At 42.7% G+C, this 72,089-nt stretch overlaps 3 protein-coding genes across 4 annotated transcripts; 2 read left to right on the top strand and 1 right to left on the bottom strand.

The window, feature by feature from the left end:
• The first annotated feature begins 4,865 nt into the window (after positions 1 to 4,865).
• Positions 4,866 to 16,549, top strand: cln6b (CLN6 transmembrane ER protein b). Its single transcript, XM_071415580.1, has 8 exons — positions 4,866 to 4,927; positions 8,764 to 8,878; positions 9,291 to 9,389; positions 11,588 to 11,776; positions 12,296 to 12,351; positions 13,550 to 13,672; positions 14,723 to 14,851; positions 15,072 to 16,549. The coding sequence occupies exons 1-8, from the start codon at positions 4,866 to 4,868 to the stop codon at positions 15,220 to 15,222; spliced, it is 924 nt and encodes a 307-aa protein (XP_071271681.1). The 3' UTR covers positions 15,223 to 16,549.
• A 6,548-nt stretch (positions 16,550 to 23,097) lies between these two features.
• On the top strand, positions 23,098 to 35,369 carry calml4b (calmodulin-like 4b). 2 transcript variants are annotated; one of them, XM_071326711.1, is made up of 6 exons: positions 23,457 to 23,708; positions 23,888 to 23,951; positions 24,075 to 24,105; positions 32,609 to 32,749; positions 32,965 to 33,153; positions 34,879 to 35,369. In XM_071326711.1, the coding sequence occupies exons 2-6, from the start codon at positions 23,949 to 23,951 to the stop codon at positions 34,974 to 34,976; spliced, it is 462 nt and encodes a 153-aa protein (XP_071182812.1). In that variant the 5' UTR covers positions 23,457 to 23,708; positions 23,888 to 23,948; the 3' UTR covers positions 34,977 to 35,369. The 2 variants fall into 2 exon arrangements, with proteins under 2 accessions (XP_071182811.1, XP_071182812.1); XM_071326710.1 differs by having other exon boundaries at positions 23,098 to 23,951.
• Positions 35,370 to 49,362: 13,993 nt separating this feature from the next.
• On the bottom strand, positions 49,363 to 54,551 carry rxfp3.3b (relaxin family peptide receptor 3.3b). The gene has a single exon (XM_071326709.1). The coding sequence runs from the start codon at positions 54,378 to 54,380 to the stop codon at positions 53,175 to 53,177; it is 1,206 nt and encodes a 401-aa protein (XP_071182810.1). The 5' UTR covers positions 54,381 to 54,551; the 3' UTR covers positions 49,363 to 53,174.
• Between the last annotated feature and the right edge of the window lie 17,538 nt (positions 54,552 to 72,089).

Raw genomic sequence — 72,089 nt, 5'->3', positions numbered from 1 at the left:
GCCAGTTGGATAACTCCCTCGGGCAGATAACGCCGGTAGTCCAGTCGTGAAGGCCCGGTGGGGCTTCGCATCGGCAGTAAAACGGGTCCGGATAGGTGATTGTAGCCAAGGAGTGGCTGATGGAACTTTTCAGCTGGCTAGCTCCGGAATAATTGATGTTCACTCCGGGATCGACGTAAGCCAATAGTCACACTGATAGCAGCTAGCTAGCTGCGAGATCCAGGTGTAAATGTCCAGAGCTTGCAGTTGAAATCCGGGGATATGGAGAGGAAAAATAGGTCCGGTATGTTCTGGTCTGAGTCGCGTTGTACAAAACTGGCGATAGCTTTTCGAGCTAAAGGATAGCTGATGACCACAAACCGTGGTTAGCTGAATACTAACGTTAGCCAGTAAACTGGCTAGCTTCTGGTTAGCTTCTGGTTAGCTACTGGCTAGCTTCTGGTTAGCTTCTGGTTAGCTCCTATTGTGGATTTCAGATTTCAGGTAAATAATACTTTATTTTTTTTAAATTGGTGAGGCGGGTTGCAGGAGAGTGTTTTGAAGTTGAGTTTTTGGAAAATAAAATATATAAAAAGATATGCGAAGAAAGATGTAAATATATATATATACACGGGACACAACAAGACGAGGACAAAGTAGGTCTGACTGCTATGCCATCTTGGATGGGTTATACAATGCTATTATATTCGGTACTGTTATGTAGAATACTATCATTATGTGATCTTGCAGACATTGATTCAGCTTTCATCTAACTTTAACAAACGAGCACCATTTGCCTGAGTAGCCTGTCTCTACGCATAGTAGAGAATATACACGTGCTGAACGTATTCACATGCCAGGTGATATTCAGTACAGCAAACTGAAGATCCCGGAAAAGTCAGATCTGCAGTGACAGACAATATTTTATTAATGTTTTTTTGTGTGTTTCAAAAATAAATAATACCTACCACATTACAAATGTAGTAATAACAGAATGCATTTGAAACTTCACGCACAGTAACACTTTTGGATGACTTATTAAATAATTGTATCGGAAAGAGTGGGTATGCTTGTGCATTAATAAGCACACCAAAGCACACCAAAGACAGCATTAACAATAAGTAATCAAATAAAGATGGCACTTCTAAAAGCCTATTTCACACCATAGCCTGCTGAATTTGATTTGAATTAATTAATTATGAATCCCAATTATCTGCTGCCAAGGAAGTAGCTACTCTTCATGGGGTCCAGCTAAATTAAGGCAGTTATACAATTTTAAAAACATTACAACACATTCACAACAGATTTCACAACAGATTTCACAACTCACCAAGTGTGTGCCCTTAGGCCCCTACTCCACTACCACATATCTACAACACAAAATCCATGTGTACGTGTGTATAGTGTGTATGTTATCATGTGTGTATGCATGTGTCTGTGCCTCTGTTTGTGTTGCTTCACAGTTTCCGCTGTACCATAAGGTGTATTTATATCTGTTTTTAAATAAAATTTTACTGCTTGCATGAGTTACTTGATGTGGAATAGAGTTCTATGTAGTCATGGCTCTATGTAGTACTGTGCGCCTGTGTTGCTGAGATGGCGATCGAGTTTCACACCCTCGCCACTGAGAGCGGCTGGAATGAGGAGGCCCTTCAGGGAGCATTTCAGCATGCTCTCACTGAGACCATCAAGGATGAGTTGGTGTCCAGGGATGAGCTGGATGGACTCGAGGAGCTCATCTCTCTCGCCATCTGCATCGACAGCTGTCTCCATGAGCGTCGGAGGGAGAGGGCAGGTAGGGTTGCATGCCCCATCACTACATCTGCTTCTTTGCTTGGTTCTCCTCCTCTGACTGCCTCCCTTCCCAAGTCTCTTCCAGAACCTGAACCCATGCAGCTCGGCCGGGCCCGTCTCTCACCTGAGGAGAGGCAGCGGCGAATCAGCACTAGGAGCTGCCTATACTGTGGCCAGGTTGGTCACTTTGTCTCCACTTGTTCCCTGCGGCCAGCAAAAAGTGACTCGTTAGTTGTGGGGGATATACTCTAACCAAATCGCCAGCCCATCTCCCCTAGACCCTTGCTAGACGGCACCCTTGTGTGGCAGAGCCAAGCTTTTCCTCTGCCTGCCCTTATCGACTCGGGCACCGACGAAGGTTTCCTGGACCGAGGTGTCGTTATCCAGTTGGGCCTGGACACCCCTCGATTCACCCCTTGATGCCAATGCTCTCAACGGACAGCTCCTCGCCCGTGTCTGAGAGAACTGTCCCTGTCATCCTGCGTCTCTCTGGGAATCACCAGGAAAGGATCAGTCTCCACATAATCGACTGCCCTCTCTTCCCTGGAACTTGGCTGCACAATCCACAAATTGACTGGACCACCAGAAAGGTAACCACTTGGAGTTCATTTTGTCACTCAAATTGCCTTTGTTCTGCACTTGCCCCTGCCTTGTCTGTGCCCCAGTCCTTTCCACAACCTCCGGACCTGTCATGAGTTCCTCTCTAGTATCACGATCTAGCTTCTGTGTTCAGCAAGCACCACGCCCTGTCGCTGCCGCCTCATCAGCCGTACAGCTGCGCAATTGACCTCCAGCCTGGAGTTCCTCTCCCCTGTAGCCTGTTGTATAACCTCTCTCGCCCCGAGCAGGAGGCTATGGAGGGGTACATCCAGGCTTCCCTGGCAGTAGGACATATCAGGCCTTCTGCCTCTCCGGTAGGTGCTGGATTTTTCTTTGTAAGGAAAAAGGATGGGACGCTGAGGTTGTGCATATACTTCTGTGGGCTGAATAACATCACTGTGAAGAACAAGTATCCCTTGCCACTCATCAGGTCTGCTTTCCCCCCCCTCAATGGTGCCACGGTGTTCACCAAACTCGCCCTCTGGAATGCCTACCACCTTGTCCGCGAGTGGAAACCGGCGTTCAACACACCACTGAATATTTGGTCATGCCTGTTTTCCAGAGCCTAGTCAATGATGTCCTGAGGGATGTGGTTTGATGCTTCGTTTTTGTGTGGATGACATTTTGATTTTCTTTCTAAGGACTCTGAGGCTCACCAGCAACATGTTTTCTAATGGCTGTTGGAGAATAAGCTTTTTGTTAAAGCTGAAAAATGTGAATTCCATGCTTCCTGTCTTTCCTGGGTTATATTATTGCACAGGGATGGTTATGTATGGATCCCACCAAGGTCAGGGCAGTCAGAGTGGCCTGCACCCTTAATCCTGAAGCAGCTTCAGCATTTCCTGGGGTTTGCACATTTTTATAGATGTTTCATCTGCAACTACAGCCGTCTGGCAGCACCTCTCACCACCACCTCCACTCTGTTCCACTGGACCCCTGAGGCAGAGGCAGCTTTCCTGGAAGTCAAGTGCCGCCTCACTTCCGCTCCAATCCTCACCAAGCCAGACCCAGAACTCCAGTTCACCGTGGAGGTGGATGCCTCCGACACCGGGGTAGGTGCTGTTCTGTCTCCACGTTCCCCCTGTGATCAGAAGCTCCACCCATGTGCATTCTTTTCCCGTAAGCTCTCATCTGCAGAGAAATTATGACATTTGTAACTGGGAACTCCTGGCAGTGAAGCTTGAGGAATGGCGTCACTGGCTGGAGGGTTCTATTCTCCCCTTCATCGTGTGGACGGACCACAAACCTGTCCTTCACTAGAAATGGTCAAAAATAAATAAAAAAAACCTTCTTAGCAAATAGCAATTTCTCAAGCAATAATTTTACTAGGACTGTCTGGGAGTGGGGAGGGGAAAACTGAATGGTATCTGTTATTGGCAGAGGTTTGGCACTGTCTTTCTTATTGATGTAGCCCAGCAGTTTGCATGTTGGACCAGTAATCGGTAAAGTTTGCTAGTTCAAATCCCCGAGCTGACAAGGAACAGTCTATCCATCTGCCCTTGAACAAGGCACTTAACCTTTATTGCTCCAGTGTTGCTGTCAAAAATGGCTGATCCATGACCCCACTCTCCGAGGGTGTCTCGGGAGGAGTGGGATATGCAAGAAACATATTTCCAGTTGTAAATGTGTGAAACAGGACAACTATAAGGACCCACAATTTGACCTTAATATCATGTTTGCACAATTTTGTGAGTATCTAGCTACATGTCCCATTCACAGCCTGGATTCCACTACTCCCCTTTATAGTATAATCAGTATAATAGAGATGATATAGATATTATAATAATACAGAGATAAGAGGTATAATAGAGAGAATTTTACTGATCATTCTTGTACATGAGGGCACCTTGGTTTGATGGGAGCCGGATATATTTATGTACCGGGCCGGCCTAAATTGCATCCTATCTGCTCTACTCTGCCAAAATCAGAGATTATGCCCCTGATAAAAAGGGGATGGGGAAAACAGATTAACGGTTAATCTGCAGGCTACTGAACCATTTCATTTCAATATCCCTTTAGACTCACACAGACTCACAGAACTGAAACATGCATTTCAAACTAGATTCACTCAGCCGAACTGTGTGATAATATTTCAGAACTCTCTTCAAGACACGGGTTAGACTTTGAGGGCAATAACAGCCTGTATCAACAAATGCTGAGGAGAGGAATATCGTGTAAACTATTGGAGAGTGTGGGACTCCCATCTCATCAAAGGCTATTATGTTACAGATAGTCACTGAGCCGGTCAATCTCTATTGTTGTGCTACTTTGTAAGGAGAGCAGCGGTGAGCGAAAGAAGCGGTTTTGAGGTCGGCATTGTTATTCGGATTGTTGACTAGTCAATTATTCAACACAGATCTACAAATGGCTATTTCCTTTGTGAAATCTGATTTTATCATCTAGTTTCTTGACCAAGTTTAAAGGGACGGTGGCTGCCAAGTCGGGTCTGAAAGAAGTGATATCGAGGAGAATCTGCATGGTTCTCTTGGAAGATGCACGCATCAATGCGGAAACGGCAGAGCTATGCTATGCAGTCGTCAACTTTTCTCTCTAGGTTTGAAAAACAACTTTTTAATATAGCATTTGAAAAACGTAATTCAAATAGTCATACCTAAACCACTCATATCCAATTGAATTGTCTACCCTTTATTGGCCTTCCCTACCTTTTCATATGCATGACCCCTCACATCTTAAATGTTAATGTCAACATTAGGATTATTAACAATTCCATAAGTAGACATATTAAAGCCTAATCATCACCATGTATCTGTAAATAATGCCATACAGTGCACTCTTAAAAATAAAGGTGCAAGTTGGAACCAAATAAGGTTCTTGAGAGCGATGCCATAATGGAACCATTTTAGGGTCTCTGAAGAACCATAAATGTGATGGTTCGTTAAAGAATCATACGAAAATCCAAAACCAGAAATGTTTTGGCCCTCCAGGACCAGAATTGAATAGCCCTGCTGTAGGGTTTTAAGCCTTATTTGCATATTTCCCAGGGTGCCTTTTGAGTGAATGGTAGTTACCAGTACCATCCATGACTGTTTGCTAGTGACAGAGATATGGTTGTTGCATTCATTCATTTTAAGTCCTGTGGGCTTCACCAAGTGAGATCCTAACTGAATGTGTTGTTATTCATTTTATTCTTTAAGGGTCTGATTCTGATCAGCAATAAGCACACGTAAATTAAACCTAATTCCCCTTTTATGCACTTTTCTCTATGGGTATTCTGACCTTGAACTTAAGCATGAGGATAGCATGGTATTCACCCGCTATTTGTTCGGGATGGAAATCAAATAAATTAAGGTCTGGTTGAGGTTTGTCTACAGATACACCATATTCTGACCTTGACTTAATTCACTAATAATTCCACCACCTTTAAGCGCAAGGAAACCATGAATAAGGTTTAGCGAATCTACCGGTTCCAAGTGGAAAAAGCATCTACTTTATTTTTTCCAAAAGAAATAACACAATTCTCCATAATTTAGAACTTGACTGTCTTAATGTATTAATGATAGGCTACCCCGACTTTCTCTGTTTCCTACTTATATCATGTTAAATATTAGCCACTATCAGTATCAGCCATCAGTAGGCCTAATAACCACACATATCCAACTGCCAATGTACTGTTAGTCTCCTTCAGTTGGTATAGCCTACATTATCATTTAATTTAATTACATTGTTTAGTTTACCTTCATTTGCTTCCTTTGTAAAAGCCGTCACAGCCGTGTGGTTGTTGCTGAGGATCATTATTAACAGTTGATAATATAAAAAAAGACATGTAGGCTAATTAAATCGTTATGGAGCTGAGATCCAAGCCTTAAGCCTTAACAGTTTTAACCCGACGCATGGCGCAATATTTGACCGTGTCATCGCGCAGTTCCATGGTTAGTGGAGGCAATAGATGAGGGTATTGCCTACTATTGTAACCTATTCGCCCTATTATAATTCTATGAAAACTAATCTTCCAACATTACCATGGGTTGAAGAACTGAATGTGGCAAATTTCTGAATGAATAAAACCACCCTTTCCATTCCCATGTGCTTAAATGCTTCCCTAAACCTAAATAATCAGAGTATTTTTTGAGTTTTTTTAAAATCTACCAATTGGTGATGAAGCAGATATTGAATATGGATACTTGGCTTTCTTTCATTGATGCCTAATATTCTGAACCCGTTCTCTCGATATATTCAAGTCTGTCGATAAAATTCTAACTTAAAAGTACACCGTATTTAAAGGGATGACTTAAGACAAATGTACTGAAAACTCTACTGTATAAAAACTCCACGAGAAAATCTGTTGGCCGGCAAGTGGAAAGGTTTTCTGTGGTTTAATTCAATTTATTCAGTGTGCAAGGTACCCACACCTTCAGAGGGCATTACGCGACTGAATAAGGTAAGGTTGAATACCAAATACTGTGACGTGCGTAGGAAAGGCGTGTGTAAGAAAGCCGGAATCGGGTCCTAAGACAATAAAATGCATATTTCAAATTTATTTTGAGGACATAGTTTGACCCTAATACAATGGCCTAAAACTCATTGTTTACAGGCCACATCAGGCCTGCAAGTTACGTTATGCTGGCTTGCAAAATGATTTGAATTGTAATTCGTATTGGCATCCAGCCATAGTGGGGATATCCAACATTTTTGAATTTTTATTCACCCGCAACCTGCATTCAGAATGTTTGCCAGGTTGGAAAGACTAAGATATGAGACTACCTTAAACATCTAACTGGAACAACCATTTCAGTAACGGGTGCAATAAGAGTAAAAGACTGGAATAGTTTAGAAAAATGTATGAAACAAGTTATTGAAACAAACAATTCTTAGAGTCAACCTGCAATAGAGCATGCTGGGAAATATAGATAATGATGGGTGTGGTTTTGGTTAAACTCTGGTGTCAACAACCAGAGTTGAACCAAAACCACACCAGTCATTGTCATACTTCCCTGGGGTTCTTTTACAACACTGAGTGTTAATTTAACTCCTGAATCAACACTATAAATGTTACACTGAAAAATCAACACAAGTTGACAATGGCCAATTTTCTGGGTGAAATGAAAGGGACACATCTGCAGGCTTCCATACATTTCAAGAACCTTTTAGAATTATGAAATATCGTAGATGCCATGTCAAGAACCCCACACTTCACAAATGTTATTTTTTGGGGCAAGAGTTCTCCAAGGAACCTTAAGAGCTGAGGAATAACCATTTAAGAACCTTTCTTTTTTTATGTGTATTATCATACATTTTATCTAATCAAGGTATAGTTCCCCTTTTGTGCATGCTGCAAGTAAGTGCTCAAATGCCCATTACCAGGCGTTTCCTTTCCTTCTGTGGGATTGACAGGGTCAGTCCCCATGAGTGAATGTGTCACATTAGTCTGAATTATAGCCCACAGAAAGGTGATACTATGCCCTGCCAAGTGCAGCTGCTGCCTCTCCTCTCTTAGCTCCACTCAGGAGTACTGACCTTATGAAACCAGCGTGTAGGAGGAGCATGTTCTGTCGGGATTTGAAAGAGACAAATCGGATGAGATTAGAGTTGATTCTCCAGGCCGTGCCAGGATTGGGAAAGGGAAGAGGTCCTCTCGGCTACAGGATCAGGGCAGGCACTCGTTTGTCACCCCAACCACTGCTGATGCTCCATATACTCTGTCTCTGGCTAGAAGATCTGTCCATGCAGTGTGCACAGAGGCTCCCATAATCAGACTTCCAACACAGGCAGCTGAGTGGAAGCTACGGCCAAATGGGTTCTGCTAGGGAATGTGTGGAGCCAGCAGTGGATCTCTCAACTGCATGTGTCTTGTTTAATGACCAAATAAAGACAGTAAACTTGAGAGAGATGACATCAGCGTTGTTGCTTTGTTCTTTTGTTGGCCTTGTTAATGTTGGGGCCAGGAGGAACAGCTGGGATTCAAAAATGCCAGAAGATGGTCTGGTGTGTAAAGCCTAATATCTTACAGCAGAGAAAGCCTTTGCAGACCTACTGTTTAAGACTGTAGAGAAGAGATGCCACCCAACCCTGTGCATATACTGTGTATCCACCCTCCCTCCCTCGGGACTCTGTCTTTGAACACAAATCTCTCCTTTCCAACAACCTGACTCTGCCTGTTGAGGTCCCTACTCTTTCAACGCTGTCTCTGAACTATACATACTTTGTTTAACCAACAAAAACATATTAGGGACCTAATGCACCCTACAGAGAGCAAAGCTGTGCACCTAGCTTAAGGGTTATTATTGATGTCAATGCAAAAGTTCAAAGGCCTTCCATTTAAAGTCTGAGCACATAATCCTTTTAACTTTAATAATGAGCTTATTTGTCCTCCTAACACACAACAGGCATGGGTCCATATTGATCTTATTTTGTCCTCCTTATACACAATAGGCATGGGTCCAGAGACATGGAATCATCTCTGCTGAAGCCCAAGTTCCACCTGGACCTGTGGGTCAGTTTCACCATCCAGAACTGGCTGCTGGACTTCGGGAGGCCCATTGTCATGGTGAGTGAAATCAAAATCAAAAGTATTATTGACTTGAATGGCAATGTCCGGTCTAGTGATTCTATTTACGTGGTAGACGACCCGACAGACCACAACTCAATTGGTTGTCGGAGGTTGTGCAGTAGCACTTTCATAACATGGCCTATTTCATCTTAAACGTCCAGACTGGTTCTAAAACAGTATGTGGTCACAATGAGTGGTTTATGGTAACTTTGACACAAGAAGTAACTACAGGTACCTAGTATCAAATGTCAAGTAGTGGTGCTTTTTTCAACAACACCCAAGAAACCACAGTAATTATTAGGTCATTATAACAATTACCATGTCATTTCTGAGTATATTCAATGCTTATTACATGTCCCTGTGGTGTATAGTTTTCCCCTCCTCTAACTGATAAACTGTATATCTTCAGATCATCCTCCCTCTAGAGTGGTTCCCCCTGAACAGACCCAGTGCTGGGGACTACTTCCACATGGCTTACAACATCATCACACCCTTCCTGCTTCTCAAGGTAACCAATCATGGCGCACAGAGACAGGGTGGTGTTTATTAGACACACCATAGCGATACGTTTCAAAACTGATACGAAAAGAAGGAAGTGTTTCTTGTTGGACAAGTCCGGGTAGTGCATTCCTATTCTAGTTAGTTTTCTTCCTCTTGGTGCCTAATGAACACGAGCCACGACAACCCAGTTGAATGCTACATGATGAGGGCACGCTGCTGTCCCTCCAACATTGGTTTCTCATCAGGCACTCTGGCAGTTTATAAGGGACACTTTGAAGGCATTGACATTAACTTGCTAAAGCAGATGCCAGCTCCACTCAGTCAGGCCAGTAACGGGAAGGTCAGACAGTCATTTACTCGTTTAATGGAACATCACGCTCTCTGTAGCCAATATGAGTAAGACCTTTAAACAGGTCAACATTCACAAGGCCGCAGGGCCAGACGGATTACTAGGACGTGTACTCGGAGCATGCGCTGACCAACTGGTAAGGTAAGTGTCTTCACTGACATTTTCAAACTTTCCCTGACTGAGTCTGTAATACCTACATGTTTCAAGCACCATATTCCCTGTGCCCAAGAACGCTAAAGTGACTTCCCTAAATGACTACCGACCCGTAGCACTCATGTCTGTAGAAATGAAGTGCTTTGAAAGGCTGGTCATGGCTCACATCAACACCCTCATCTGAGAAACCCTAGACCCACCCAAATTTGCATACCGCCCCAACAGATCCACACATGACACAATCTCTATTGCACTCCACATGGCCCTTTCCCACCTGGACAAAAGGAACACCTACGCGAGAATGCTGTTCATTGACTACAGTTCAGCATTCAACACCATAGTGCCCTATGGGCCCTATGGGCTCTGGGACTAAACACCTCCCTCCACAACTGTATCCTGGACTTCCTGACGGGCCACCCCCAGGTGGTAAGGGTAGGCAACAACACATCTGCCATGCTGATTCTCAACAAGGGCCACCTCAGTGATGCATGCTCAGTCCTGTACTCTCTGTTTACCCATGACTGTGTGGCCAAGAATGACTCCAACACCATCATTAAGTTTGCCGACGACACAACAGTGGTAGGCCTGATCGCCGACAATGATGAGACAGCCTATAGCCTGTACAGCCTATAACCTGTCAGTGTGGTGCCAGATCAACAACCTCTCCCTCAACGTGATCAAGACAAAGGAGCTGATCGTGGACTATAGGAAAAGAAGGGCCGAGCACGCCCCCCTTCACATCAACGGGGCTGTAGTGGACCGGGTCAAGAGCTGGTGTCCACATCACCAGCAAACTATTATGGTCCAAACACACCAAGACAGTCATGAAGAGGGCAAGACAACGCCTATTCCCCCTCAGGAGGACAAGACACCTATTCCCCCTCAGAAGATTTGGCATGGGTCCTCAGATCCTCAAAAAGTTCTACAGCTGCACAGTCGATAGCACCCTGACTGGTTGCATCAACACCTGGTATGGCAATCGCTCGGCATCCGACTGCAAGGCGCTACAAAGTGTGGTGCGAACGACCCAGTTCATCACTGGGGCCAAGCTTCCTGCCATCCAGAACCTCTATACCTGGCGGTGTCAGAGGAAGGCCCTAAAAATTGTCAAAGACTCCAGCCACCCCAGTCATAGACTATTCTCTCTACTACCACACGGCAAGCGGTACTGGAGTGCCAAGTCTGGGACCAAAAATCTCCTGAATAGCTTCTAACCCCAAGCCATAAAACTGCTGAACACTTAATCAAATGGCTTCTCTGACTTTTTACATTGACACCCTTTTTTGTAACGCTGCTGCTACTCGCTGTTTATTATCTATGCATAGTCACTTTACCCCTACCTACATTACATGTATATACCTCAATTAACCCGTTGACTTGGTACCGGTACCCCCTGTATATAGCCTCGTTATTGTTATTTTATTGTGTTTAGTTTATAAAGCAAATATTTTCTTACTCTGTATTGATGGTTAAAGGCTTGTAAAGTAAGGATTTCAGCACGAGACAAATACAATTTGATTTGTCTTGTCTCAGATGAAACCCATTCACACGTTGGACTGAGGGAGCTGAAAGATCATAGCTGTCAAGTTGAACAGAGAACATAACCTTTATGTCCCTGCTGGCCTGCCATCTCCCACTAACCCCCTTTTGAAATTGTCTCCAGAAGGAATTTCACTGCCCAATTCTCTCCCATCCCTCTCTAGCTGATCGAGCGTAGCCCCAAGACCCTGCCCCACTCCGCCGTGTACCTGTGCATCATCACCTTTGTGATGGGCGCCAGCATCCACCTGGTGGGTGACTCCATTAACCATCGCCTCCTGTTGAGTGGCTACCAGCTCCACTTGTCTGTCAGAGAGAACCCCATCATCAAGAACCTCCAGCCTGCCTCTCTGGTAATCCACCATGACACCCTCTATACCTCTCTCATACTCAGGAGCACTTGTCTTGACCAGCGGGCAAGCTGGTTTTAATTACACCTATACAACCAGTTTAAGGCTTATGTGGAATGATTATGTAATTTCAATCAGTTTTTCCAGGATGTGATTACAAGGTTGTAACAAAGTCATTTCATCCAGTTTTGACGTAAACCACTGTGTCCTCCTCACCCTTACCCCACACAATAACAAACCATTATCTGCCTACTACATTGTGCATAGTCAATAACACTGTGAAAGCTGAATGTAAAAGCTGTGAAAGTCAAGGACTGCCATACTCCGCTGAATACTGTGATATTGCTATATTGCTATACTGATACTGTGTGTAACTTTTTACATTGTTTTTGCTTATTGGATAGGCTTCTTTTTGTATAAAGACCAAATATGAAATTGTAGTACTCATTAGCATGATTTGATTGGATTATATTTAGGTAATTGCAGACATTCTATACCTCTACTGTCCTCTTTTCCCCACAGATAGATTCATTTGAGCTACTTTACTATTATGATGAAAAGCTTGGCCATTCTATGTGGTAAGGAACACGTTTGCTCGAAACTACACTACCGTTCAAAAGTTTGGGGTCACTTAGAAATGTCCTTGTTTTTGAAAGAAAAGCACATTCTGTCCATTAAAATAACATCAAATTGATCAGAAATACAGTGTAGACATTGTTAATGTTGTAAATGACTATTGTAGCTGGAAACGGCAGATTTTTTTATGGAATATCTAAATAGGCGTACAGAGGCCCATTATCAGCAACCATCACTCCTGTGTTCCAATGGCACGTTGTGTTAGCTAATCCAAGTTTATCATTTTAAAAGGCTAATTGATCATTAGAAAACCCTTTTGAAATTGTTAGCACAGCTGAAAACTGTTGTCCTAATTAAAGAAGCAATACAACTGGCCTTCTTTAGACTAGTTGAGTATCTGGAATATCAGCATTTGTCGGTTCGATTACAGGCTCAAAATGGCTGGAAACAAAGAACTTTCTTCTGAAACTCGTCAGTCTATTCTTGTTCTATTCCATGCGAGAAATTGCCAAGAAACTGAAGATCTTGTACAACGCTATGTACTACTCCCTTCACAGAACAGCGCAAACTGTCTCTAATCAGAATAGAAAGAGGAGTGAGAGGCCCCGGTGCACAACTGAGCAAGAGGACAAGTACATTAGAGTGTCGAGTTTGAGAAACAGACACCTCACAAGTCCTCAACTGGCAGCTTCATTAAATAGTACCCGCAAAACACAAGTCTCAACGTCAACAGTGAAGAGGTGACTCCGGGATGCTGGTCTTATTCCTTAAGAAATCAGCCATTTCCAGCTACAATAGTAATTTACAACCTTAACAATGTCTACACTGTATTTCTGATCAATTTGATGTTATTGTAATGGACAAAGAATGTGCTTTTCTTTCAAATACAAGGACATTTCTAAGTGACCCCAAACTTTTGAACAGTAGTGTATCTTTACTGTACTGTACTGTACTGAATGACTGAATCAGATGAAAAAAAGTAATTTCCCCTTGCCCATAGCTATACATAAATGTATACCATTCAAACTGTGAATGTCATATGAGATTACATCAACGTGAAGACTGTCATAGATACATTGACATGATGTGCAGTGTTTGCAGCTTACCAGCATTTTAATCACTTTCAATTGTTTAATCTTCCCTGGGAAAAACACAATTGAACATGATTGAAAATGTGCCTTTTTTCCTTCTCTTCCACAGGTATGTTCCCTTCTTCCTCATCCTCTTCCTCTACTTCACTGGTTGCTTCACACACATCAAGGAGGAGAAGAGGATGCCGCTCGCTGCTTGGTTTCTTCTCGCTCCCAGCGCCGTCTACTATTGGTCAGCCTCTTTAGTGTCACATCATACCATCACAGCCTGTAATGCTAGAATGTTTGTTTTGTTTCTGTCCGAATCCACTGTGATTGAACACAATGACTTAGCCCTGGGCAAAGGGCAGGACACGTCAGTGTATTGTGCGTATGTGTGTTTTGAGGGAGGGAGTGAGCGAAGGAACGAAGGATGCACTGTACGTTCTGATTCCAATGGACTCTTGTCCATTATTCACCACAGCAAAACTGACTCCCTGAGACTTGCCCTCTATCTGTAGAGTTCTTCATGGGCTGCGTTCACAAGGTCACACAGGTTTACAGAGTTACAGTATTTACCTTCAGAGGTCTCCTTAATGCTACTAAAATGTAACATGCTGGAAGAGTTATCAGGTCAAATTAAAAGCACTGAAAGTTTTTAGGCAACATTTTGAATTCCTTTTTATCCTTCATTTCAACTGTATGGGATGGTTTCGCAGTCACAGATCATGCCTAGTCCTCGACTAAAAAGCAAGCTCAGTGGATAATCTCTATTGAAAGTTATTTTTAGTGCAAGGCTTAATATGTGTTGGGGAAACCTCCCCTATGTGAGAATATGAAATGTAGGAGTTGACAGGAAATGATTTCATCCATTGTTTTCAAAGTGGTTTGATACTTTGGGTCCATTTCAATGAACAAGGCAAAGAGAAAGTATGGCCCAATCCCAAATCGACCTGTAGACTTGTGGAGATCTGAGAGGATTTGACTGGTTTAAGCAATATAATAATAGATCCGCCTTGTACTCTGATAAGATAGGTGGAAGTGTCCCCATGCTTATATCAATTAAATACTCTCAGATCTCTACAAGTGCATTGATCTTAGGGTATAGGTGTCAATTGAGACAGATACCAAAAAAGGCAGCAGCATAAGACCTCCATTTCCCTCAACTGTTCTGCATAGGTACCATGACTGCGTCATGTTCAAGGCGCCAAACGGATGAAAACTGTAACAGGGAGGGACTTAAGTAACCCAATTTTTGTTTTCCATTACATGCACTAAATGAACACAGCTCTACTCTGTACAGGTACCTGATCACAGAGGGACAGATCTTCATCCTCTTCATCTTCACCTTCTTCGCCATGACGGCCACAGTGATGCACCAGAAACGTAAAGGCTTTGTCCCCGATAGCAATGGGCTCTTCCTGCTCTACAGGTATAATAATAATAATAATAATAATAATAATACTGTTTCCTAGATTGTTTGTTCCTTTAAGAATATTTGGGGTGGTTTCGTGGACACAGATTAAGCCTACTCCTAGGCTAAAAACCATGGACTAGGACTAGGATTAATCTGTGTCTGGGAAACCACCCCTTTATTTAAAGTGAATTGAGACCTGAGCAAAATGCATTTTAAAATAAACTTGACTTGACAGTTTCTCCATCGCCCTGGGTCTGGTCAGCGTCTGGGTGGCTTGTCTCTGGAGCGACCAGGTCCTCCGCAAGAAATACCGCGGGGTCATCTACATACCGGAGCCTTGGGCCTTCTACACTCTGCACATCAGAGACAAGGGGGCATCAGCTTGAGCAAGGCGAATTGCAGAATCGGTAATCTTGATCACATAATGAGTAGCTACTTTGGATGCAGGTGCACAGCAGAGACAATCAGCGTGTTGGATGGAATCAGTTTGAGCAAGCGAGGCACAGAATCACTCATCTTGATCACCCATAATATAATGAGTAGCTATCTGGGATGCGAGGTGATTTGTAGATTCTTCCCATTCCGACTGCAATGCAGTCGATCTCCAACACGCACAATCACTAGCTGCTCAAATGACTCACTCTAGTCATGTGTGCTGGGAGGAAAAGAAAGAGGGATAGAGCACGAGTTTACCTACTATGCAACAAAAATACAAAAGTAAGAGATGTTGAAAGGTACTGTACTCTTGGGACTGTGTCAAGAACTTGAATTATCTTTTTTTTTTTTTCTTTTTACGGTTTAAGTTACCTAAGATAAATGAACTTGATTGCGTATGCAGATACAGATATGCAATTCCTCCATTGCTTATTTGTACAGAGAAGTGATGTGGTGTAATCAATGCAAGCCCTGTTGATTGTGTCATACGTCTCAGAACAGTGGAAAGAGATGAGCCAGCACCATCTGGCAACACTGAATGGAGACTGGAGAAACTGAATGTATGATTCTCCTGGGATTCCTGCAGAGATGCTTTTTTGATCACACACACTCACCAGGGTTGGGGTCAATTCCATTTTGGGGTCAATGCCCTTTCCAGTCAATTCAGGAATAACACTGATTTTCCTTGTTGAAAAGCTATGGAATAGAATTGACCCAAACTCTGTCACTCACTCTATGCCCTTTATCAGGATTGAAAAGATCATTATAGTTTTATCAATGTTCAGAAGCAGATTTTATGTAGTTCCTTGGATGATATGAAGTCATCTTAGCTTTTATTATGATGTGCACCACCAACACTGTGAGGAAATTTTAGCTGACAATGTTTTATTATGGATTGACTAATATAAAATGTTTACCTTGATCTTTTCCACCTTGTTTCATACTGTGTGCTTGTACAATGTAAAGGTACACTCAGCTAAATGACAGCACCAGAGTTGAGCGAGATGCAATACTTTGCTCTCACAGTCACACACAGTATCTGCGCACGTGCACGGGTTCAGTTCACACTGTTCACAGTGTGGAAGCCTGGGCACCAAAACAGCCGAAGTTGAGCCTCATCGCTTTTAGTTGTTTGCAGAAATTGACCCACTATGCTGTTTAATTTCTGCATCTACATCATATCACTGAGTCTACCTTTATTAGAGGAAAATATTGCCTAATTATTTTCCTATATTCCAATGTATATATTCTATACTGTCCTTGTCCAAACTGTTCTTGTAGCCTATATAAAGCCATAAATATTGAATTATGTTTAGTTTGTGTTGTATGCTCACTCACACAAGTACAGATTGTAAGGTCTGAAATGTCCCAATGCGGCAACCTCAAACTGTTAGACATAGCTGTTATTATAACCTGGGTGGTTTGAGCCCTGAATGCTGATTGGCTGACAGCTGTGTTATATCAGAACGTATACCACGGGTATGACAAAACATGTATGTTTACTGCTCTAACTACATTGGTAACCAGTCTATAATAGCAATAAGGCAACTCGGGGGTTTGTGGTATATGGCTAATATACCACGGCTAAGGGCTGTATCCAGGCACTCTGCGTTGCGCTTAAGAACAGCCCTTAGCCGCGGTATATTGGCCATATACCACACCCCCTCGGGCCTTATTGTTTAATTATAGCCCAACGGCCGCAAGATGGCGGTACTGTATTATTCCTTTTACGTTGTTTGTCATCTTATCTCCAAATTGAATGTGCACAGACGACAATACACTCATTTCCCCCATGAACCGGCTCGTAAATAAAGCATCCACCATTCAGGCTACAATGGCATCAGTTTCCTCCTTAAATCAATTTAATGGCTCGTCTATGGAAAGAAACAGAAAATATGCATACTGTCTTAATAGAACACAATTTTCCACCACTATGCTAGAGTGGCTAATGCTACAACGGGATGTTGCTTACCACATTCAGCCAATCATGTTGAAGCAGTCTGTTTTCACCCCTGGTCTGTTTAAAAAATAAAGGTGGTGCTTACTAGTCAGAAGTTGGATCAAAGATAAACATTTATATGGATCTTATTAATGTTTTTTTTTATCTACAATTATATTAAATTAGAAATTGATTTTAACATCTTTGTCCGTATTTGAAAAGACAATCAAGTCCTCCTTCAGAACACATTCAGCAAACTGGGAAAAGAAATTGATGGGCATTTCAGTTTTCCCCAACAAAATTGTTACACTTAAGATTCTAATTCGCAAGTATACAACGACACAGCTAAAATATAATTTGACAGTTCTGTTTTGCCTTTTAGTCAGTATACTTTCAGTAGGTTAATTGTACATTACTTATACTCTCATACTTACTTTCAAGGCAAAGACCCCACAAGAAGTAACATCTAATTGGCATGGGTGAGGAAGGTACCACAGTGGTTTGCGAAAGTATTCACCCCCCTTGGCATTTTTCCTATTTTGTTGCCTTACAACCTGGAATTAAAATAGATTTTTGGGGGGTTTGTATCATTTGATTTAAACATGCCTACCACTTTGAAGATGCAAAATAAAAAAAATTGTGAAACAAACAAGAAATAAGACCAAAAAAATGAAAACTTGAGCATGCATAACTATTCAACCCCCCAAAGTCAATACTTTGTAGAGCCACCTTACAGCTGCAAGTATCTTGGGGTATGTCTCTATGAGCTTGGCACTGGGATTTTTTCCCATTATTCAAGGAAAAACTTCTCCAGCTCCTTCAAGTTGGATGGGTTCCGTTGGTGTACAGCAATCTTTAAGTCATACCACAGATTCTCAAATGTGTTTTCCTTGATGGCCCAAAAGCTCGATTTTAGTCTCATCTGACCAGAGTACCTTCTTCCATATGTTTGGGGAGTCTCCCACATGCCTTTTGGCGAACACCAAACATGTTTGCTTATTTTTTTCTGGACACTCTTCCGTAAAGCCCAGCTCTGTGGAGTGTACGGCCAAAAGTAGTCCTATGGACAGATACTCCAATCTTCGCTGTGGAGCTTTACAGCTCCTTCAGGGTTATCTTTGGTCTCTTTGCTGCCTTTCTGATTAATGCCTTCCTTGCCCGGTCTGTGAGTTTTGGTGGGCGGCCCTCTTTTGGCAGATTTGTTGTGGTGCCATATTCTTTCCATTTTGAAATAATGGTGCTCCGTGGGATGTTCAAAGTTTCTGATATTTTTTTTTTTTACAACCCAACCCTGATCTGTACCTCTCTACAACTTTGTCTCTGACCTGTTTGGAGAGCTCCTTGGTCATCATAGTGCCGCTTGCTTGGTGGTGCCCCTTGCTTAGTGGTGTTGCAGACTCTGGGGCCTTTCAGAACAGGTGTATATATACTGAGATCATGTGACAGATCATGTGACACTTAAATAAAGTCCACCCGTGTGCAATCTAACTAATTATGTGACTTCTGAAGGTAATTGGTTGCACCAGATCTTATTTAGGGGCTTCATAGCAAAAGGGGTGAATACATATGCACGCACCACTTTTCATTTCACTTCACCTGTAACGCGCTTCCTCCTTCTCCTCATCAGAAGAGGAGTAGCATGGATTTGACCAACGTGCAGCGGGTTTTGAATACATCATGAAACTTTATTTACAAGACAAAACTAAACACACGAAGAACACTTGAATATTTTACAAAACAACAAAACGAAGAAGACAGACCTGAACGAGAGTACTTACATAAAACACGAAGAACGCACGGACAGGGAAAACAGACTACACAAAAACCGAACAAACGCTACAGTCCCGTGTGGTACACCGACAAGGACACAGGAGACAATCACCCACAAACAAACAGTGAGAACAACCTACCTAAATATGACTCTTAATTAGAGGAACGCAAAACACCTGCCTCTAATTAAGAGCCATACCAGGCAACCCAAAACCAACATAGAAACAGCAAACATAGACTGCCCACCCAAAACTCACGCCCTGACCATCACACACATACAAAACAGAAAACAGGTCAGGAACGTGACAGAACCCCCCCCTCAAGGTGCGAACGCCGGGCGCACCAGCACAAAGTCCAGGGGAGGGTCTGGGTGGGCATCTGACCACGGTGGTGGCTCAGGCTCCGGACGCTGTCCCCACACCACCATAGTCACTCCCCGCTTCTGTATCCCCCTCCCAATGACCACCCTCCAACTAAAACCACCTAAATGAAGGGGCAGCACCGGGATAAGGGCCAGCACCGGGATAAGGGGCAGCACCGGGATAAGGGGCAGCTCCGGGCTGAGGGACTCTGGCAGGTCCTGGCTGAGGGACTCTGGCAGGTCCTGGCTGAGGGACTCTGGCAGGTCCTGGCTGAGGGACTCTGGCAGGTCCTGGCTGAGGGACTCTGGCAGGTCCTGGCTGAGGGACTCTGGCAGGTCCTGGCTGGACGGCTCTGGCAGGTCCTGGCTGGACGGCTCTGGCAGGTCCTGGCTGGACGGCTCTGGCTGGTCCTGGCTGGACGGCTCTGGCTGGTCCTGGCTGGACGGCTCTGGCTGGTCCTGGCTGGACGGCTCTGGCTGATCCTGGCTGGACGGCTCTGGCTGATCCGGTCTGGCGGAAGGCTCTGGCTGATCCGGTCTGGCGGAAGGCTCTGGCTGATCCGGTCTGGCGGAAGGCTCTGGCTGATCCGGTCTGGCGGAAGGCTCTGGCTGATCCGGTCTGGCGGAAGGCTCTGGCTGATCCGGTCTGGCGGAAGGCTCTGGCTGATCCGGTCTGGCGGAAGGCTCTGGCTGATCCGGTCTGGCGGAAGGCTCTGGCTGATCCGGTCTGGCGGAAGGCTCTGGCTGATCCGGTCTGGCGGAAGGCTCTGGCTGATCCGGTCTGGCGGAAGGCTCTGGCTGATCCGGTCTGGCGGAAGGCTCTGGCTGATCCGGTCTGGCGGAAGGCTCTGGCTGATCCGGTCTGGCGGAAGGCTCTGTAGGCTCTTGGCAGACGGGCGGCTTTGCAGGCTCATGGCAGACGGGCAGCTTTGCAGGCTCATGGCAGACGGGCAGTTCAGGCGCCGTTGGGCAGACGGGCAGTTCAGGCGCCGCTGGGCAGACGGGCAGTTCAGGTGCCGCTGGGCAGACGGGCAGTTCAGGCGCCGCTGGGCAGACGGGCAGTTCAGGCGCCGCTGGGCAGACGGGCAGTTCAGGCGCCGCTGGGCAGACAGATGGCTCCGACGGCGCTGGGCAGACAGATGGCTCAGACGGCGCTGGGCAGACAGGCAGTGCAGAAGGCGTTGGGCAGACGGCCGACTCTGCCCTGCTGAGGCGCACAGTAGGCCTGGTGCGTGGTATAGGCACTGGCTGCGCTGGAGAGGAGGAAAGCTCTGACAGCGCTGGACAGGTGGGAGCAGCTGGAGAGAGAACCCGGAGAGACAGCCTGGTGCGGGGGGCTGCCACCGGTGGACTGGTACTTGGAGGTGGCACCGGGTATACCGGACCGTGAAGGAGGACACGTGCTCTTGAGCACCGAGCCTGCCCAACCTTACCAGGTTGAATGGTGCCCGTAGCCCTGCCAGTGCGGCGAGGTGGAATAGCCCGCACTGGGCTATGCTGGCGAACCGGGGACACCATTCGTAAGGCTGGTGCCATGTATGCCGGCCCGAGGAGACGTACTGGAGACCAGATACGTTGGGCCGGCTTCATGACATCTGGCTCGATGCCCAACCTAGCCCTCCCAGTGCGGCAAGGTGGAATAGCCCGCACTGGGCTAAGCACGCGTACTGGGGACACCGTGCGCTTTACCGCATAACACGGTGTCTGACCAGTACGACGCTCTCTCACTCCACGGTAAGCACGGGGAGTTGGCTCAGGTATCCTACCCGGCTTTGCCACACTCCTCGTGTGCCCCCCCCCAAGAAATTTTTGGGTCTGACTCTCGGGCTCCCAACCGCATCGCCGCACTGCCTCCTCATACCAGCGCTCCTGGGCTGTGGCTGCCTCCTTCTCCTCCCGAGAGCGGCGATTCTCTCCCACCTTAGCCCAGGGTCCTTCTCCGTTGAATACTTGCTCCCAAGACCATAAATCCTGCTTCGTGCGCTGTCGTTGCTGTCCATTAACCCGCTGCTTGATCTGGGTTTGGTGGGTAATTCTGTAACGCGCTTCCTCCTTCTCCTCATCAGAAGAGGAGTAGCATGGATTTGACCAACGTGCAGCGGGTTTTGAATACATCATGAAACTTTATTTACAAGACAAAACTAAACACACGAAGAACACTTGAATATTTTACAAAACAACAAAACGAAGAAGACAGACCTGAACGAGAGTACTTACATAAAACACGAAGAACGCACGGACAGGGAAAACAGACTACACAAAAACCGAACAAACGCTACAGTCCCGTGTGGTACACCGACAAGGACACAGGAGACAATCACCCACAAACAAACAGTGAGAACAACCTACCTTAATATGACTCTCAATTAGAGGAAAACGCAAAACACCTGCCTCTAATTAAGAGCCATACCAGGCAACCCAAAACCAACATAGAAACAGCAAACATAGACTGCCCACCCAAAACTCACGCCCTGACCATCACACACATACAAAACAACAGAAAACAGGTCAGGAACGTGACATCACCAATTTGGACTATTTTGTGTATGTCTGTTACATGAAATCCAAATAAAAATCAATTTAAATTACAGATTGTAATGCAACAAAATAGGAAAAACGCCAAGGGGGGAACACTTTTATATATATATATCTTGGTATATTTTTTAAAATATTTTTTCAATTATTATTATCATTATTGTGTTTTGTGGATGAGGGGTGGGGGGAGGTTGATGGGGATAGTGGAGGTGATAGGGGTGTCCTATTAAGGGCAAAGGGACCTATTGGGGAGAAGACTCTTCATGGAGGCACATTCAGTCATAGTTTTGTTTATTATAATATTATACATTTATTTATATTTTACTTTTTTTCCTATTATTATAACAGTTTACTGTAATTATGGATATATGCACTCATGTTGACATATATATAGATATATATAGATATTTCTTTTTCACCCAGAGTACAATTTTTTTTTAAATTATTTTTATTATTTTTATTATTACTGTACCTACATTCTTAAATTAAAACAGATAAAGTGTAATTTAAAGGAAAAAGCATAAGAGGGAAAAGCACGATGGGATGGTGGATTGAGGGATAAGGTAGAGAGAACAGTAGAGGGCTCTAAAAACTATTATTGCTGAAATAACCACTTCCTTTTGTGACTAGAGTCGAATACTTAATGTGGCACACATCAGAGGGCATGATAGGTCACCAAAATTATTCTGAAGTGTGTCAGGCCTTGCAGTCCCAAAATAGAAGGGGTGGGGGGTAATTTCGGTAGGCAAGAAAATGGCCTTGCCGACCCCCCCCCCCCCATTCTAATTTCCTTAATTTTGTACCTAGAGTCAAATACTTTCTGTGGCACACACTACTGGTTAACACAGAGGGCATGATAGGTCACCAAAATTATTCTGAAGTGTGCCAGGCCTTGCAGTCCCAAGATAGAAGGGGGGAGAGAATTTTGGCAGGCAATAAAATGGCCTTGTCCCCCCCCCCCCCCCCCTTCTAATTTCCTTAATTTTGTGGCTTGAGTCAAATACTTTCTATAGAACAAACTTCACGTCAGGATAGGCAACCGAAATTATTAATTCATGTAGGTGTGTTATATTAAACATAGAGGGAGCAAAATGTAGGCAAGCAATAAACATTTCAGAACAACTACTTGTCGAATAAGACATGGGAGAGATGACACATTTTGGCAAAGATATTTATTTATAGACTAATAGACTTGAAACACATAGCCAAACCGAAAACTGCAGACATTACTTGTGCCTCCCTCGCGATCGAACCGACAAAAATAAAATGAAACGCAGCCTAACTTGATCAGAAATCTCAACAAGCAAGCAAGTCGCAGCAATGAAGATTTTAGTGCGTTCGCGCGAAGGGAGGGAGAATTTTGTCAGGGGGAGCTTATCGCCACAACACCTGTTCTCGCCTACACATACTGTATTTTCCCAGTTTTATTTTCCTACGACGATCAATTAAATCGAGTTAAGGAGGAAACGGACACATTTTCAGCCTGAATGCAGGATGTTTTATTTACGAGCCGGTCCACGGCGGACACCAGTGTATTACCGGCTGTGCACATAGAAGTCGGACGTAAAATTAAAAACGATGTAAAACGAATAGCCTAATACTGCCATCTTGCTGCTTGTTGGGCTACTATTATTATTGATTTATAAACAATCTATAGTCCATAAACTACTTATGAATCCTTTGTCTTTTAAACTTTTAACGTAATATTGTTTGGTTACAAACTATATAAAAACGTGATGCCATTCTGCATCCATAGCTTCTTCCAGTTACGAATTTGAGTGTAACGTTAGCAGGCTAGGCTACATTTATCCAGCCCTACAGCAAACCAGGTGGTGGGTATTTCGGCGAAAACATAAATTAAGGATTGTGCCTTTATTGTGACAGACCGTTTCATGGTGATCGGAGATAAATAGCATAGTAGCCTATAGTTGGTGTGGGGTCTAGTTCACCATGTGCTCATGGCAACACTGTATCAATAATGCAAACTTATAAATAAAGGTTACTCACGCAGGTAAAACAAGCGGACCTGACACGTCGAGTGTGTCTAGGAGCACTGACTGAGCGCAACCACGATGGTAAGCAAGTTATTCCAGTGAAATCGTTGTTATGTACAATAGTTGGCTCATAGTTAGATGTAGCATCCACTATAAATAGTTAGTTGCATATAAAAGTGACGTGCTTCTCTTGTTTTGTTACAGGCAAAGTTCCTGACTCAAGACCAAATAAATGGTAAGACGCGTTAGACTGTGTGCACATATTGCGCACGCTATGTTGAATTGGATAAAGGTGATCATTTTAGGCGAGTACGGCACAAGGCAGGATTGTTTATCACATGTCAAATTAATCGTGGGTATTCATTTAATTTAATTCCTGGTATGCACAACCTGTTTATAATCGTTTAATTTTGCGTTACTGTCTGAGAATGTCCACTATCTTGATGATTGCAGTTTGGATAGTCTCTGATCAATACTCAAGAAATTGGCGAATAAAATGAAAACTACTACATGTTCACAGAAGCCTACATTCCAGGACTACTTCTTATTGCTTGATGTTGATATGAACAGACTTTTAGTCCACGTAATTTTCCGTGTGCCTGCCACAACACAATGCACCCTATTTGTGTCAACGTTCCTGTTGAGAAGACACACACAATGCATCACTTATATCACCAGTCTTTTGATAGTTTCTTCTTTTGTTGTCAAATGTAGATCATAAAACTGTTCAACAATATTTTGAATAGGATGTTACAGACTGTGGAGGACTAGTTTACGTATACCAATATATAGCCTACTAATATACAATACTATGTCTGATTGGTGCTATCATGCATGCACCTAGCCCAAGATGTACTCTTAAGGTTCCTAACGTTACCTTTAGGTCCAAGGACATGTTATTTTCAGAGGTAGACTGACTCTGGCAGCCAAATACTCCATCTAAACGTGAATTGATTCTTGATTGCAATACGGTTCTAGAAACATCTCACATTAAACTGATTTCACAAATGCAAAATATACACTTACTGTTTTAACCAGCTTCATCACAGTTGCAGCCAACAGTATTTTTCAGTGACAACCCGTTTCTGGCGGCCTACTTCCGTTACACACAGGTGTTCCGAGCATGCTAGATAGCTAGTTAGCACAGGTGGTCCCTCTGTCTTCCGTAAACATGCACTGTAACATGAATATATGGCCGTGTGGGAACACTAACCCTAACCTTATAAAAGGTGTGTATTAATTTCACCTTATTTAAAAAACATGTTTTGCTGATATGAAAGATAAGGTCCGATAAGGTCCTTATGCTTCCAAAACCATACCGCAAGCAATTCGTGTTAATGTTCAGACCCAGACTTGGGGCTCTTAACAAAACTCCCCTGTACAGAAGACGCCTTCGTCCAATGACTCTTATGTATAATGTAATGGACCTGAGAGTCATGATCAAGGGCTAGTATACAGTGCACCATGCAACCCATATATATTTCTATGGCCCTTCTGTTTGCCTTTCAGTAGGCAGCCTGTGCTCTCCTCTGTGTGATTGAAGCACAGAGTAATCCTTCAAAGATTAATGAGCGGTGACTGCAGATACTGCCTCGATTAAGACTGACCTGTATCTCCCATTGAAGAGTATAATGCTCTAGTTCAGTTTAAGCCAGCAGATCCAATTTGCTTGCTTACAACTGCGCTAAGGTTGGACAGGCGTCCTGTGTAGATTAAGACAAAATATGGCTCCGAATACATACCTCAATCCAGGTATGAGAACTGCGTTGTACTCTGAATTGTCCCATTATCACAACTGTTACACAGAGAAGATTGAACAACTCTTATCTGCTAGCTAGCATGATCATTTTCTCAGTGTAACAGTTGGGATAATGGGACAATTCGGAGTACAACACATTTCTCACCCCTGGATTGAGGTCCGTTTTTCGAGCCTTGTCTCACGCTGGCTCCGTGGTGTCTTAATCTACACAGGAAGCTTGGGGATCTGTTGGCTAGTTCAGTCTGTGAGATGAACGGGCCTTATGCTTAACACAGTGAGTTTAACAGCATGCCTTGCCCTTAACTGCACACACAACTAACACCAACAACATGCATGATAGTCAATTTCTCTTTAACCTTCAACCATGAAAGACTACTTCCCTTCTAGTCTTTTTAAGAAACATTTGTATGTTGAAAATGCCTAACCACTTGTGTAATCTATTTGCATACACTTCAAAACAGACATACATACCCCACCAGACACGCCATGATTGGTTTCATCACGGTACCCAAACCAAAAACAGATTTAACTTAAAAAGAACAGATAAACATATTCCATCACAGCGCCTCTCCTCTTTCTAAATATTTCATTTAACTGTACTGTGTATAAGAACATGAATCTGTACAGTGACCTCCAAAAGTATTGGGACAGTGAGAAATTTTTTGTTGTTTTGGCTCTGTACCCCAGCATTTGGAATGCACAGTGACTATGGGTTTGGACTGTCAAGTGCAATTTGAGGATATTTTCATCCATATAGGTTGAACCGTTTCGAAATTACAGCACTTTTTGTACATAGTCCCTTCATTTTAGGGGACCAAAAGTATTGGGACAAGTTCACTTATATGTGTATTAAAGTAGTAAAAAGTTAAGTATTTGATCCCTTATTCACGCAATAACTACATCAAGCTTGTGACTTTACACATTTGTTTGATGCATTTGCTGTTTGTTTTGGTTGCGTTTCAGATGATTTTGTGCCTAATAGAAATTAATGGTAAATAATGTATTGTGTCATTTTGGAGCCACTTTTATTGTAAATAAGAATAGAATATGTTTCCAAAGAACTAAATAATAGGTCTTATAGCCTTTAGCCGTACCCTTATCCTTCTCCTCCTCTGTTCCTCTGGTGATGTAGAGGTTCATCCAGGCCCTGCAGCGCCTAGCTCCACTCCCATTCTCCAGGCACTCTCATTTGTTGACTTCTCTAACCGTAAAAGCCTTGGTTTCATGCAAGTTAACATTACAAGCCTCCTCCCTAAGTTTGTTTTATTCACTGCTTTAGCACACTCCGCCAACTCGAATGTCCTAGCCGTGTCTGAATCCTGGTTTGGGAAGGCCACCAAAAATCCTGAAATCTCCATCCCTAACTATAACATTTTCCGACAAGATAAAACGGCCAAAGGGTGTGGAGTTGCAATCTGCTGCAGAGTTCTGTCATACTATCCAGGTCTGTGCCCAAACAATTCGAGCTTCTACTTGAAAAAAATCCACCTTTCCAGAAACAAGTCTCTCACCGTTGCCGCTTGCTATAGACCACCTTCAGCCCCCAGCTGTGCCCTGGACACCATATGTGAATAGATTGCCCCCCATCTATCTCCAGAGCTCGTACTGTTAGGTGACCTAAACTTGGACATGCTTAACACCCCGGCCGTCCTACAATCTAAGCTAGATGCCCTCAATCTCACACAAATTATCAATGAACCTACCAGAAACAACCCCTAATCAGTAAACACAGGCACACGCATAGATATCATCCTGACCAACCTGCCCTCCAAATACACCTCTGCTGTCTTCAACCAGGATCTCAGCGATCACTGCCTCATTGCCTGTGTCCGTAATGGATCTGCGGTCAAACGACCACCCCTCATCACTGTCAAACACTCCCTAAAACACTTCAGCAAGCAGGCCTTTCTAATCAAACTGGCCCGGGTATCCTGGAAGGATATTGACCTCATTCCGTCAGTAGAGGATGCCGTTTTTTTTTAAAAAGTGCTTTCCTCACCATCTTAAATAAGCATGCCCCATTCAAAAAAAATGTAGAACCAGGAACAGATATAGCCCTTGGTTCACTCCAGACCTGACTGCCCTTGACCAGCACAAAAACATCCTGTGGCGTTCTGCATTAGCATCGAATAGCCCCCGCAATATGAAACTTTTCATGGAAGTTAGGAACCAATGTACACAGGCAGTTAGGAAAGCAAAGGATAGCTTTTTCAAACAGAAATTTGCATGCTGTAGAACAAACTCCAAAAAGTTCTGGGACACTGTAAAGCCAATGGAGAATAAGAGCACCTACTCCCAGCTTCCCACGGGACTGAGGCTAGGAAACATTGTCGTGACCGATAAATCCACGATAATTGAGAATTTCAATAAGCATTTTTCTATGGCTGGCCATGCTTTCCACCTGGCTACCCCTACCCCAGTCAACAGCTCTGCACCCCCCACAGCAACTTGCCCAAGCCTCCCCCATTTCTCCTTCACCCAAATCCAGATAGCTGATGTTCTGAAAGAGCTGCAAAATCTGGACCCCTACAAATCAGCTGGGCTAGACAATCTGGACCCTCTCTTTCTAAAATTATCCGCCACAATTGTTGCAACCCCTATTACTAGCTTGTTCAACCTCTCTTATCATCTGAGATCCCTAAAGTTTGGAAAGCTGCCGCGGTCATCCCCCTCTTCAAAAGGGGGAGACACTCTAGACCCAAACTGTTACAGACCTATATCTATACTACCCTGCCTTTCTAAAGTCTTCGAAAGCCAAGTTTACAAACAGATCACCGACCATTTAGAATATCACCGTACCTTCTCCGCTATGCAATCTGGTTTCCAAGCTGGTCATGGGTGCACCTCAGCCATTTCTCAAGGTCCTAAACGATATCATAACCGCCATCGATAAAAGACAATACTGTGCAGCCGTATTCATCGACCTGGCCAAGGCTTTCGACTCTGTCAATCACCACATTCTTATCGGCAGACTCAATAGCCTTCCTTTCTCAAATGACTGCCTCGCCTGGTTCACCTACTACTTCTCAGACAGAGTTCAGTGTGTCAAATCGGAGGGCCTGTTGTCCGGACCTCTAGCAGTCTCTATGGGGGTGCCACAGGGTTCAATTCTCTGGCCGACTCTTTTCTCTGTATACATCAATGATGTCGCTCTTGCTGCTGGTGATTCTCTGATCCACCCCTACGCAGACGACACCATTCTGTATACTTCTGGCCCTTCTTTGGACACTGTGTTAACTAACCTCCAGGCGAGCTTCAATGCCATACAACTCTCCTTCCGTGGCCTCCAACTGCTCTTAAATGAAAGTAAAACTAAATGCAGGCTCTTCAACCGATTGCTGCCCGCACCTGCCCACCCGTCCAGCATCACTACTCTGGATTGTTCTGACTTAGAATATGTGGACAACTACAAATACCTAAGTGTCTGGTTAGACTGTAAACTCTCCTTCCAGACTCACATTAAGCATCTCCAATCCAAAATTAAATCTATAACCGGCTTCCTATTTCGCAACAAAGCATCCTTCACTCATGCTGCCAAACATACCCTCGTAAAACTAACTATCCTACCGATCCTTGACTTCGGCGATGTCATTTACAAAATAGACTCCAACACTCTACTCAGCAAATTGGATGCAGTCTATTACAGTGCCACCCGTTTTGTCACCAAAGCCCCATATACTACCCACCATTGCGACATGTATGCTCTCGTTGGCTGGCCCTCGCTTCATATTCGTCGCCAAACCCACTGGCTCCAGGTCATCTATAAGTCTTTGCTAGGTAAACCCCCACCTTATCTCAGCACACTGGTCACCATAGCAGCACCCACCCGTAGTACGCGCTCCAGCAGGTATATTTCACTGGTCACCCCCAAAGCCAATTCCTCCTTTGGCCACCTTTCCTTACAGTTCTCTGCTGCCAATGACTGGAACGTATTGCAAAAATCACTGAAGCTGGAGACTCATATCTCCCAAACTAACTTTAAGCACCAACTGTCAGAGCAGCTTACAGATAACTGCACCTGTACATAGCCCATCTGTAAATAGCCCATCCAACTACCTCATCCCCACATTGTTATTATTTTTTTTGCTCCTTTGCACCCCAGTATCTCTACTTGCACATTCATCTTCTACACATCTATCACTCCAGTGTTTAATTGCAATTACTTCGCCACTACTGCCTATTTATTGCTTTACCTCCCTAATCTTACCTCATTTGCACACACTGTATATGGACTTTTCTATTGCATTGACTGTACGTTTGTTTATTCCATGTATAACTCTGTGTTGTTGTTTGTGTCGCACTGCTTTGCTTTATCTTGGCCAGGCCGCAGTTGTAAATGAGAACTTGTTCTCAACTAGCCTACCTGGTTAAATAAAGGTCAATTTAAAAAAATAATAATAATAATAATAAAATAAAAAAAACTTCTCCATTAACGTGGATGTTATGCCACCACGATTACGAATAATACTGAATGGATCATAAATAATGCTGAATGAGAAAGTTAGAGGGGGGGGGGGGGGGGTTGATATTTGTACATCTGTAACTTTCTCACTCATCATTATTCACATTTCATTCAGGATTATCCATAATCATGGTAGCATCCACATTAGTGTTAAAGTATTTAGAAACATATTCTATTCTTATTTACAATAAAAGTGACTCCAGAATAACACAATACATTATTTACCATTAATTTCTATTGGGCACAAAATCATCTGAAACACAACCAAAATGACACAATACATTATTTACCATTAATTTCTCAATATTAGAAAGATGTTCTTAATGTCTAACTTCTATTTTTTATTTAAAATGTAATATCTTATGTTGTTCTTGTCTATAACTGTTCTGTACTTACAGTGCATTTGGAAAGTATTCAGACGCCTTTTTCCACATTTTGTTACATTACAGCCTTTTTCTAAAATGAATGAAATTATTTGTTTTCCTCATTAATCTATACACAATACCCCATAATGACAAAGTGAAAAAAGGTTTGATATTTTTACTTATTATTAAAAATAAAAAACAGAAATACCTTATTTACATGAGTTTTCAGACCCTTTGCTATGAGACTTGAAATTGAGCTCAGGTGCATCCTGTTTCCATTGATCATCCTTGAAATGTATCTACAACTTGATTGGAGTCCACCTGTGGTATATTCAATTGATTGGACATGATTTGGAAAGGCACACACCTGTCTATATAAGGCCCCACAGTTGACAGTGCATGTCAGAGCAAAAACCAAGCCATGAGGTCGAAGGAATTGTCTGTAGAGCTCCGAGACAGAATTGTGTTGAGGCACAGATCTGGGGAAGGGTACCAAAAAAATTATTCAGCATTGAAGGTCCCCAAGAACACAGTGGCCACCATCATTAAATGGAAGAAGTTTGGAACCACCAACTCTTCCTAGAGCTGGCCCCTTGGCCAAACTGAGCAATCAGGGGAGAAGGGCCTTGGTCAGGGAGGTGATCAAGAACCTGAAGGTCACTCTGACAGAGCTCAAGAGTTCCTCTGTGGAGATGGGAGAACCTTCCAGAAGGACAACCATCTCTGCAGCACTCCACAAATCAGGCCTTTATGGTAGAGTGGCCAGACGGAAGCCAATCCTCAGTAAAGGGCACATTGCAGCCTGCTTGGAGTTTGCCAAAAGGCAGCTAAAGGACTCTCAGACCATGAGAAGCAATATTAGAATCGAATCAAATTTGGTCACATACGCCGAATAAAACAGGTGTAGATCTTACCGTGAAATGCTTACTTACAAGCCCTTAACCAACAGTTCAAGAAATAGAGTTAATAAAATATTTACTAAATAAACTAAAGTGGGAAAAAAAATCAAATTAATCAAAAAGTAACACAAGAAATGTACATAACAATAACGAGGCTATTTACAAGGGGTATCGGTACTGAGTCAATGTGCAGGGGTACAGGTTAGTCAAGGTAATTTGTAAAGTCATGCATAGATAATAAACAGCGTGTAGCAGCAGTATAAAAACAAAGGGGGATCAATGTAAATAGTCTGGGTGGCCATTTGATTAGTTGTTCAGCAGTCTTATGGCTTGGGGGTAGAAGCTGTTGAGAAGCCTTTTGGTCCTAGACCTGGCACTCCAGTACCACTTGCCGTGCGGTAGCAGAGAAAACAGTCTCTGACTTGGGTGAATGGAGTCTGACAATTTTTTGGGGCCTTCTTCTGACACCGCCTAGTATATAGGTCCTGGATGTCAGGAAGCTTGGCCCCAGTGATGTACTGGGCCATACGCACAACCCTCTGTAGCGCCTTACGGTCAGATGCCGAGCAGTTGCCATACCAGGCAGTGATGCAAGCGGTCAGGATGCTCTCGAGGGTGCAGCTGTAGAACTTTTTGAGGATCTAGGGACCCATGCCAAGTCTTTTCAGTCTCCTGAGGTGGAAAATGTGTTGTCTTGCCCTCTTCACAACTGTCTTGGTGTGTGTGGACCATGATAGTTTGTTGGTGATGTGGACACCAAGGAACTTGAAACTCTCAAACCGCTCCAATTCAGTCCCGTCGATGTTAATGGGGGCGTGTTCGGCCGTCCTTTTCCTATAGTCCACGATCAGCTCCTTTCAGCTCACATTGAGAGAGAGGTTGTTGTCCTGGCACCCCACTGCCAGGTCTCTGACCTCAGTGTAGGCTGTCTCATCGTTGTCGGTGATCAGGCCTACCACTGTTGTCGTCAGCAATGTGCAGTAGCTAATCGTGATCTTAATAAACTAAACCTATTGAATTAGAGGGATTAGAACGCTCTTGAAACCTCTGACCATGGAAATTTGACAGGTAAACTCATGGGTACACAAAACATGTCTGACAGTCCATCTATTATGGCATAATTGACCTGTAGGGGGATGTCTGTTCTATTCATTCTATTTCTATGGTTTGACCTCAGGGGAATAACCATTAGAAGCCTACATAGACATACCTAGAAGAGCTGAGGAAATGTGACAACCTCTTCTTTCTCACAGAATTCAAGGAATGCTTTTCACTCTATGACAAGAAGCACAAGGGTAAAATTGAGGCCAAGGACCTGATTATAGTCATGCGCTGCCTGGGGGTCAGCCCCACTTTCATTGAGGTGGACAGACACCTGCAAATCTCCAAGATTGGTACGCATGTCTGTCTGTCTGTCTGTCTGTCAGTCAGTCTATGTGTCTGTCTGTCTGTCTGTCTGCCCGTCCGCCCACTTGTCTGTCTGCATGCCTGCATGTCTGTCTTTCAATATCTTGTCATTGCTAAACTATCCCTTTCAATAAATACATTTTCTAATCAACAAATCATTTGATCGATCATTCAATCAATCACTCTCCCTCCGTAACACTAGATAAGTGCGGAGAGCTGGACTTCTCCACCTTCCTGACCATGATGCACCAGCAGATCCAGCAGGAGGACCCCAGAGCAGAGATTCTGGAGGCCATGAGGATGACGGACAAGCAGAAGAAGGGCTACATCCTGTCCTCGGAGCTCCGGGCCAAGCTCACCGGGCTGGGAGAGAAGCTCACTGATAAAGAAGGTAAGGGTCATAAAACACACATGCATACAAGAGTGTAGAGTGTATGTATGTGCATTTTGTTTGTTTGTTCAAACCCGCACATCCAGAATCACAAGTGTGCATTATTGTACCAATTTAACATTTCTATGGTAGTAAATGTAATTGAATTACTTTGTTACTTTATTACACTGATACTGTATATTCTGTTTGAACACTTGAACATTTGACATACAGTACCAGTCAAAAGTGTGGACACACCTACTCATTCCAGGGTTTGTCTTTATTTTTACTATTTTCTACATTGTAGAATATTAGTGGAGACATCAAACTATGAATGGAATCATGTAGTAACAAATCAAAATATATTTTATATTTGAGATTCTTCAAAGTAGCCACCCTTTGCCTTGATGACATCTTTGCACACTCTTGGCATTCTCTCAACCAGCTTCATGAGGTAGTCACCTGGAATGCATTTCAATTAACAGGTGTGCCTTGTTTAAAAGTTAATTTGTGGAATATATTTCCTTCTTAATGCATTTGATCCAATCAGTTGTGTTGTGACAAGGAAGGGGTGGTATACAGAAGATAGCCCTATTTGGTAAAAGACCAAGTCCATATTATGGCAAGAACAGCTCAAAGAGAAACGACAGTCCATCACTACTTTAAGACATGAAGGTCAGTCGATCCGGAAAATGAAGAACTTTGAAACTTTCTTCAAGTGCAGTCGCAAAAACCATCAAGCGCTGTGATGAAACTGGCTCTCATGAGGACCGCCACAGGAAAGGAAGACCCAGAGTTACCTCTGCTGCAGCGGATAAGTTCATTAGAGTTACCAGCCTCAGAAATTGCAGCCCAAAGACACCTCAGGCCTTCATGGTCGATTTGCTGCAAAGAAACCACTACTATAGGACTCCAATAAGAAGAAAAGACTTGCTTGGGCCAAGAAACACGAGCAATGGACATTAGACCGGCGGAGTCCAAATTTGTGATTTTTGGTTCCAACCGCAGAGTAAGTGAACGGAGGATCTCCGCATGTGTGGTTCCCACCGTAAAACATGGAGGAGGTGTGATGGTGTGAGTGCTTTTCTGGTTACACTGTGTGATTTATTTAGAATTCAAGGCACACTTAACCAGCATGACTACCACAGCATTCTGCTGAGATACGCCATCCCATCTGGTTTGCGTTTAGTGGGTCTATCATTAATTTTCAACAGGACAATGACCCAACACACCTCCAGGCTGTGTAAGAGCTATTTGACCAAGAAAGAGAGTGATGGAGTGCTGCATCAGATGACCTGGCCTCCACAATCCGTCGACCTCAACCCAATTGAGATGGTTTGGGATGAGCTGGACTGCAGAGTGAAGGAAAAGCAGCCAATAAGTGCTCAGCATATGTGGGAACTCCTTCAAGACTGTTGGAAAAGCTAGTTGAGTGAATGCCAAGTGTGCAAAGATGTCATCAAAGCAAATGGTGGCTACTTTGAAGAATCTAAAATATATTTTGATTTGTTTAACACTTTTGGGTACTACATGATTCCATATGTGTTATTTCATAGTTTGTTTTTACTATTATTCTGCAATGTGTCAACTTTTGACTGGTACTTTGTGTGGCAGAGATTGTATGACCGATGATTGTATGATTTTATGACCAGTAGTCATAAAACATTCAAAGACCAGTGATGAAATTACTAGATTTGATGAGTTATAATTAAGTTGTGTGGGTGTCATCTTCTCACTTCCCTGCAGTTGACGAGCTGCTGAAAGAGACTGGCGTGGGACCAGACGGATGTGTCCACTACGAGGAGTTTGCCAAAACAATGACCCTTCCTTCTACAAACTGCTGAGCAGCCATCAGGCCGGACACGATCATACTGTACCACAAAAGTGCACTGATTCAAAGCATCTGCATGCGGGCTGCCCACTAACAACATGTTGAGATGAGAAGTTATTTTTTTCTTTATTAGCTTTGAGGTATGTGTTTCTATTGTTATTACGTTTTCCTTATATTCCCATGATATAGATTTGTATGTTGAAGGAAGCAATGGTGTGCCTGGTTGAAACGTCTGCTCTTTAAATATTTAGCTAATACTAACTGGCATTGTTATAGGTTATCACTTTTACCAAGTAATCATTAAAAAGCCCACTGACATCACAAAGTAATGACATTGTTCTTATTGATACAAGAGCAACTTGATTTCTTGATAATAAATGGACCAATCATTTTGGGTCCAAACGTGCTGTAAAATTGTTTTTATGTAAATGTGAATACCCTTTGTAGGTTTGGATCAAACAATCTCTCATGGAGAAAATTTGTAAACCAGAGGTAGTTTACATGGTGTGTCAAAATGAATACGCCTTTTCTGGGGCCTGGAGTTTTTCCTGAGCTCATGTCCTGGTCAGCTAAAACTCTGGGTCCTATTCGTAGGATATGACAAAATAGCATTATTATAGATAGCTTCCCTTTTCGTCTGTGCTATGACTATAGGGCTAGGTTTGTTCTTGTCAGGTCATGTGAATTGGAAACACTCCTGGCCTAAAGTGGACCTTTCAAACTACCACAAATCTTATTATTCATTCCGAATCTGATATCAAAAGAGCCAGAGACTACAACTTCAATGGACAACATACTCTGTAGTTTAGTGAACTATTATAGCAGGGCTGAGCGTAATGCTTACAATGTCTTTAAATATTATAATATCTATACACACACAATGTTAACTCTTAAGTATCCTTTCACTTTTTTCAATTTTTGCCTGAAATGACATATCCAAATCTAACTGCCTATAGCTCAGGCCCTGAAGCAAGGATATGCATATTCTTGGTACCATTTGAAAGGAAACACTTTGAAGTTTGTGTAAATGTGAAAGGAATGTAGGAAAATATAACACAATAGATCTGGTAAAAGATAAAACCAACCGTTTTTTTAAATTGTATTGTACCATCATCTTTGAAAAATCAAGAGAAAGGCCAAAATGCATTTTTCCAGCCCAGCTGCAATTTAGATTTTGGCCACTAGATGGCAGCAGTATATGTGCAAAGTTGAGACTGATCCAATGAACCATTGCATTTCTGTTCAACATTTTGTGTCAAGACTGCCCAAATATGCCTAATTTGTTTATTAATAACTTTGTTAAAAATTGTGCACTCTCCTCAAACAATAGCATGGTATTCTTTCACTGTAATAGCTACTGTAAATTGGACAGTGCAGTTAGATTAACAAGAATTTAAGCTTTCTGCCAATATCAGATATGTCTATGTCCTGGGACATTTTCTTGTTACTTACCTCATGCTAATCACATTAGCCTACATTAGTTCAACTGTCCCGTGGACGGGACACCGATCCTGAAGAAGTTTTAAGCAGTGGACTTAAAAGAAAAAAGACAGGTTTCAATGTAGAAAACGATTTACATTTTGTCACAACCTATTATTTGTTCATCTGACTGCAGTGCTCATCTGAAATGTATTCTGTGAGCTTTATGTAAGGCAGGGTTACATTATAATCCTACAGACGTAGAACCATTGAAGTGCTTTTTGAAAGAAATTGATTTTATGAATCATAAAAGTATGGAAAATACTGTAAGTATTAAATCAAAAACTAGCAACTATAATTGAAAGAGAGAACTATGATGAAATTATCTTTCAATAAATACACCTTTGATGTCATATACAGATAAAAAAAAGATCAATATTTGACTATCAGAATTTTTCTCACACATATATGGTTGTTCGTTGCAAGGGTTCATTTAACACTATACACCAGATTTCATCAACTAGATTCAGCTGCGGGATATTTTCTTGAGCAGATGATCGGGGGTCCGGAACATAATTACAAATCATTTATAGACAGCAAATTGACCTCAAGAAGCCGAAATCAATATAATGTTAAACATTTCAAACCTTGCTTACATTTGTATACAATCACATTTTTCTCTTTATTATGCGTGGGAATACTTGGGAATAAATGTCTTTAGTTAAAATCACTTGGAGCTGATTTCCTGATTTTTTTGGCTATTATGTCAAGCAAATAACAACACCAATTAGGGAACCCTGCTTTACACAGTAGACTTTGTTACACTTTTTATTGAACCTTTATTTAATTAGGCAAGTCAGTTAAAAACAAATTCTTATTTACAATGATGGCCTATTGTGCACCTCCCTATGGGACTCCCAATCACAGCCAGATGTGATACAGCCTGGATTTGAACCAGGGACTGTAGTGACACCTCTTCGCAGTGCCTTAGACCGCTGCGCCACTCAGGAGCCCGAGTGACTTTAAATCATAAAACCAGTAACCTTGTGTTGTTGTCCTGGCCTCCATCTGGCCCACCAGATGGTTGGTTCTCTGGCACTCACTGTAGGAACTGATTACCTGTCAAATCCATATATTCAATCATTAAATCAACTACTTTCAACATTTTAATTGAAAATAATATCCCCCTTTTCATGAAGTAGATTTTATTGAATGCCACTTATTCTGTTGTACTATATTCCAACCAAACCTGCATTACCAGTTCATATCAGTAGGTGACACTATGCACTACCTAGTTGAAAAAGACTGATGCCATGATGGCTGCCTGTCTCTGTGTTTGTAAAAGATGGTAGTGCTAGAATCCATAAATGGTTTCTTTCTGCATTAGCCATTTATCTGTTATGGTTGGACAAACGTGTAAATATTGTCTGTTTAGACTGCTCCGTGGTGGAATTTGTAGATGCATTACTTTTAAGACAGTGATATTTTCACCACTAACATTTGTGAATAATCACCAGCAGTGGAAATAAAATAATATGCCAACATTACTGGATCAACAAACTGGCTGACTAACCTTTTCAAGAACTTCAGAATCCCTTGTCTTTTGGTAGCAGCAACAGATCGTTTCATCTTCTTTACCCTGTGCCAAAAACATTTATTAAGAATCTAGATTTCCATCCAATTGGCGACATGTGCATATTAAAAACAATATGCACATTTTCCCACCAGAGATGTTTCCATCAAATTGACTTGTTGCAGATAAGACTGTGTGATGACATAGTGCACATAAAACCTTACAGTTAAATTCCCAAACGTACTGAATAAAAAATAAAAGTTAAATTGGTTTCCATTGCATTTTCAACTCTGCTGATGGTTCTCTCAAAATAAATGTGTTATATACATGTAGTGAGTGTGCTCACTCTGGTATTGGCACTTGCACTCGAGCCAGCAGCGGCAGATACATGAGATTATTATGGACTAAAGAGCAAGATCATTTTTATTTGTCAAACGGCCACCAAGCATCGACGGTCATGTCACTCGAATAAAACCCTTGAGCTTGATGCTCGTTCCAATAAATATCATCACCTTGCACTTTCACCACCCTGTGAAGTTCATCATCATTTATTTAATCTGTAGCCTAATAAACTGCATGCTTTCCTGGGGCTCCAAGTTAACTTCGATATGATGGTTATTAAATAAATATTTCGTCATAAAAGCACTTCCATCGACATTTCTCACATTATTAATTTTAGCAACACAAAAAGATCCGACCTTGTTTAAAGTATTTTGTTTTCTCGAGAATTTTAAAGTTGACCGAATTTTTTTCCCGTAAGGCCTTTCATAGCGTTTTTTAAACCGACATGTACTTTACCCACATAAAAAGGTTGGATGTATACCTGGTTAGAGAGTCAAAATTATAAACAAACTCCTGGTGGCATGATTGCATCAACCTAGCTAGCTAATGTTAGCTAGCTAGGTTGGCAATGTTGCCATTTATCTACTTCCCCAGAGTCAGGTGAACTTGTGGATACCATTTTATGCTACCAGATACCCATAGACTTCCAGGCACTGCGCTAACGCTAGTTAGCATTGGCTTGTGAAAGTACCTCTAACTTTCTTCATACTGGACGAAGAAACATAAACATGGTATCCACGAGTTCATCTGACTCTGGGGAAGTATATAAAGTACCTCATTGCCAAAACCCTGAAGTATCCCTTCAACACATACCTTGTTTTCCATGAAAATTTGTGTTCGCTCTATCATGAGGCAGGCAACCAGGCAGGCAGGAGAGGAGCTGGTGCAAATGTAGTTGTTGACAGCTCTGGTTGATAAGGCGCTGTAGCTAAGAGACCCCTGTGACTGACAAGTGAATCCACCTGTCACATTGAGCATGGGGATTAATGCGTGAGTATATATGCGTTCAGTATATAAAACAAATGGGCTGAAATTGGGGAAGGTACTATGTCAACTTGGCCAATAAATAACACCTGCTTTCTTTTCCGATGCTAATCATTTTTCTATGTTTTCTATGACATGAACTAAGAATATGTCTGAAAAACGCTTTTACCAGACATACTCAGGCAAATGCTGTTTCGCCACACGTTTTCCGGCGGCTCTGACGTAAACATAAATGGTATCGTAGATTTCATTTGATACAACGTGATGCGTGAGATAACGAGCAGCATTAGTTCAAGTGCTTTGGACAAATCACAATTTTGCAGGTGTTAGCATCTTTCGATTTAATTTGGCCCATAAACTTGCCCGTAACTTGCAAAGAGGGAGTTGGAGCTCTTTGTTCCAGTTCCGATCCTCATTCGATCTCTTCTCTTAACATGTATGGACCCAGAATTTAAATCGAGCATCTGACCAATTACGCAAGACTTTAGTTCTGGGTTAACTGAGATTAAGCAAACATAGATTTGTATTGTGATGAAATCTTGTGGCTAACTATATTATAAACTCAGCAAAAAAGAAACGTCCTCTCACTGTGTAAATATTTGTATGAACATAACAAGATTCAACAACTGAGACATAAACTGAACAAGTTCCAAAGACATGTGACTAACAGAAATGGAATAATGTATCCCTGAACAAAGGGGGGGTCAAAATCAAAAGTAACAGTCAGTATCTGGTGTGGCCACCAGCTGCATTACATACTGCAGTGCATCTCCTCATGGACTGCACCAAATTTGACAGTTCTTGCTGTGAGATGTTACCCCACTCTTCCACCATGGCACCTGCAAGTTCCCAGACATTTCTGGGGGGAATGGCCCTAGCCCTCACCCTCCGATCCAACAGGTCACAGACGTGCTCAATGGGATTGAGATCCGGGCTCTTCGCTGGCCATGGCAGAACACTGACATTCCTGTCTTGCAGGAAATCATGCACAGAATTAGCAGTATGGCTGGTGGCATTGTCATGCTGGAGAGTCATGTCAGGATGAGCCTGCAGGAAGGGTACCACATGAGGGAGGAGGATGTCTTCCCTGTAACGCACAGCGTTGAGATTGCCTGCAATGACAACAAGCTCAATCCGATGATGCTGTGACACACTGCCCCAGACCATGACGGACCCTCCACCTCCAAATCGATCCCGCTCCAGAGTACAGGGCTCGGTGTAACGCTCATTCCTTTGACGATAAACGCGAATCCAACCATCACCCCTGGTGAGACAAAACCGCGACTTGTCAGAGAAGAGCACTTTTTGCCAGTCCTGTCTGGTCCAGCGACGGTGGGTTTGTGCCCGTAGGCGACATTGTTGCCAGTGATGTCTGGTGAGGACCTGCCTTACAACAGGCTTACAAGCCCTCAGTCTAGCTTCTCTCAGCCTATTGCGGACAGTCTGAGCATTGATTGAGGGATTGTGCATCCTGGTGTAACTGGCAGTTGTTGTTGCCATCCTGTACCTGTCCCGCAGGTGTGATGTTCAGATGTACCGATCCTGTGCAGGTGTTGTTACACGTGGTCTGCCACTGCGAGGACGATCAGCTGTCCATCCTGTCACCTTGTAGCGCTGTCTTAGGCGTCTCACAGTACGGACATTGTAATTTATTGCCCTAGCCACATCTGCAATCCTCATGCCTCCTTGCAGCATGCCTAAGGCACGTTCACGCAGATGAGCAGGGACCCTGGGCAACTTTCTTTTGGTGTTTTTCAGTCAGTAGAAAGGCCTCTTTAGTGTCCTAAGTTTTCATAACTGTGACCTTAATTGCCTACCGTGTCTTAACGACCGTTCCACATGTGCATGTTCATTAATTGTTTATGGTTCATTGAACAAGCATGGGAAACAGTGTTTAAACCCTTTACAATGAAGATCTGTGAAGTTATTTGGATTTTTACGAATTATCTTTGAAAGACCGGGTCCTGAAAAAGAGGGCGTTTCTTTTTTTAACTGAATTTAGGTGTATTTGGATTTCATAACCACCCAAACAGATACATTAACTTGAGGCAGAAAGAGGTCAGTATTGCAACTGTTTACCTAATCTTATTAGGTAATATGACTGTAAAATTAACTTTCACAAATTGATGAAAATAAAGGCAGATAAGAAATGGCTTCAGTTACTATTATTGTACAACTATAGCCATTCCTTACTTAGATGTTCCTTTTGCAATTGTGAATACAGCTGAGTAAATGGTAAACATTTTTTATTGCCAATATAATTTATTTGCCTTACAACATTGAGACATTGAGACCCAGAGTCTCTTTTTCAAGGGAGACCTGGCCAAGAAGGCAGCAACAATCAATACATTACATAATTAAAATATACTATCATGACACAAGGCGAGATCCAGATGCAGACACAGGAGGCAGATGGTTGGAGTTTTACAATGTAGGCAAGAGAACAATGTAGGCAAGAGAATAGTCGTGAACAGGCAAAAGGTCAAAACCAGATCAGAGTTCAGGAGGTACAGAGTAGCAGAAAGGCTCGTGGTCAAGGCAGGCAGAATGGTCAGGTAGACGGGTACAGAGTCCAGAACAGGCAAGGGTCAAAACCGGGAGGGCTAGAAAAAAGAGAATAGCAAAGGCAGGCGTACAGGAAAACCGCTGGTTGACTTGGAACATACAAGACAAACTGGCACAGAGACAGGAAACACAGGGATAAATACACGGGGGAAGACAAGCGACACCTGAAGGGGGTGGAGACAATAATGAGGACAGGTGGAACAGATCAGGGTGTGACACATACAACAATACAACAACATGATCCAGTCTAAAAAACAGCATTTACACTCCTCTGTAACAGAGTCTCCCATCAATATTTTAAATTCATTCAGTGGCACTAACATATCTAGATGAAGCATGGATTGTAGACTATTCCATGCGTCTGGTGCACAAGAAGAGAAGGCAGTCTTGCCTAATACTGTGAATGTCCTGGGGACTTTATGTAGCAACCACCTAGCAGACTGGGTATGGTAACTACTGGTGGTGAAGGAGACCAGACTACAGAGGTAAACAGGGAGTTTACCCAAAAGGGCTCTGTAGATGAACACATACAAATGTATCTTTCTGCGCATATAAACTGAGGTCCAACCTACCATTTAGTACAATGTGCAATGGTGGGTGAGTGACTTGGCATTTGTAATAAAGCACAAGGATGCATGATAAACAGAGTCCGGTCTTTGTAAGACAGAGGAGGTTGCATGCATATATAACAAGTCATCATAATCAATTACAGAGAGAAAAGTGGCCTGAACAAGCTTCTTTCTAGCCATAAGCGGGAAGCAAGTCTTATTACGAAAATAAAAACCCAATTTCAATTTAAGCTTTGTCACAAGATTATCCACATGAACTTTAAAGGACAGCTTGTCATCCAACCAAATATCTAGGTATTTGTAGGATGACACTTTTTTCAAGGGATAAGCCACCAGATGTGACAATGCTAAAAGTTCTAGCTCTGGTAAAGGTCATAAATTTTGTTTTTTTGTACATTCAAGACCAGTTTGAGACCATAAAGGGAGGCCTGCAGTGACTGAAAAGCAGTCTGGAGCTCTTCAACAGCCTGAACCAGAGAAGGAGCACATGAATATATGACTGTATCATAATTTTGCCGGTTGCATCCCATTTCCCAAATCATTCATAGAACTTGAGATCACAGGAGCTAACATGGAACCCTGGGGCCCACCTTTATTAATCTCAAGAAAGCTAGACTTGTGATTGTCAGTATATACACATTTTGTTCTGTCAGAAAGATAGTTCCTAAACCAATTTACTGCCCCTTCACTGACACCAATGTTTCTGAGTCTAGCTAGCAACAATTCATGGTTAACAGAATCAAAGGCCTTTGATAAATCCACAAACAGAGCAGCACAATATTGCTTTTTATCTAGTGCATTAATGATGTCTTTTGCCACTGCCATAGCTGCAGTTATGGTGCTGTGCCCCGATCTAAAGCCAGACTGAACCTCGCTCAGTATATCATTTTCAATTAAGAAGTGTTTTAACTGTGAGGTCACTAGCGATTCATAGACTTTGGCCAGGAGTTTAGAGATAGGACGATAGTTATTAACATCTGAGGGATCACCAACCTTTAGCAGTGGGAGGACATAAGCTCAAGTTGAAAATATGAGTCACAGGTTCAGTAATAATATAATCTGCTATCTTTAAGAGGTAGGGCTCTGGACCTGCAGATTTTTTTGTGTCCATAGCCTTTAGTGCTTTATAGACCTCAGTATAAGAAACAGGCTCAAAGTTAAAATGGTTCACACGAGGGCCTATATCATAGTTGACTATAGCCGAGCTTACATTAGAGGCTTGGGCCCCACCATTAACAGAAATAGAACCAGCAGATATGAAGTGCTTGTTAAAAACCTCTACAATATTGGCTTTATCCTTCACTTCATTAGAATCCATCATTAAATGGTCAGGAAGGCCAGAGGATACATTAGAACCTGACACTGATTTGATTATCTTCCAGAACTTGGTAGGGTTGTTTAGGTTCTCTGTGACTGCATTTAAATAGTAATCTGATTTGGACTTCCTGATCAATCCTGTGCATGTCACGCCCTGATCTTAGAGATAATTTTTATGTCTCTATTTTGGTTTGGTCAGGGCGTGAGTTGGGGTGAACATTCTATGTTTTCACCACTGGAGGCTCCGGGCCCCGGACAGGGGCGACTCTGGCGGCTCCCGGACAGGAGGGCGACTCTGGCGGCTCCCGGACAGGAGGGCGACTCTGGCGGCTCCCGGACAGGAGGGCGACTCTGGCGGCTCCCGGACAGGAGGGCGACTCTGGCGGCTCCGGGCCGTGGATCACCACTGGAGGCTCCGGGCCGTGGATCACCACTGGAGGCTTCGTGCCGTGGATCATCACAGGAGTGGAGAGACACACAGGAGGCCTGGCTCTGGGAGCAGGCACAGGACTCACCAGGCTAGGGAGACATGCAGGAGGCCTTGTCCTTGGCCGAGGCACCGGATACACTGGGCCGTGGAGGTGCACTGGAGGTCTGGAGAGCAGGGCTGGCACCACCCGTTCTGGCTGGATGCCAGCCTCCACCCGGCAAATGCGGGACGCTGGCACCGAGCACACCGGCCTGTGAATGCTCCACCTCAACACCGTGAGCATCACCCCATAGCACGGGTTCTGACCAGTCCCATACTCGCCACGGTAAGCACGGGGAGTTGGCTCAGGTCTACTACCTGACTCTGCCACACTCCCCGTGTGCCCCTTCCCCCCAAAAAAATACTGTCACACCCTGACCTTAGAGATCCTTTTTATGTCTCTATTTTGGTTTGGTCAGGGCGTGAGTTGGGGTGGGCATTCTGTTTTGTGTTCTATGTTTTCTATTTCTGTGTGTTTGGCCGGGTGTGGTTCTCAATCAGAGGCAGCTGTCTATTGTTGTCTCTGATTGAGAACCATACTTAGGTATCCTTTTCCCACCTGTGTTTTGTGGCTAGTTGTTTTCTGTTTTTGTGTCTGCACCAGACAGAACTGTTTTGGTTTCGTTCGTTCTCTTTGTTTTTTTGTTACTTAGTGTTCAGTTTTATTAATAAATCATGAACACTTACCACGCTGCGCTTTGGTCCACTTCATGCAACGATGGCCGTTACAGTGCATTTGTTTCTTAGCGCTCTGAAGGAGGCCCAGTCAACAGGAGCGTTTATATGTCTAACTTGAGCTAGATATTTATTTTCGAATTAATTCTGCCAAGTTTTCTGAACCAGGGATTGTCCCTTCCACTGATTCCAAATTTCTTCAGAGGCATGCTTATCACAAATCGACACAAATGTATTATAATAATAGTCCCAGGCAGTGTCAACATCAAGAATCAGACTTACTCTGTCAATAGTATGGTACAGATCATGTAAGAACGCTTGCTCGTCAAACGGTCTAAAATATATTTTAAAAATATAACGTGGTTTGGCTTTGGTCATTTTTGTATTTCTAACACAAGCAATTGCACAGTGATCACTGACATCATTACAGAATATCCCAGTCGATGTGTATTTGTAAGGGGTATTCGTTAAAATAATGTCCAATAGCGCTGATTTGTTAGGTGGTCAGGGATTCGGTCTTGTAGGCGCATGAATTAATTGATCGAGATTCAGAGTCACACAGTTCTTTTAAAAGAATCCAATACAGATGTAAGCATGTCCAGGTCAAATCTCCTAAGATAATGAATTCAGAGTCATTTAACTTGTGCAAGACATCAGAAAGATGTGCGTCTCCCGAAGCCGAGGGCGGTCTGTAGCAGCAGACTACACTGATGTGGGAGTCCTTATATACGTTTACTTTAACCGCAAGCAATTCAAAATGTTTGGCTTTGGTAATCGAGAGAATTTCAGAGGTGTTAAACTCGGATTTATCATAAATTGCAACCCCTCCTACTTTACTCATCCAACCCGTTCTAAAAACCGTGTACCCATCATTAGAAATCCAGTTATTTGACACAGATTTATTTAGCCAAGTTTCTGATAAAACCATTACACCTGCATTTGTCGTTTTGGCCCATATTCTAATCATCCTAAAGTCCTTTGGTGGTGGGTAGTTCTGTAACGGCCATCGTTGCATGAAAAAGTGGACCAAAGCGCAGCGTGGTAAGTGTTCATGATTTATTAATAAAACTGAACACTAAGTAACAAAAAACAAAGAGAACGAACGAAACCAAAAAACACCTAAGTGGGCCAAGCCTAAGGTGGAGCGGGGTCCACGTCCCGCACCAGAGCCGCCACCGTGGATAGATTCCCACCCAGACCCTTCCCTATAGGTTTAGGTTTTGCGGCCGGAGTCCGCACCTTTGGGGGGGGGGGGGGTACTGTCACACCCTGACCTTAGAGATCCTTTTTATGTCTCTATTTTGGTTTGGTCAGGGCGTGAGTTGGGGTGGGCATTCTGTTTTGTGTTCTATGTTTTCTATTTCTGTGTGTTTGGCCGGGTGTGGTTCTCAATCAGAGGCAGCTGTCTATTGTTGTCTCTGATTGAGAACCATACTTAGGTATCCTTTTCCCACCTGTGTTTTGTGGCTAGTTGTTTTCTGTTTTTGTGTCTGCACCAGACAGAACTGTTTTGGTTTCGTTCGTTCTCTTTGTTTTTTTGTTACTTAGTGTTCAGTTTTATTAATAAATCATGAACACTTACCACGCTGCGCTTTGGTCCACTTCATGCAACGATGGCCGTTACAGTGCATTTGTTTCTTAGCGCTCTGAAGGAGGCCCAGTCAACAGGAGCGTTTATATGTCTAACTTGAGCTAGATATTTATTTTCGAATTAATTCTGCCAAGTTTTCTGAACCAGGGATTGTCCCTTCCACTGATTCCAAATTTCTTCAGAGGCATGCTTATCACAAATCGACACAAATGTATTATAATAATAGTCCCAGGCAGTGTCAACATCAAGAATCAGACTTACTCTGTCAATAGTATGGTACAGATCATGTAAGAACGCTTGCTCGTCAAACGGTCTAAAATATATTTTAAAAATATAACGTGGTTTGGCTTTGGTCATTTTTGTATTTCTAACACAAGCAATTGCACAGTGATCACTGACATCATTACAGAATATCCCAGTCGATGTGTATTTGTAAGGGGTATTCGTTAAAATAATGTCCAATAGCGCTGATTTGTTAGGTGGTCAGGGATTCGGTCTTGTAGGCGCATGAATTAATTGATCGAGATTCAGAGTCACACAGTTCTTTTAAAAGAATCCAATACAGATGTAAGCATGTCCAGGTCAAATCTCCTAAGATAATTAATTCAGAGTCATTTAACTTGTGCAAGACATCAGAAAGATGTGCGTCTCCCGAAGCCGAGGGCGGTCTGTAGCAGCAGACTACACTGATGTGGGAGTCCTTATATACGTTTACTTTAACCGCAAGCAATTCAAAATGTTTGGCTTTGGTAATCGAGAGAATTTCAGAGGTGTTAAACTCGGATTTATCATAAATTGCAACCCCTCCTACTTTACTCATCCAACCCGTTCTAAAAACCGTGTACCCATCATTAGAAATCCAGTTATTTGACACAGATTTATTTAGCCAAGTTTCTGATAAAACCATTACACCTGCATTTGTCGTTTTGGCCCATATTCTAATCATGTCTATTTTTGGAAATAGACTTCTGACATTAACACGCAAGAGGCCAAAACCTGCTCTGTTTTTAAAATCATAGGGAGTCGGTAGAGATTGCATAGTATCTACCGGCCCAGGGTTTGGTTGCACTTTACCAGAGACCAACAATAAAAGCATAACAATATATATGTTGCCCAATGCGTGAGGACTTGGTGGAGCAGCACCATTGTCAATAAAACGAACTGAGTTTTTCGACACAGAAAAAAAGAAATTCAATAGTTTGAGATTTTGGTAGTATGCCATCAAGTGTAGGTCCAGTTGCGTTTGAGAATGGTAGAAATGTAATTGCAGAGAGACCAAGTTCCTGGTGGTATTGACATGATGGTCTCGTCAGAGTGTTTGCAAATTGTAGGGCATAAGGCGAAGATAATTCACTCAACCATTGATCATTCAGCCTATTTAATCCAGGGTGGCATTGAGTAAAGAGGAGGCACAGTAACATATGCCGGTTTTTATAGGTATTTCAGCACAGGTGTCCAACGATCAGTAGACGTTGTGTAGAACAACCTAGATTTTCCCACCGCCCACGGTCCATCAGGTTTTCCAATCTGGTAAGCGCTTCTCCGCTCCTAGCCTTCAGTGCGCACCTGCGCTCGCGTAGCAGGCCTTGCGCGCAGACAGACGCTCCTGACTCGGTGAGCTCCAACTCCAGAAAGGTGTATAAAAAAGAAATGCCTTCTCAATCCAAAATGTAAAATAGAGACTGAGATCTAAAAATAATAGTTGTTATGTACAGCATCCGCCTTCACATAAAAAGTATTTGCTTCTGTAAACAGGATCAGGGTAAGTAAAACATTTAAACTCTGATCTCAAGGATCACATATACAAACGGACAGACTGATTGGCTACCATCTTGGATTTGCCTTTCCACTGAGTATTGTTTACTCCTAGGCAATGCAAACTAGCATATTCAGACTTGGAGATGGCAGTAAATGAGCTATGAAATTGAAACCTATAGAGAAATTTCAGCGGACTTGGTACACTGAGTGTGTACACAGTGATGTTACAGTAATGTGCCTTGAGCAGTACAATAGTGTGTGTGTGTAGCCCTGAGGATCTCTATGGCCCTTAATAATCTCATAAAAGGTTGTCAATAGTTTCATGATCTCCCCCATTACTCCATTTCACGAATACCATAGGAATTTATATGGCATATACTTTATAGCCCCTCAGCCACGTAGACCCTTTCAGTGATTCTGTCTAATGTGAATCGACAGAGGCAGGTAAACTGGTGTGTGGTAGATTATTAAAGTTATGGCGTTTGATTTTGTAGAGATTGACAGGTTATAAAAAGGGTTATAAAATGTGAAGTAATTTGTAAGATATCAGGAGAACCTTAACTTGGAACACAACACCCATGTGGGTTGAAACTGGAAATAACCTGTTGTGACTTGCTTTTTTGTTTATTTTAGAATATTCATAACACATCATGTATAGCCCAATAATTCCCTTGGTTTTCTCCTAAATATTTAGCCGGTTTTGTTGTCTTGTCAAGTACACGTTGAGATTCAATGAATTATTTATTGACTATAGTGGCCCTTCCGTGGACATACTGGGTTAAGAGCTACACTTCATTTGACTATACTCCAGCATTTTGGATTTGAGATAAAATATTTCATATGATGCGACAATATAGAATGTCACCGTTTATTTGCGGGTATTTTAATACAAATCTCTTTTTACCTAGTGGTGGAAAAAGTACTCAATTCTCATACTTGATTAAAAGTAAAGACGCCTTAATAGAAAGTGACTCAAGTAAAAGTGAATGTCACCCAGTAAAATATTACTTGAGTAAAAGTCTAAAAGTATTTGGTTTTAAATATACTTAAGTGTCAAAAGTAAATGTAATTGCTAAAATATACTTAAGTATCAAAAGTAAAAGTAAAAATCTGAATAATCAAAAAAAAAAATTTAAGCAAACCAGACAATTGTATTTTATTTACGGATAGCCAGGGTCACACTTCAACACTCAGACATCATTTAAAAACAAAGCATTTGTGTTAAGTGAGTCTGACAGATCAGAGGCAGTAGGGATGACCAGGAAAGTTTTCTTGATTAGTGTGTGAATTGAACGAGTTTCTGTCCTACTAAGCATTCAAAATGTAACGAGTACTTTTGGGTGTCAGGGGAAATGTATGGAGTAAAAAGTGCATAATGTTCTTTAGGAATGTAGTGAAGTAAAAGTAAAAGTTGTCAAAAATATAAATAGTAAAGTACATATCCCCATAAAAACTACTAGTGGTGTTTTTACTTAAAAGTACTTTACATCACTGCTTTAATCATTCAAAAATGAAAGCACATTATGTATCTAGTCCCTCCTTTTGAAGAAGTCATAAGTATTTGGACAAATTCACTTATTGTATATTAGCTCCTGCCAGTTCTGTCTTACTCTTGGCACTGATGTTTTTCCCAAATGTGTAATTTTTATTGTGTTGAGGATTTTCCACTTATTTTTGTTTAGTGCCAAACTTGTTAACATCACTGCTAAATTAGACAAAAATGGCCATGAGAAATAATTGTATTATGCAAATGTATTGGTTGACATATCAGTCGTTACATTTGTTTAGCGAAGAGTACACGTATTTCACAGGCATCAGTCACAGAAACTTTTATAATATTTACATCACACATGTTTCCAAAGGTCTCCTTGTAGTTCATAATAAAATAAGCCAATGATGTTCATAAACCCTGGCCATTGAGAGGCTTTGAAGCCACCGTTGGCCATATTGGCACTCCCCAGTAGGAGCAGTCCTCCACAGGAATTAATGTAATTATACAGTATTTCAATGAAATGTTTCCAGGACACAATTACAGGCCCTGAATCAAGGATTTGAATATTCTTGGTACCATTTGATAGGAAACACTTTGAAGTTTGTGGAAATGTGAAAGGAATGTAGGAGAATATATCACAATAGATCTGATTTAAAGATAATACAAAGAAACAAACAAATGTTCTTTTGAAAAACAAATTGTACCATCATCTTTGAAATGCAAGAGAAAGGCCATAATGTATTATTCCAGCCCAGGTGCAATTTTGATTTTGTCCACTAGATGGCAGCAGTGTATGTGCAACGCTTTAGACTTATCCAATGAACCATTGCATTTCTGTTCAAAAATTTTTTACGACTGCCCAAATGTGCCTAATTTGTTTATTAATAACTTTTCATGTTCAAAATGGTGCACTCTTCTCAAACAATAGCATGGTATTCTTTCACTGTAATAGTTACTGTAAATTGGACAGTGCAGTTAGATTAACAAGAATTTAAACTTTCTGCCAATATCAGATATGTCTATGTCCTGGGAAATTGTCTTGTTACTTACAACCTCATGCTAATCGCATTAGCCTACGTTAGCTCAACCATCCCATGGACAGGACACCAATCCCAAAGATCGGTGTCTTCGGGATCTTTTTTTTTTTTGTAGTGGGGACAGCAACATTAACAATCTCTAAAAAATGTATACTTTAAGGGGGGAAAAGTAAATATTTTTTCATTTTGTATACATCAAGTTGTCTGTAATACAATAAATGTGGCAAAAACAAATGTAGACATTAATAAATGCATTGCTATAGCTTCCAAAATATTTTTTTACAACGGTGGGGGAGTTCCAAGATGGAGGCACAGTGGCTTCAGCACAGTGGCTTCAACACAGCGCCACCAAAAAAGTAATCTAGTGTATAGACTATATAAATCCTTGGAATAGGCATAGGCTACAGTCACAACTAAGTAGTAACATGTGTAACCTGTTTACCCTCTTTATATGCCCAGAAAAAATGTAATGACAAGACCCGGGAAAATAGCCTATAAAAATGTTCCAATGTCGCACTATTGAAATTCCACAAAATACACAACATGCAGATTAGCGAAAAAATTAAAAACACATTATCCGAACAGGTTGTCACATGGAAGCCTTTAGCCTAGGTATTTACTTCACACAAAGTTGCCATAAATTCAAAGCACACACATAATTGACACCGCTACCCTCCTTTAAAGGTTTTCACTCCAACTCCAGTTGTAACTAATCTGATTCTTATCAACTAGATAATTATTAGAATCAGGTGCGCTAGATTAGGATTAAAGTGAAAACATACAGGATGGTGGCTCTCCGGGAAGGAGAGCTCTGCCCTACAGGAAACCCCTACAATAGAGCCTGTAAAATAACGTGTGCCTATTTGAGCTGTCATTGTGGCTCTCCAGACAGTCACAAATGTGATAGGCCTTTGCACAATTCCCTATATAGGCATCTCTGTCACAGTCTGTTAACAATTCAGAGAGGCATGAGTGAAAATTCTACTGTATAGTTGCTGCCCAGATGAGAGCTTCGGTATGCGTGATCAACAGACCGTATGAAAGTAGATATGGATATTTTTTGAGTTGGTCCCTGTTAAGATACCTTGATATTTTAAACTATTTATACTCTTAAATCTCCCTGTTGTTAATGACCTGTAATTCTATTTGTATAGTTAGCAACTCGATTTTGCCATATATAGAATATATTATGTCATTAGTTGAAGGTTATCTAGCAAGCTTAGCAAGTTTGCATGATTCGACAACACTATACTCGGGGTGCGCTCTGTGCGTCCTGAGCGCGCTCTGTGTCGAGATATGCACTACATTCATTGAGGAACATGATAATGCTCGGAATGTATGGCTTTAATTCACAACAGTGTCATTGGCGATCAAAGATAGTTCATTACTAAATATCATTTTTTTGCTCTGAAATCTTTACATAGTGGTGCAGCCCAGTCGACAAGGTGGCACAGCGCCCTTATTATTAGGGGAGAACCCTGACATAGTGGCCATATCTTGGTTTTAAACGCTTTGAATTGGGCACTTCCGATTTTTTGCCGTACTTTCTGGGACTCAAGTGATACATATGAAGTATTCCCTGTACTGAAAGTTGGAAAGTTTCCCGGAAAATATTCATCCCTAGTCACAAAGTTACAAAGCATATGTTAATGAAATACTGTGAATTACTGAAAATTACTGAAACTTGCATTTTACTTTGCAAAATGGAAATAACAATATTTTTCTCAAAATACACCTAGGCCAATACCACACTTACTATACCACACTTACACACTTACTACAACCAATAGCCATGGAAATCACCCCAGGCGTTCAGGCAGTAGCCAACGTTTTTGTTCGATTTAAAAACTGTCCAAAAGCGCAATGTAACGACAATATAGCATTGATTTAGCAAGGTCAAGGGCTTTTCAATCATCTGTATTTCTGAAGCTTTACACATTCTGCAACAGAAATGTAAGGTAATTTCCGATTGAGCCGACATATACTGCGTTTACTATGAATGCAGTCTGCTAATGCGGGAATATTGCCTTAAAAATTTCAATCAAGCTGTAACGCTGAACTTCCGCGATACAGATTCAATAGATCCCCAAGTAGGCCTAAACTTAAATTATGTTAGGTAGTACGCTATGTACATAGGTAGAAATCATTTTGAAGTCACATAGGGGCTGAGGCCAGTCACGGAGACAAATATTTGCTTGGCGCAGCTGGCATCTTATGCGCAATTTGGTAGGCTACATGATAGAATATCATCATTTATAAACTTAAATACTGTTCATTAAGAAAAGTTAATGTTCTCATCTTAGTCCTATGCATTGAGTCGAGGATAATACATTTCGTAATATGTGACTCTTTTGAACAGTAAAAAAACGAATTGTTTTACGAAGCGGCTTAGAGCTCTGGTTTTACGCATTAAGTTACCTTTATGGTTGGCTGTCCTCCGCTAATGCGTCACATTGACCATTTACAATGGACAGTGGACAGAGGTCGGTGTCTATGACATTCAAAGGTATTTGGGTGTCACCGTGGACAGAGGCTTTTAGAGTTGCAGAAAAGGGACGTATTTGGCAGCTGTTCGCAGGTGAGGAAACCCGCCAGAATAAATCCTTCAGCATTTTCCTGAACTCTCTTCGCATGAGACAATATAAAATTGGGTTCAAGCAACTATTGGCATGTGCCAGGCACACGGTCACAGGGAAAACATAGGTGTGAACCATATAATAAGACTTGTCCCAGTTCACCACATTAAATTTGACCAGGACGCCCCAGAAAGTGATGGCGTGATTTGGCATCCAACACAAAAAGAATGAAAGAACCACAATGGTAACGGATCTAGTGACTCTGTTACTCCGTTTAGGATGGTTGTTGTTCATACTCCTCAGGCGAACGAATCGTAGGAGCATCAAATAGCAAATGGTTACTATGAGCATGGGGAAAACAAAGGCAATTATGATTTTTTGTAAGTGATATAAAGCCAGCCAGTGCTGGCCCTCCGGGAACCGCAAAAGGCAGAGCTTCTCCCCAGCGATGTTTGTCATATTGGAGAAAATAGCCGTTGGCGCGGTGGCCACAGTGGCAGAGACCCAGAGACCTGCGCTTACCCATCTCACCGAACAATATCTGTGTCTAGTGCGGTCCTTTAGAGCCGAGGCAACGGACCAGTAGCGCGTGACACTCATAGCAGTGAGGAAGAACACACTCGCGTACATGTTCATAACAGTGACGGAGAGAATGATCTTGCACATCGCGTTCCCAAACGGCCAGCTGAAGTCCAGAGCAGTGTCCACCGCCCAGAAAGGCAGGGTCAGGACAAACTGGAAGTCCGTCATCGCCAGATTAAGAACAAAAAAGTGTATGGTGGACCTTTTTCTTCCTCGTCTCACTTTCATTAAGAAAACGACTAACAAATTCCCCACCAAACCCGCTGCGCAAACCACAGAATACACGATTGATATCATGATTCGAAGCGCTGGACTGCCGTCGGCGGTCATATCTATGTCCTCCAGGCTGCTGAAGCGGTCTGGGTCCGTAGAGGACCGGTTATAAGAGCTGATGTTATGGTTCCAAGTGTCCCCCATTCTTGGCAAGGCAGGTGCTTTTACGAGCAGCAAGTTAAGTGCCGTTTGCATATCCACTATTTCGTTCCAGACGTAAAATATATTCAAAAACAATTAAAGATACATAGTTGCAAACATGGTATGGTAGCATAAACTTTTCATACGTTCAAAACCGATTTCTGAAAGTCTCCATCTTCTCATGTAATGATGGTCCGTGCGCTCTGACCGCAAACTGGCTTTTAAATAGCCTACTGTGCCAGTGGAAGCGTCACCCCATAGGCAACGATTGGTTAACGTTCCTCTGATTGCTGATTGACATGGGTGTTTCAAGCCTGCTAAGGTAAAGGAACAGCAAGGAACACAACGTATCACAAGGGACTGGGGGAAATTCAACCAGGTAGCCTAGCAAAAAAGCGTTGGGCCAGTAACCGGAAGGTCGTTTGTTCGAGACCCCCGAGATTACTTAGTGAAAAATATGTCCATGTGCCTTTGAGCAAGGCACTTAACCCCCACCTAACTAAAATGTAAACCCCGGTTCATGGATAAAATTACAGGGAAAGCCCCCCCCCCCCCCACACACACACACAACCTATGTGTTGTGATAATTGCTTGTTTGATATATAACCTGTTAATTCATATGCCTTGCGACCGTTATCTAAACGCCGAGATAATAAGAAGACACAGTGGCAGAATAAATTCAACCACACCTTTGTTTTATCACAACACCGGATAGCAAACTCTGTCCAGTGAAGTCCACAAAGCATATTGCATGTACAGTAACAAACAATTACATGACCTAGAGCATAGTCAAGCAAGTTAACGTTTCCGACATTTTCAGACCACTAAACAACTATTGATTTAGAACTACAGAGAGTTACCGCAAGTCTCAATTAGAAAACAGCAGCTGCCTCCACTATTCCAGCACCATTTCAACTTCAACATTTCAACTTCATGAAATAACCCCTGCCAAGTCTAATACAGTGACAACTAAAAGATACCAAAAACTATTTAGTGCAAGCAAGGTATGCTAAATATGATGTGGCTGTCCATGTTTCTGATTTCTGTCTGCGTGTGTGTCCAGGGGCTCAACTTTGGTTGTAGAAGTGGGTGGACACAGTATATTTTACAATTGTTATCTTTTGTTTGTTTTTTAGTCCCATCTTTCAGCTCCACTCAACCCCTCCCATCTATCTCTGAACACCATCCAGTTTTGATTTGCTATATATTTCTCAACTGTGCTGTTAAGTTTCACAAAAGTTCTGAACCTTTCTATTCTCATAGATTCTACATATTGTAAATTAAAAATAAACATTTTTAGTTAAGAGTGTTATTATATTATCGATCAATTGACTATACACCTATAACCAATAGCCTAACAAATGAACAACTCTTACAAATAAAGTACAAAGACAACTTTTGATTGTCTTTAAGACATCCTCAATATCAAATTTCAGCAAAACCGAGCCGCCTACACGCCCGACCCCTACCAGTCTAGTCTATAACTAAACTCTCTCCCCAACACAACTTCCTTCCCATGTTTTTATTTATGTCTCAAGCAGGGCCGTAATTAGAATGTATATTAGGGGGGGACATCCCCATCAAATACGCTCAAAATGTCCCTCCCCAATATATTGATATAAAAAATATTGGCTTTGGGGATGACCAGTGAGATATACCTGCTGGAGCGCGTGCTACGGGTGGGTGTTGTTATCGTGACCAGTGAGCGGAGAAAATCGGAGCTTTACCTAGCAAAGACTTATAGATGACCTGAAGCCAGTGGGCCTGGCGACGCATATGTAGCGAGGGCCAGCCGATTAGAGCATACAGGTCGCAGTGGGGTATATGGGGCTTTGGTGACAAAACGGATGGCACTGTGATAGACTGCATCCAGTTTGCTGAGTAGAGTGTTGGAGGCTATTTTGTAAATGACATCTCCAAAGTCGAGGATCGGTAGGATAGTCAGTTTTACTAGGGTATGTTTGGCGGTGTGAGTGAAGGAGGCTTTATGTCTGTGTGTATAACAGAACTGATATGGCAAACCCAGAGGACAAACCATCCCCCCAAAGAAAAATTCAGCCTACCACTGTTTTCAATGGCTGTCACTTTTATTATAAGGCGAAATCCTCCCAGCTTGCAGTTCCTAGGGCTTCCACTAACTGTCAACAGTCTTTAGAAAGAGTTTCAGGCTGGTATTTGGAAAAAAATAGCCAGAAATAGTTGTTTTTATAGATGGCTCCCATTTTGGCTGTAGTGTTTCCAAGCGCGCGGCAGAGAGCGCGTTCTTTGGTATTTTTCTCCGGTAAAGACAATAACGATTCTCCGTCTTAAATTTGATTGTTTATTTACGTATTAGGGTACCTAAGGTTTGATTATAAACGTTGTTTGTCTTGTTTGGAAAAGTTTATTAGTAACGTTTGGGATTCATTTTGTATGCATTTTGGTGGAGGGAAACTGGGTGGATTATTGACTGAAGCGCGCCAGCTAAACTGAGTTTTTATGGATATAAAGAAGGACATTATCGAACAAAAGGACAATTTGTGATGTAACTTGGACCTTTTGGAGTGCCAACAGAAGAAGATCATCAAAGGTATGACATTTATTGTATCGCTATTTCTGACTTTTGTGTCGCACCTGCCTGGTTGAAATATGTTTTTCATGCTTTTGTATGCGGGGCGCTGTCCTCAGATAATCGCATGGTGTACTTTTTCCGTAAAGCCTTTTTGAAATATGACACAGCGGCTGGATTAACAAGAATTTAAGCTATATTTTGATGTATTACACTTGTGATTTTATGAAAGTTAAATATTTATAATTCTGTAGTTTGAATTTCTCGCTCTGCAATTTCACCGGATGTTGGCCAGGTGGGACGCTACTGGAAATTTAGTGCGCATAAAGACAGCCAGTGTCACAAATTAGCTGCGATGACTCAGATTCAGGAGCCAAAGCCTGTTAATGTGCAACTTTCACTTGAGCTTGAAAGACGGCAGCAACAAGCGAGGAGAAATCTTATGAAGATTGTTGGGGTGTGAAGTACTTGGCACGGCAAGGTCAGGCTTTTCGAAGCGTTGATAAGGAGAGTGGGAACTTCAGCCAGCTTCTAAAGTACAAGGCAGAGGGCAATGCAGAGCTGACCACCTGGCTGAAAGGTGACTTAGATTTCATCAGTCCCCAAATGCAAAACTACATTTTGAAGCTGGTGGGAAATACAATCGTCAAAGAAATTGTGTCAGAAATAACATCAATGCCAGTGGTTCGGTTCGCACTTATCATTGATGGCACTCAATATATATCAGGAGTTGAGCAGGAGTCAATATGTTTGATGGCAACCAGGATATATCAGGAGTCAATATGTTTGTGCTTTGTAGATGCAGATCTACGACCGATGGAAGAATTCATGGACTTTACGAAGTGTCATCAACGACAGGGAAAAATATAGCCAAGATGGCATGTGATGTGATGATGCGTCTAGGGCTCCCTCTGTCCCAAGTTAGAGGACAAACCTATGAATGTGCCGCAAACATGGCAACACGATTGCAGGGGTTGCAAGCCATTTTAAGGAAAGAACGACCGCTGGCTATGTATTGTCACTGTGGTCCAGACTGTGTGAACTTAGTTACGCAGGCTGCCTGTGTAGCCTCTCCACTAGTAAGAGATTCAATGGGTCTGGTTCATGAATTGGGGGGGCTTCTTTAATCAATCTGGCAAGTTCAAGTTGTTTTTCCAAGAAATCGCTAAATCAAAGCAAGGTTTCACCTCGTTCAAACCTCTCTGTCCCACCAGGTGGACTGTTCGCACCTCTGCCATCCGCTCAGTTCTCAGCCAGTATGAGTCAGTGCTGACAGTCGTTGAAGAACTAAGGATAATGGTCTTCATGGAACATTTCTAAAAGGGAACACTGTGCTCAGCCTTGTAATGGCTGAAGACCTGATGGGGGATTTGGAGTGCCTGAACACCCTGCAGCTTAGGAAACAGACCTTTTTAGGCATGTTGGAGGCTGTGGATCATGTCAAAACAAGCATGCAGGACAAGCGAACGGAGGAGCACTTTGATGTCTTGTTCGCAAAAGCAACTGCTATGGCAACAAAGTTGGACCTACAACCTATTCAGATGCCTCATATCCGCAAACCTACAAAGCGCTACACCGGTCAGGCTACAGCCCATATCCATCCGGATTTTTTTTTCAAATTTCATTTGCAGGGGGGATCCCCCTGCAGATTTCCCCCCCCCCCCAATGTTGACTCCATGGCTACAGCCTTGGTCTCAAGGGACAGGTTTGGAAAACAAAAGTTGAATTAAAACACACATACACCTACACAATAACACACAGAAACAGTACACCCTCCATATAATTCATATCATAGGCCTAATAGTACTGTAGAGTTCTTTTTACTTTCACAATATAGCTGGGTCACCCAGTCCTGCCCCTGGGGGTCCACGGCCCTGTAGCGCCACAACACAACACACCCCACTCAGCTTTAGGATCTTAGTGAAACATTCATTATTGGTTTCAGGTGTGTTAGGCCAAGCCAGAGTGACAACAGTACAGCAGACCGCCAGGGCCAGGACTGAGCAGCCCAGCAGATAGGGATTGTCTAAATAGGTATCTCTCATGGGCATGTTTTCAATACAGACTCCTTTTGTCGTACAGTATTCCATATAAGGCATTCAGCCAGACCTTATTAAAGTTGCATAGCATACCATTAATCTAAAAACAAAGTGATACTGGTGATACTGTACATAACTTGACATTTCTTCAAAGCATTGTGGGAGGATGACCAACCTTCCAATTAATGGCAATGCATTTATTAGCCACTATAAATGCTAGGTTACACAGTTTCTTCTGATAACAGTCTCCAGTATCAACATTTCCAAGCAAACAAAAACAGGGAAAAAGGAGAATCTGTAGACATGTTGAGATAAAATAATATATTCTTTGTCAGAGTACAGCCAGCCTTCACAAGACCACAACATATGCAAATGTTCCTCCAGCAGAATAATACAAATTCTGAGTGCATGATATTCTGTTCCACTGGCATATAGTACATTCTATGGATGGTCTTAAACTGCATTAATTCATGTCTGAGATTATATGAACATGACTGGGCATTTTAATAATATGTGTATCCATTCATCATCATCAATAGCGTCTCTCAGGTCTTCCTCACATTTTGTTTTACATGTTTTGTGTCATTGGGAAAAGCCTCTATCAACCCTTGATACAGTTTGGAAATAAACATTGGAGGTTTGTCAGACGGCCTTAAAACAGCATCTGGTTTGTCCATTGTTTGGTGGACAGAGAGAATAAAGTGTTGCATCTGCATTAATTCACCTCAGTCACAGACTGGTTTTCCCTGGCTGCCTGACCCTGCGGAGATCCCTGTCACCATCTGATCCCTCTAAAATGAGGCATGACAAAGAATTACCTTGGTGTACAATTATACATTATATTATCCAAGTATAGAATCAATGGTTAAATAATTGAAATGACCATTATTCTCAGATCCCTGACTGTAGCTTTAAGCTTAAGCTGCTATCCTGTAGCTACTTTAGGTCTACCCATCAATTCAAGATGGAACTTTGTGTCATTCACTGAACATACTGCAAAATTCACCTGAGCTACGTAGACTAGTCTTCCCTGGCTGTCTGACCCCTGTCACCATCTGATCCTTCTAAAACACGATGAGCATAGTGTTGTGTACTGACTGCAGTAGAGGGCTGCATTCCCACGGGATGCCTGCGAGACCTGCGGGTCTCGACAGAGATCATTCAGTCTTCATTTTTCATGCCACAGGCGGGAGGGAGCGGGCGGTCGGTCGGACGGACAATGAAAATATTTTTGTTGTCCCACAGATTATTTTGAAACGGTCCTCTTTCTGCTTTGTATGCATTAGCCTACCTATTGCATTATTCACACACTCAGAATTCACTGCTTCAACTTCAGTAGCCTAACTCTCCTAGTTGGGCATGAGAGTGTGCCTAATACTGTATGTGTGGTCTCATTGAAATAGAGTAGCCTGCCTACACGATACAGATAATCACGACGTGGCAGTTAATTAACTTGAATATTAAATTAACTTAAATATGATGAAACTGTAGTTTACCACAGTGCCTGTAAATAAATATAGATAATGAAAGGAAGTGGAGGCCGCTCAAGCAACGTGAGTCGAAGTGGAATCAATTTTTTTAATCACTATTGAAAAGGAAAAGGCACAACGCGCACATACAGTGCATTCGGAAAGTAATTTTCCACATTTTGTCACGTTACAGCCTTATTCTAAAATGGATTAAAAAAAATAAAAAAAATCAATCTACACACAATACCCCATAATGACAAGCAAAAACAGGTTTGTGGTAATGTTGACAAATTTATTTAAAATAAAAAACAGAAATGCCTTATTTACATAATGTGACGACCCTCCCACTCTGTCTTCCGTATTCTCTCTTTGTTCTTGTTTCCTTATTAGGATGCCGGTGGGCGGAGTTGGGAGGGTCGTCAGCTACATAGGAAACACCTGGGCCCGCTGTGTGATAGGATAAATACACCACTTCCCCATTCATGGAAGAGACTCTCTCCATGCAGACACCTTTACAGATTTTGTTGTGTATCTTGGTGGTTTTTGGTTGTTTGCTTTAGCACCTTTCAACACCCTGCATTATCACATTCATGCATGCAAAACACTCACTTACACTACTGATTACTGATTACACACACCATTGTATATTGTACTTAGTTAATAAATATATTTTGTTATTCCTTATCTCCACGTTGTCTCCCTTTTATTACGGGCTTTGAGCAGGTTCGTGACAATAAGTATTCAGACCCTTTGCTATGAGACTTGAAATTGAGCTCAGGTGCATCCTGTTTCGATTAATCATTCTTAAGACTTTTTGACAACTTGATTGGAGACCACCTGTGGTAAAATCAAATGATTGGACATGAGGCACACACCTGTCTATATAAGGTCCCAAAGTTGACAGTGCATGTCAGAGCAAAAACCAAGCCATGAGGTCGAAGGAATTGTCCATAGAGCTCCGAGACAGGATTGTATCGAGGCACAGATCTGGGGAAGGGTACCCAAAAATATCTGCAGCATTAAAGTTGTACTCGTCTGGAGGATACCTGGCACCATCCCTACGGTGAAGCATGGTGGTGGCAGCATCATGCTGTGGGGATTTTTTTCAGCGGCAGGGACTGGGAGACTAGTCAGGATCGAGGGAAAGATGAAGGGACAAAGTACAGAGAGATCCTTGATGAAAACCTACTCTAGAGCACTCAGGACCTCAGACTGGTGCGAAGGTTCACCTTCCAACAGGACTACCACCCCTCAGTATAAACCTTACTGTCTGTCTCTCCAACATTTGCAACATTGTTTCAATATTCAAATTCGATCTCCAGCTGCCCATAGTAATGAACGTGTAGGGGTCATGAATTAGCTGGCATAATTTTTATGGATATATACAAAGAAATGTCAATTGAAAAAAGGTAAAATGAAACGAAGTGCAGCTAGTTTGCAGTCTTTGCAGCTTCAGTTTGAAGTGATTGTGTTAGCTGTGTTGTCGGCTAGCTCCTCTGCACAACAGTATCCTGACGAGGGAGCATATTTTCTCTGCCAGGCGAAATCGTGCCTCATTAGCTCATTGTGATGGATGTATCCAAATATATGTCACAAAAAAACAGCTTAACCAAATGCAAATGTTGCTACTGTTGTTATTTTTTTTTATACGTTTAACGTGACTGTAAGTTAGCCGTAGTTGGCTAGCTAGCAAGCAAGGGATAAAACGTTGACTGAACGACTGGGTCGCATCTCTGGCAACCGTTCCAATAGAATGAATGACCAGCCGGCTTGGGTAGCAACCCTGGATTTGTGTTGGGACTATAAATTGTGGAAGGATGAAATAGTATGAATAAATTAATCATAATAAAACATTTTATGAAAATATGTCAATCATTATTTGAATATATTGGTAACCCATTGTATAAAAGTGATTATGCCCTCGAAGCTGATGTTTGGAGGATATATTGGCAGGTTTGCCGGCCCTCGACGAACAACATGTGTCAATATATCCTCCAAACACGAGTTCTCGGGCATTATCACTTAAGGTAACTACTGTTTAACTGAACAGAAAAAAAACGAAACTATTGTTTATTTGTAGTGCTGAGCTAGTATTGTAACTAACATGTAATGTTAGCTAAGGTTTCATCCCCTCTCAACTGAGGTGAATGAATACGCTACACTAGTGAGTAGCTACAACAGCCAGGTCAGCTCTGGCCTCTAGTTATCTGTCAGATAGTAATAATAGCCACCTGATATCGCTATCTAACAGTAGTTGTTTGTATGGACATGTTTGTAACCTTTGTTTTGTCCCGTTTCAGAAGTAAATGAACTTGGCAAGCTTTCGCCAGTTGATGAACCGTTATAGCGAGAGCTGGCCAAAAGTTGGCTTACATTAGCTACAGTGGTGGAAAAAGTACCCAATTGTCATACTTGTCGACATTAATACATTAATGGAAAATGACTTAAGTAAAAGTGAAAGTCACCCAGTAAAGTGCTACTTGAGTAAAAGGCAAAAAGTATTCCGTTTTAAATATACATAAGTGTCAAAAGTAGACGTATTTGCAAAAAATATATTTAAGTATCAAAAGTATAAATAATTTCAAATTACTTCTATTAGGCAATCCAAGCAGCGCAATATTCTTGTTTTTTATTTTATTTATGGATAGTCAAGGGTACACTCCAACACTTAGACATTATTTAAAAATTAAGCATATGTGTTCAGTGAATCCGTCAGATCAGATCCAGTGTTGAAAACTGAATGTTAGTCTAAACTAAATGTGAGATAATGTCTAGAAGCTTTTTATAGTGGAGATCAAGTGTATAATTTGCCTGGCTGGGCTGATGAGACAGTGGATTGCGCATTTAACCAATCAGCATTCAGGATTAGACCCACCCGTTGTATAATGCCAGCTACATCAGTCAACTAAAGAGTAGACAGTTTTCGTTCTGGTTCCTTTAACAACTCGGTGAAAGAGCGCAACATGTACACACTATGTTTAACTCTCCCATGCTGCTCCAGTCAGCCTTCCAGAAGCTTTGCCTTCACACAGCCTGTCAGCCCACTCTGCGGTGTCCATGTGTCCTAAATCCAGTCAGGTAAACATTCCAAACAACCCACCCGACTGCTCGACAGCGTCCGCATGGTCCTAAAGCACGCCGTTGCTGAATTTTGTATCACATTCCAATGATAAAACTGGGGGTGTCAAAAATGTCAGGGGATTCTGTGTGTGTGTGTGTGTGTGTGTGTGTGTGTGTGTGTGTGTGTGTGTGTGTGTGTGTGTGTGTGTGTGTGTGTGTGTGTGTGCATGCGAGTTTGTGCAAGTAGAAAAACGTTTTGACTCACCCTACTTGTAGAGAAACACCAATGCCATCCTCATCTCTTTCATGTTGACGAAACAGTCTATCACTCTTTCATACAGTACACACATTAATCTTTTGTTGTCCTAGGCTACCTGGCTAAAATGCGTTAGCTAGTTAACATTAGCCTTCTACATCCTAAGTACATATTGAACTTCCATCATCTCAAGACAGGGGCACAACATTTGTATGAATTAATGGTTGGATCAAAATCGCCATTATAATCATTGGCCAGGGCCTCCCAAGTGGCGCAGCGGTCTAAGGCACTGCATACTTTAGCATTTAATCAGGGTCCAAACGGTATCAACTAACATGAGGAGATGCATGACGTGGAGTTGAAAATGATGTATGGATCAACTGTGTTACAAACGATAAAGAAAATAGCTTGCAAAGTGAATAAACCAGCTCCTTGATGGCATGATTTCCCTCTTGTAGTCACGCTCAGGTGCTGAAAGGACAGCGCATGTACACATCAACATTCCACCACAAAGCAGCTTCAAAATGTTTTTGATTTCGTGCACCAGACAGTGAGGATGTTATAGGCTTATAAAACAGGCTAAATCTTTTCACAAAGGATGGTAGGCCTTTATTGCAGAGTGCATTTTAAGTGTTCTAATAATCGGATTAGCCTAATAACCAATCATACGTTTGTTAATTGTGTATTTTTAAGTTATTGAGAAGTCAGATCTGTACTCCTATGCACATATACTTGAGTAAAAAAGTAAATAAGGGATTGTGGGAAAATAATGTATTTGAAGAAAAAAACACCAACACCTTTTTTGTGCAGAAGCATAATCTATTTTCTGATTTATGAAAGTCCATACTTCGTTAGTGCAGCCGTAGAAGGTGGATTGTGTAGCTTATTATAGTCTTTCCAATGGGTATGCTATCTCCAGTTTCAATTTCACAGTAATATTTCACTGCCTACGTGAAAGACTAGACATGCAAATATACCAGCTGTCACATGTTGGCGTTATGCAAACATTAGCCCCCATTGTAACCAGGATCTTTCGCCGATGACAGATACAGTCGGGGGTAGGCGAACATATCCCATATCCCCTGATGTATAGCTGCTGTAGTATAGCTGCCATTTAGTTGATGGATTCCTTCAACCTGTTTCAAACATGTTATTTCTGTTAGTTATTTTCCTAGACAGTGGCATTGTAGAGTCAGTGAATATACATTTAGGGTACAGGAACGGGCCCAGGATTTAATGGCCCAGGTAGTATTGCACTTTCCCCGTAACCACAGGGTCTCGCCCTGGCAGTTCTCTCTTAATCGCTACATTGGTGGGAGTAGTGGGATAGTCCTCTCTCAGGCCGTGTTACCTTGTTTGCATTGGTTGTTGTGCATGGAACTCTTCTAGGGAGAGGGATAAAAGTGTAGCTTTCTTGTACATGTGTTCAGCCTACCATTGCCTTAGCCATGAGACCTGTGTTTTTATGGTACAGTATTACACTTACCCCTTATCCATAGGGTCACTGGTTCAAGGCCTGTGTCATCCTCAATAACTACAATAGTTCTGCACCTCAACTGTTGGATTTGGGGCTTGCGAGAAAGACTTTAAACTTTCCACGTCAGGTGCACTGAACTCGAAACTCTGGGTTTCTCTGCCCTTTAAACATTTTAAGCTACTGATAATCTTTTAATTCAACTTTTTTATTTTCCTTTCCCTAAAACAGTCGGAACACTAAGTATTTTAATGAGAAAATAATATTAATCAAGTGCATCATGTTCCAATCCTGATACCCAATGCAGCTGATAAACAAGCCTTTGGAAAATGTGAATTTGTTAACAGCTCATGCCTCACATGACTTCCTCCATTGCTTTGTCAAGGCTACAAAAGGAACAAGCTGTTACCACTAGTTCTTAGTACTTAGCCTGCTACGTGAGAATTATGTAGTGAATGCTTACGTGTGTGCCACCTTTATGAAAGCACAACAAGCTAAATGGCATTTGTGTGATAAGAAAAAGATAACACAATTCAAATAGAGGCCATGGTGCTCCCCTTTCATAATCCTGTTTGTTACTTTGTGTCTGTAACGCAGATTCAGGGAGTCAGGAAGCAAGTGCAGTTGGGGAGATTAATAACAAGGAACATGAAGATATACAAAACAAGAGAAGCGTACTGGACATGAAAACAAAACCAATACTGCCTGAAGACTGAGGCTACTGAGGGCTAAATAAAGGGAACGTAATAAAGGTGATGAGGAAGTCCAGGTGTGCGTAACGATGGGGAGCAGGTGTGCTTAATGATGGTTGCCAGGTGTGCGTAATGCAGTGGCGTGCCGTGGGCCTGGGGCCTGGGCCTTCAGTGAGGTACTACACAGTCCCACCCGAATTAATCCACCACTTATTACCATCATTATGATGACATGGCTCTAGATACTATACATTTAGACAGAAACGCAGTATAACCAGGCGTTGCGTCACCTTGAAATTGACAAATTGACATTTTTGGGTAAACAGTGTTTACCCAAAAACATGACACAATCAATGAGTCTTTTCAATATTTCCCTTCACCTTTTCATTGTGCAGCTCCGTTGCTCCGTTGCCCTGCGCGCTTGTTAGTTGAGCTGCAGATCCACTCCGGTGTCCCCAAAAGCACAATTGCTTGTAAGTGCCCAGCCGTACTTTGGTGTCTCGTTGCTGCCTTGGTTAGACAACTCAAGTGTGCAAAGCCAGTGTGGCTCCAAACACCCAATCGATCACTTGCAAATAATAGGCATTCCCAGCAGTACAGTTTGCAGTGCTTCTCGGAGCCTGTGAGCCATTGACAGCGCTCGTAGTTGAAACTTTGAAAGTGGCTTTCCCGCCTGTGACAGGCTTTGTGGCGTCGGGCGACCTCTCCTTACAATGTCTAACTTTTCTTGAAAAGTTCGTCTTGAGAATGGCGTTATAATTATATCCTCGACCAAATCGATATCTTCTCCTCCTTCCGCCATTGTGGGTTGAAAAAAAAGCTTAGTAGTACGCGAATTAATTCGTTTATCAAATTCAGTTTCCTAGATCTGCATAGACCTGCCCATAGGACCTGCCTCTCAATATTGGTAATCCAATCAAAGGACGTGCACGCACTACGTCTGCTAGCTGGCTCCTGTGTAACACTGGAGCCAGCTAGCAGGCGTACAATAGCCAACTCTAAAGCTGATTGGTTGACACTAAATTTTCATTTCCATTCACTATAAGCTACAAGCGCCCGCACTGTTGATTCTGAAGGCCTGAGGGCAGATTTTAGACCCCTGGCAACACATGATGGCTGAATGTGATTGGATAAAAGATCTAACATAAGGACCAGCACTCCAAATCTCAACCTGGGGCTGGAAGCAGTGCAACCAAGAGGAAAGCTATGAAATGAAGAGTATAACTCTTACTCTGGGGAATAATTTAATACATATTTGTGGGAAAATATATTTAAAAAAAATTTTTTTATTCTGATGATGTTTAGGCCAGCAGAGAAGGCCTTGCAGGCCCTGACGGCCCACCACTGGCGTAATGTGGGTTGCCAGGACCGGTGGTTAGTAGACCAGCGACATCATAGGCGTGACAGTGTCCTTGAGAGCTTTTCAGATGCCATGTTATCTTACTTCTTACATAAATACAAACCATAAGGAATGCCTACACTTTCCTGAATGACTGAACATCACATCCCAAGGTGAAATGCACTAGTTCCCTTTTTGCACCTGCATTGTGCTCTCCTCTTTGTGATGAGGACATATTTAGGTTATGACAAGGAAAACATTGTACTGTTAAAAAATTACCCATAATTTCAAACGAAGGTTATGTATGTAACCACAGTTATGTGAGCCACTCGGCAGGATACGTTTCGAGTAAGAATTTCAGAGTAGTCCTTTGTACCGGGTAGCGCTGTGGCTAACCCCCTTAAATAGCAGCCGTAACACTACTCCCACCTTGTGTCCTTTTCGATGCGCCGTAGATCACGGACAAAGAAGATTGGAGTGATCCAAAAGCTCACATAACCGCGGTTACATACGTAACCTTCGTTAGGTAGCACTGTTTTGAATCATTCCAATATGGTAGCACAATACCAGATTAATCTGTGAACTAGGCATGGCCAGACAAGAGCAACATACCGTAGGACTGAGCTCAGGGCAGTCATGGTTGCTGTGTCCCTCTATCCCCTCCAGGGAAGTGGAGGCAACACCCAACACGGCAGTCCCGACCTGGTTGGCGGCAGCAACATTGACTCGATAGTACCTAGCATAAGTGCTAGACGACGCCCAACTGGCCGAGGCGCAAATTTCATCAAGGGGAACTCTTCCAAGTAGAGCCCACGATGTAGCTACTCCCACGATGTAGCTATTCTACTCTAGTAGAATGCGCCACCACAGCAGACGGCGAAGGCCGTCCGGCCAGCTGATATGCTGTAGTAAGTGTTCACAATCCAATGTGAGAGTCTCTGTATCGATAGGCTCTTCCCCAGACCTCTCTGACCATAACACACAAACAGCTGATCCGACTGTCGTATTATCTTAGTCCGTGTAACGTAAATGTCTAGTGCCCTAATCGGGCACAGCACGCGTGGGGAAAAACCAAGCCCACTCGCAGCCATTGGAGGTGCGTATGCGGACAAATGTAAGGGTTGATTCACATGACAGGACCTTCGGGAAGAAAAAGGGGTTAGGCCAGAGGATAACACTCCCCTTGTCTGCACCCATTCGGGAAACATTCAGCGCTCAATGAAAGAGCATGAATTTCAGTAACCCTCTTAGTAGAGGTAATAGCCAAGAGGAATACCACCTTCATGGATATGTGCTTCAAAGACGCTAAACCCAGGGGCTCGAAGGATGGCCTAGAAGGGCTAACAGCACCACTTCAAGGACCCAGTTTGGCACCGTACAGGCTTTTGCTAACGCAGACGTCTAACTGCCTTCATAAACTTGGAGAGCAATGGGTGGCCACCCATGGGTCCTTCTGGGCCATCGTCATGGCACACCGAAATTGCTGCCAAATACACTCTCAAAGTAGTTGCCGCTCGGGCCGGGATCAAGCAGTGATTGTAAAAAGTGTAAAACCGTTTGTACATCACACAACTCGGGGGAAGGAAGTACCAGTGACTTGCTCATTACGGGCCAATTCTCGAAAGCATGTCCGCTGCCCAGTTCAAGACCCCAAGAATGTGCACGGCCCACAGTGACGCTAAGCGGGTCTGAGCCCACAGCAACAGCTCCCAAGCCATCTCGTGGAGGTGCCGTGATCTCAGTCAACCCTGGTGATTGATATACATCACTTAGTAAGAGCTCTGTGTTAGAGTGTGTAAGCGCAGAAGTATACCCGCAGCTAGCTAGCATCTCCATCTGGGTGCTCTGCTGTCCCCCCACTCAGTTTGGATTGTGCCATCTCGTGTGGGTTTTGTCCTTGTATTTAATTACTTGTGACAGTGTATCAACCTGGGCAATACTCAGTCTGGTTGACCAGTATTGTGGTGCTGAGGGTTTGTCCTAGTTGTTTGTGTCTTGTCTGTCAACCGGAACCCTCCCGGTTAACCTTCGGGCTCGGGACCGCTCCTAACCCCGTAAGATAGGGAGTCTGTGTATGTTTTACAGTTCTCCCCGGAGAATGAGTCATGTGTTTCTAGACGCACCACGTTTCATCGCTCACAGGGTGTAACCATCCTGCCTAGACTCTTGTGTGTTCCACGGTGAATGAGCTATGCAGTAGCCAGTTTAACAAGAGCAGACCACTGCAGGACTAAGCACACTCCTTACATCCTGCCAACACACCCACGTATAGTAAAATAAACTATAACGTGGCGTGAGTTAGAGCCGACCCACATGTATAAGCAAAGATTGAGCTAACATGTGTGAGTTTGTGTGCTCCTCCCCCCACGATCAGGCAGTTCACATCATGTTCCCATCTCCTCTCCTTCAGATGAGACTAAGGCTGGTACTGTAGGTCTGTAGTATCTGACTTTTACAGTATTGCGCAGTGTATACTCCCCATACTACTATAGACACGTAGTAATGTCACACTTTTAGCTTGAATTTCACAGAGAAACTACATAACTATTATGGTGTTTCATTATGAGAGATGCGGGGTACCCCTGCTTATGGGGGATGCACACTCTGCCTGCATGACCTGTCTTGGGTTAGATCACGCACGGAGAGGGGTTAGAGAACCCAGTAGTTGTTTGGCCTGCACTGCCTTTGGAAAACGCATGCGTTTAGCATGCCTGGAGGGGATGAGGGCCACAGTACAGTCCTCCCCATCTGATGACTGTAGTCCCCCCTCTGGGGTGATGCATCGTCGTGGCAGCACCCCTTCGGCCGCTGTGGGGCCACCCCCTCCAAACTAATTTTGTCTGAGGAGTTGATCCACCTCGAACGTCAGGCGGAAAGCCAGCGGGAGCAAGTTGATGCTTTACGGGGGGATGATGATGGCGACAACGCCCTCTCTCTCCATGCTGGAGACGAGTTGTAGTTGGATGACAGTGCTTCAGTGTTCCGAGCATATCAGAGATCAACCCAGTCCACAGCGCCATCTGTAGGTGGGAGCACCACTACAGAGGACCCCGGTGGTGACGGAAGCAACACCGGGGGCTACCACTCTTGATATCAAGCTGGAAGAAGCACCGTCTATGGAAGAAGCTGGAAGAAGCACCCATCTGCCCCAAGTTAGCATTAGCTATCCGTGAATACTGGAGCAAGATGGGAAGGCGCTTCCATTGCGACAACCATACCAGGCCGTTGACTCTCCTAATGGATGCAGAGTCCTTGGGGCTAGACCACTATCCGGTGATGGATGCCATGGTGGCTGCCATGATCCTCCCTGACAATGAGATTGTTGGCAAGGTGCCTCACCTCAAACCAGGACCTGAAAGAGTAAGAGATGAACGGCTACAAAGCACTTTCGTGACCCTCTCCATCTCGTGGAGGTGCCGTGATCTCAGTCAACCCTGGTGATTGATATACACCACGGGTGTTGTCTGATCTGACCAGGACATGCTTCCCCTCCAAGCCGGCGAACCGCCCTGAGCTCCAGCACATTAATGTGCTTGCCACTCCATGGGGGGCTCATGCGTCCGCCAGCACCTCAGGAGGACTGACAGGGCCCATCCTTCTTAGCCGCGTGCCGCGGCTTGTAAGGGTGGTCCCGAGCCCGAAGGCTAACCTTGAGGGTTCCGGTTGACAGACAAGACACAGACAAATAGGACAAACCCTTACACACTAACACAGAGCTCCTACCAAGTGACTCCTCTCTGGAATGAGCTGAGAAAAGGAACAGTTGGGTGTAATGGAGCAGCAGCTATTTAATGGGGTCAGCCACAGCACTACCCAGTACATGGGACTAATCTGAAATTATTACACGAGACTAATCTGAAATTATTACACGAAATGTATCCTGCCGAGCAGATGGATACCATATCGGAGGGATCTAATACAGTGATACATAACGTGAAGTGGCTTTTGCTCTTCAATGGAATCATCACATCCATTTTGAGCAGATTTGTCCGTTGACATGGCTTGATTGCAATCTTATATGTCTGAAGCAGGGTGAAATAGAAATCTCTCATTTGTCAATTTGCGTCTATATTGATTTGCTGTACAAGATTCCAATTTGAGACATCACCATTGGATGTCACCTTGATTTTCTACTTCACAACATTCCAATTTGAGATATTAATCCTATAAATGCACATAAATAGAATAGCTTGTCACTCACAATAGAGAACTCTGAAGGAAAGTGGTGGGATCATGTAATAACCAAAATAGTGTTAAACAAATCAAAATATATTTGAGATTTGAGATTCTTCAAAGCAGCCACCCTTTGCCTTGATGACAGCTTTGCAAAGTCTTGGCATTCTCTCAACCGGCTTGTGAGGTAAACACCTGGAATGCATTTCAATTAACAGGTATGCATTGTTAAAAGTTAATTTGTGGAATATATTTCCTTCTTAATGCGTTTGAGGCAATCAGTTGTGTTGTGGCAAGGTAGGTGTGGTATACAGAAGATAGCCCTATTTGGTAAAAGACCAAGTCCCTATTATGTCAAGGACAGCTGAAATAAGCAAAGAGAAACATCAGTTATGGTAGAAAAATTACTAGATTATGTTTTAGTACTGTTTATGTATTGAATAGCTTTGATGGGTACTCTCTCATCTGTGTCTGTGGGACTGAGTTGGGCCTCTGGGGCTTTGCGCTAGCAATTTAATTATGACGGCTTCGTGATAAAACCTACAGCCTGCATTCCATAAAATGTGTTGGTGTTTGTGTACTATGAGGTACCAGGGAGAAGATGTCTCTGGTGTGGACAGCTGATGGGAGGAACCTTGTCTTAGGGGCCAAACTCTGGTTTCTATACAATTGGAAACCATAAGAACACGTTTTCTTTTCCGACATTCTCGTTG

This window comes from Salvelinus alpinus, chromosome 9, assembly GCF_045679555.1.
Source record: "Salvelinus alpinus chromosome 9, SLU_Salpinus.1, whole genome shotgun sequence".
Taxonomy (NCBI): domain Eukaryota; kingdom Metazoa; phylum Chordata; class Actinopteri; order Salmoniformes; family Salmonidae; genus Salvelinus; species Salvelinus alpinus.
This window is presented reverse-complemented; position numbering and strand designations above follow the sequence as displayed.

Coding starts and splice junctions, on each gene's coding strand:
- cln6b (XM_071415580.1), top strand. CDS start 4,866: ATGCACGCATCAATGCGGAAACGGCAGAGCTATGCTATGCAGTCGTCA. Junction 4,928..8,763: donor TCGTCAACTTTTCTCTCTAG/GTTTGAAAAACA, acceptor TATACACAATAG/GCATGGGTCCAGAGACATGG. Junction 14,852..15,071: donor GGGCTCTTCCTGCTCTACAG/GTATAATAATAA, acceptor TTGACTTGACAG/TTTCTCCATCGCCCTGGGTC.
- calml4b (XM_071326710.1), top strand. Junction 32,750..32,964: donor CCTGCAAATCTCCAAGATTG/GTACGCATGTCT, acceptor CCGTAACACTAG/ATAAGTGCGGAGAGCTGGAC. Junction 33,154..34,878: donor GAAGCTCACTGATAAAGAAG/GTAAGGGTCATA, acceptor ACTTCCCTGCAG/TTGACGAGCTGCTGAAAGAG.
- rxfp3.3b (XM_071326709.1), bottom strand. CDS start 54,380: ATGCAAACGGCACTTAACTTGCTGCTCGTAAAAGCACCTGCCTTGCCA.